This window comes from Equus asinus, chromosome 9 (assembly GCF_041296235.1).
Source record: "Equus asinus isolate D_3611 breed Donkey chromosome 9, EquAss-T2T_v2, whole genome shotgun sequence".
NCBI classification, from domain to species: domain Eukaryota; kingdom Metazoa; phylum Chordata; class Mammalia; order Perissodactyla; family Equidae; genus Equus; species Equus asinus.
Genome location: NC_091798.1, coordinates 10,384,676 through 10,455,656, shown reverse-complemented (window position 1 = coordinate 10,455,656; position 70,981 = coordinate 10,384,676). Strand labels below are relative to the sequence as shown.

The 70,981-nt window shown below is 49.9% G+C and overlaps 1 protein-coding gene across 2 annotated transcripts; it reads right to left on the bottom strand.

Moving 5' to 3' along the window:
- Window positions 1-37,507: 37,507 nt before the first annotated feature.
- BOD1 (biorientation of chromosomes in cell division 1) lies at window positions 37,508-46,988 on the bottom strand. 2 transcript variants are annotated; one of them, XM_044777657.2, is made up of 4 exons: window positions 46,539-46,988; window positions 42,900-43,024; window positions 39,179-39,447; window positions 37,508-38,278 (listed from the first exon to the last, which is right to left on the bottom strand). In XM_044777657.2, exons 1-3 carry the CDS (start codon window positions 46,773-46,775, stop codon window positions 39,252-39,254), a joined length of 558 nt encoding a protein of 185 aa, XP_044633592.2. In that variant the 5' UTR covers window positions 46,776-46,988; the 3' UTR covers window positions 37,508-38,278; window positions 39,179-39,251. The 2 variants fall into 2 exon arrangements, with proteins under 2 accessions (XP_044633592.2, XP_014706328.2); XM_014850842.3 differs by having other exon boundaries at window positions 39,251-39,447; window positions 46,539-46,987.
- Window positions 46,989-70,981: the final 23,993 nt, after the last annotated feature.

Genomic DNA, 70,981 nt, shown 5'->3' with positions numbered 1-70,981 from the left:
CATGTGACACCCAGGCTCTGTCCCTGCCTCCTGCCAGCAGACATCCTTGGGGCCGCATGGACGGGGGCACGTCCCACCCTGCAGTTCCTGGAAACGGGCTCGAGCCTTTTGGGGGTCTAGGATGAGCCCCGTCCAAAACCCTGGCTCCCTTTGGATTCAGGGATGATTTGGGCTATTTGCCCTTCACTAATCTGGGAGATGAAGGGCTGGACTCGGTCATGGATAGACCTGCCTCCCTCAGGAGCCTGCCCCAAACCAGGGCCCACTGCCATTGCCGGCCCCCTGCCCAGGGGCGTTCCCCCACACGCCTCCCTCCCTCCCATAGGGCCCGGGGGCCTGTCCTTCTGACTGTGTCTCTTGCCGTGTGGTGGACTCTGACCGTGTGGTGGGCCGCAGGGGGCAGGCGTTTTGTAGAATACTCCGGACAGGGCCACTGCTAGATCCAGGGGTGAAACTCAGATTAGCTACAGCTCAGAGGGACATGGGGCAGTGGGAAGACCCCCGACCCTGCGGAGCAGACAGACCTGGGTTTGGGGTACCCGGGCGGCCTGGCGGACGGCCCTTCCTTCCCAAGAACCGTTTTCCTCGCGTGTTCCTTCTTCATAGGCTTGTTGAGCGATGAGAACAGGGCGCCCCTGCCAAGCTCCGGGCCCTGTGGCCCCAAGTTCCCTCTCCCTCCATCCTTCTCTTTGGTTCTAGATGTTCCCCGTTATTCTCTATTTAGTGATTAGATGCTAACGTATTGAGCATTATGTGCTAGGCACTCTTTTAAGCACTTTCTATGTGCCGATTCTAAGACTTACCGCGACTCTTTCAAAGAGAAACAAACAAATGTGTAGGCACATACCCTAACCTGGCGAGCTTGCCCCGAAGTGCGCAGCAGCGCTTCTCAGAGTGTGCTCAGCAGATCAGCAGTCGCCAGGGAACTTGCAGCCACTTGCTAGAAAATTCACCGTCTCCAGCCCCAGCCTACACCTGTGGAGTCAGAAACTCTGCAGGTGGGGCCCAGCCATCTGTGCGCCCCCCCCAGACCTTCCAGTGACTTTGATGTGCCCTCGAGTTTGAGAACCACTGACCTCATTTGTCATGGGTTCAGGCCCCTGTGTAATGATTAATGATAGTAACAGCTAACACTCATTTGGCTCTTACTGTGTGCCAGGTGCTGGCTAAGTGCTTTCACGTGGATTGTCTCCTTCATTCCCAAAGCATCCTACGAGGCTATGAATACCCTCAATTTACAGACAGGGAAACTGAGGCATGGAAAAGTTAGGTGACTGTTCAATGTTGCCCAGGCTTGAACTCAAGCGTCTGCCTCTGTGTTTCCACAGTGCTTGTAATGATGACATGGAGGCATGGCAACATATTATATAATAATAATAATAAAAATGTGTTCCCAGAAAACCTGGCAACCTCAAGGGTTTTTCTTAAATGGCAGTTGGCCGGAAAGTGTGACTGTTGGGAACTGACCCATTCTCAGGGTATCTGACTAATCTGGGCTTTCCTGTAGGTCTGGGTGGCAGAGCCAGATACCCACAGGGCCAGGCAGGTGACACAGCAGACATGATAGGTGACAGGCAGTGAGGTGGCCCCAGGGTGAGGCGATAGGGTCTGATGGGGACTGTGGTAAGCTGGAATGTATGCCTAGTCCAAAGAGGGCAACTGCTGCATAGCTCCAGAGAGGTATTGCCATGTGAGGATGTGGGCTCCCTTCACCCCATTTTATAAGCAAAGACAGAAATCTGGATTTTATGTGAAGTCTCCCAATTTTAAAATATTGCCCTCCAGTTCAGCTTTTCAGACACGATGAGGGCTGGAAAGAGGACATCTAGGGGCCAAATCTGGTGCACAGACTGCTCCGTTGCCACCTGTGTATAGCCCCCTCAGTGTCGTGGAGTAGGTGGTCCGCACTGGTAGATTTAATGCATCTCCCCAGATCCAGTCTCTAGAAGTAATTATTGTATTTTATGCATTTTCAATGTCGCTCTGGAGCCAACAGCCAACTCTGCAGGAAAAAGAAGGGACGGGGGAGTGGAGCTGGGTTCCGCCCGGCCGGCGCCCAAGCAGGAGCCCCGCGCGCCCTCTGGTGGGCAGAGCCGGGCAGTGCCGGGAGCCGGCGCGCGGGCTGCGGCCGCGGAGCGCGTCCCGCGCTGGGGGCCAGGTGCGGGGGCTGGAGACGGAGCCGGCCGGCGCCCCAGGGGACACCCCTGAACCTCGAGAACTACTCGAAATAGCAGCAACAGCAATAGTAATAATAATAAGTGCAATAATCGTATTAATAACTAGAATGACAACCAAATATAATAATTAATATTGAACAGCTTGTGACTTACAGGTCATAAGTTTCACTTACTTAATCGTCAAAAGCTCTAACACTCTAGCAACACGTCGATGTTACTGTCAGTGAACAAGGTTCAAACAAACCCGGAGAACAGACTACGGACATTTTTAAGGTCTTCCAGACGACTCTTGCTTTGCAAGGATTCCGAACTCACTGAGCAGCGGCGGCAATGGCGCCCTTTCCTGTGCTTCTGTCGGATCCTTCCATTGTGAATATTTTGCCACATTTGCGGTGTCACTTTGCTCTCTCTCTAAGTGCATGTTATTATTGCACAAGCTGGAGCGCCGCGAGAGTGCGTGGCGGGCCTGAGGCTGCCTCCCATGATGGCTCAGCGGGTGTTCCCTGGGGGCAGGGTCCTTCCCTCGTGACCCCGTCCGGGTATCAGAGTCGGGAACAGGAGCGCGGGTGCGGTGCTGCTGTGTCATCACAGGCTTATCAGATCTCTCCAGTCGTGGCGCTAATGTCCCTTAGAGCATTTTTTGTTGATCCCTGTTACAGAAGAGGAAAGCAGCAATGTGTGCCTCTCCCCTCCTCTCCCTTGCCCGGAGGTGCCTCTCCCACCGAGGGGGCGCCCCTGGGGTCTTCCATTTTCCTCCATGAAACCGTCCTTCCCACTTCTCAATACGCCCGGAGAGCTCCTGTGCAATGTCTCCCCGATCTCCGAGGCGGGACCCTCGAGTCCTATTTGCACCGAGGGAGACAGTCTCAACTCGACGAGGAAAGTGCCTGCGGGGGCAGAGCGGGCCTGCAGTCCTGTCCCGCGTCCCCAGGGCCCCCGGGCTTGCTAACAGGGCGGGAGAAGAGGAAGGAGCAGGCTCGTCTTCGCAGGTGGGAGAGCGCAGTCGGCGACGGCGGGCTGGGGCCTCAGCGCACCCCGCCCTCGCCACCTGCTGGGCTCGCCCGCGGCGCCCTGCTCCCTCCCTGGTCTTCGTCCGGGTCCGGACGCTCTCTCCTGGGCCCCGCTGCTCGTTTCCGCCTGCTCCCCGCATCCTGCTCCTCTCAGCGCGGCCGCCGGGGCTCGGGCCTGGACCGCCGTCCCGGCACCAGCTCCCTGCGCGGCGAGCCCGGAGCCTCCTTGCCGACCGCGCCCGCGGGCTGGCAGCTCCCGCGTCTGCCCAGCGGCCCGCGGCTCCGTGGACGCCGGGCTCGTCGTGCGCCTGCTCCTTTGACGTCTCCCCTTAGACGTCCAGTGGGCGCCTCACGCTCAATGAGCCCAAACGGAGCTCCTAACTCCCCAGTCCCAGCCTGATCCCCTTGCCCTGCTCAGTAGGTGGCACTCGGTCCTTCGAGATGCTCAGGTTACAGCCTGGAGTTGTCTCTGATGCCTCTCTGCTCTCATGCTGCACATGCAACCCAAGAGGAGGTCTGATCCGTTCTTCTTTCAAAACATGTTCCGGGTCCGCCCTCCTCTCACCACCTCCACGGCTGTGCCCCAGCTCTCCCAACAAAGACATTTTCTAACGAGTCTCTCCGCTTCTTCTCTGCCTCCCTTGGAGTCTCTTGTCTATACAGCAGACAGAATGATGTTTATAAATCATAAATTAGATCGTGTCACATCCCTGTTCTAAACTCCCCAGCGCGTTCCTGTCTCAGAGTGAATGCCTCCCTACCTCTCCGATTTCTTTCCCACCCTTCCTGTCCTTGCTCCTTTCCAGCCACACTGGCTTCTGTGCTGTTGCTTAAACACACTAGCACACATCCACCTCAGGTCCTTTGCACTGGCTGTTCCCTCTGCCTGAATGTTCTTCCCCGAGATATCCCCATCGCTCAACCGCGTCCTAAATGACTTGGTTAACTGTCACGATTCAGTGACGCCTCTTCTAATCATTCATTCTTTCAATTCATTCATTCATTTATTCAACAAATATTTGTTGAGGGCCCACAACGTGACAAGCACTGTTTTAGGTACAGGGGAAACATCTTTGAATAAAACAGACCCAAATTCCTGCCCACATGGAGAAAGACTATAAATGATAAGTTGATAAAGTCAATGTTTGAGGAGATAAGTGCTATGAAAAATGGGGTGGGGGGGAGCAGCCTGCTGGCACAGCAGTTAAGTTCTCACATTCTGCTTCGGCAGCCTGGGGTTCACCAGTTCAGAATGTGGGCACAGACCTACACACCGCTTGCAAGCCATGCTGTGGCAGGCGTCCCACTTATAAAGTCGAGGAAGATGGGCACAGATGTTAGCTCAGGACTGATCTTCCTCAAAAAAAAAAAAAGGGGGGGATGGGGGGATGAGCAGGCAAGGGATATAGGGTGTGCTGGAGGAGTTGCAAACTGGGTAATCAGGAAAGCAAAATTCAGAAAATGCCATTCTAACAAAGTTTTGAAGAGGCGAGGGCTTAAGTCATGTAGGCACCTGGGGGGAGAGCATTCTAAACAGAGGGAACAGCCAGTGCAAAGGCCCTGAGGCAGGGAGCATTCTTGCAGGTTCAAAGAACAGCAAGAAGTCCAGTGTGGTTGGAGTGCATGAGCAAGAAGAAGTAGGAGAGGAGGGCAGAGGAGTAAAGAGGTTCAAAGAGCACGAGTTTAAGCAGAAACGGAATTTATTACAGGATATTGGGGGGCTTCCAGCATCTCTTGAGCAGCCTGAGGTTCAGGCTGAGAGGCTGTGCAGCGGGGACACAGCCTGAATGTGCCACCACAGGGCAGGTCCAGGGAGTGAGATGGTGGCCAGTGCTGAGCAGAGCCACCACACAAATGGGCTGGGCACTCCCCTGGATCCGGTGCTGCTGGTCCTGGCATCTCCCGGCCTCCACCAGGCGCCACTGGCTCTGAATCCGAGTCTGCAGCTGTGCCTCTGTCTGGCGGGCTGGCACCCTGGTTCTGGGAAACAGTTTCTGGCTCCTCTGGGGAGTCAGGGACCCAGAAGGAGGGAATTCTCCAAAGCTAAGAAGGGCCTTCAAAGACACTGGACAAGCAGAAGGACAAATACGTGTTACCCGTGAATGAAGGAAAATCATTTTAAAGTTCAGGCCATCATGTACCCCGTCATCTGGGCAGCAGGCGTGCCAGCGCTTCTGTCGTTAGGGAGAACAACGTGGGGGGACCTCCAGCATGCAAAGCCTATCTGGAGGGGCACAGGTGCCCCAAAGTACACCTGGCCCTGGTCCATTTGCTTTGTCACTAAGTTTACAGGCTTCTGGTGGCCCATGCAGGCCACTGGGCAGGGCGGAGTGTTGATTCCCAGCTCCCCTGGGGCACCTCCACTCCCTCCCTCCTTCAGAAACAGAAAGAGGGCCTCATCTGCTCTAGACCCTGGGGGACAGGAACCCGACCTTGTCTCACTCCCGCGCTCTCCGAGACCCGGCCGGAATCAGCGAGAATCACGGCCCTCTCGCTTCCCAGTCGGCCAGCTGCACGGAGGCCAGTGGGCACAGCTCAGGCTGCTGGATGAGAGCTGAACTTCTGTACTCGTAACAGTCAGACCCCTTGAATGGAGGATCCCAGTGCCTGGACTTGCCTGGAAACTGGATCCTGAACTAGATGGCCCAACTGATGAGGTACCCTCTCCACTTTCCGTGTTCCTGCAGCATTGCCAGATTTCTGCCTAACAGCGGTGCCCTTTCTTCCAGTTTCCAAGGCATTTTCCTTTAAATCTTCACCAAGGTCCCCCTGCTAATTTGATGCCCTTTGACCTCAGTCACCCTCTTCCAAGTCCTCCTGCTCTGCCCACTGCCCAGTTCCAAAGCCTCGCCCACATTTGCAGGCTTGTGTTCCAGAGGCAACCCACGTCTGGTACCAGACTTGATCTTAGTTATCTGCTGCTGCGTAATGAATAATCCCAAATGTAGTGGCTTAAAACGGCAGGAAACATTGATACTTTCAGTTTCCATGAGTCAGGAATTCAGATCAGCTGAGCCGGGAGGTCTGGCTCCAGCTCTCTCGTGAGGTTGAGCCAAGACATCAGCAAGGGTGGCGGTCACCTGAGGGCTGGACAGGGCTGGAGGCCCCATTCCCCGGCGGCTCACTGGGACGGTCGGCACGTCTGTGCTGGCTGTGGCAAAGGCCTTGCTTGCCCTTGCCTCGGGCCTCTGCACAGGGCTGCTCCAGCAACCTCGCACCAGGCACCTTTCCCTCAGAACAAGTGACCCAAGAGAAAGGGGGAAGTCACAGTGCCCTGTGACCTAGCCTGGGACGTCACACACCCTCCCTTCTGCAGTTTTCTGCGGTCACACTGACCGGCTCTGACTCACTGTGAGAGTTGAGTCCGCAGGAGCATGGAGGCCAGGAGGCGAGGCTTGCTGAGGGCCACTTGGAGCCAGCTGCCAGAGGCAGTTAAAGAGAGGGAGAGGAAAGAAAAAAAAAAAAAAAATATATATATATATATATATATATATTTGTTGTTATAAAAGTAATCTATGTTATTTATAGAAATTTAGGAAAATTCAGATTAGCAAAGAGAAGACAATAAAACTACCCCCTAATAGCTCCACTCAGAGAAAAACCACTGTCAACATTTTGGGGTATATCTTACCAGTCTGAACTTTTAAAATTTTTGCAAAAATTGGATAATACTAGACAAAATCATTCACGCCCTCTAATTTTTCCCTTGGTAGTATAGTCACAAAATGTACCTCTATCACATCTTTTTTCATGGCGACACTGCATTCCTGCCGGTGAGGAAGCTATAGCTTATTTACCCCATGTCGTATTGCTGGGTATTTAAGTGTTTCTTACATTTTTTACCTTATTAACAAAGCTGGGATGAGCATCTTTGCAGCTAAACTGTTGTCCACGCACGTGGCCATTCTTTGGGATAGAAACGGAACAGCAGCATCCGTGGGGAGGCGCATGTTCGCGCACATTGGTGTCTGTGGTCCAGCAGTCCTTCAGGGAGGATTCGCCATTCATGCATCCGCCTGGCCTGCTGGGGTGGGAACTCCTCTGCCCTCTCACCCTCCTGAGCCCCATTGTTAAGCTTGTGCTGTGTGAGCAGCGGGGGTGGGAGACCATAGTTGCAGCATTGGTAACTGACAAACGGCTGGTGTCCCATCGTATTACAGCACCTACGAGTCACAGGGATGAACGTCCCTCTGGGACAGTGAAGTAGGAATATGAACACAACGCTCACAGCATAAAAATACAAATGGCTCCTAAACATACAAAAAGATGCTTGTATTCCTGGGTAATTGGGGCGATGCAAACCAAAACCACAGTGAAATAGCTTTACATTGCCCATTAAATTCGCAGAGAATAAAATAAATAATGTTCACGGTTGGCAAGCAGACCCCTCCCTGCAACCTCGTGGGACTTCTTGTCATTCCCGCAACCACATCCCTGTACCTCTCCTCAGGCTGTTCCTTCTTCCCGGTGAGGCTCTGGTGGCAGTGAGGGGGATGCTGAGTGGAAGGTGGGAGCATTTGTGGAAATGTGACCTGTGCATGCTCCACCTTGGGGCTACCCTGCAGAGAGCCCCACCACTGCTGCCCAGGGATCCCCACTGCAGCGTCACTGGTACCAGGGGAATCCTGGACACAGCAAACGCTCATCAAGAAGAGAGGGTCAAATACACCAGCCCCCCCACCCACACATAGACTGTGACGCCTGGTTAAAATGAAGCGTTCCAGAAGAGTGATTAAGCACTTGTGCTCTGAAGACAGACGGCCAAGGTTGAAGTCCCAGCTTGACCACTTACTTGCTGTATGATCTTAGGCAAGTCATTTAACCTCTCTGTGCTATAGTTTCTCCATCTGTAATATGGACAATAACAATAGCCCCTGCCTCATAGGGTCATTGTGAAGGTAAAATGAAATTAGTATTATGTATATCATAGAATGGTCCTCAAAATTTATTACACAAAAAAAGCAATTTCCAGAAATATGTATATATATACACATGCCTGCTGTGATGGCATTGTGTAAAGAATTTTGCCAACAGACTCAAATCATTTGCATGCATCCACGCATTCAGATGCACAGGAAAAGTTCTGGGAGGCTCCCAGCAAATATGGAACCCTTGTTACCACGGGGAGGCAGGTAACATGGAAGCGTTAGAGGGGCCTTCACGTGTAATTCTCGATGGTTTGACTATCTCACTTGTGCAAGAAACAAACAAACAAGAAACCACAATGAAAGAAACATCTGCAGTTTATGAGTTCTCACTTTTCTCCCCAGGGCGTAGCCTACTCTCTGGCTTCGTTTTGACTGTTGTCGAGGGAACTGAGTTTAAAAGAGGAGGCCATTTCCCTCTAACCCACTGCTAGAGCATTCATGCTCTTATGCGGGCTGCTTCCGTGCTCCGTCCCTGAGCATCCGCGGTTCGGGTCGCGTCCTCCTCGCAGGCTCTCCTGAGCCGGTCCCTCCCGCCCGCTCAGGGTGCGCCCCCTGGCGGTGGTAACTCGTAGTGCTGAGGGTCCGTAACACTTGGGGAAAAGCAGAAAACTTGCTGCTTCTCCAGCGGCTCAGCCCTGGCACCCTGCGGTTCGACTCTACATCCTGTGCTGGTGGTCTTGTCAGATCTCTGTTATGTGCAGGGGAAGAAGCATCTCCCTTACTGTTTTTAAGTTGTCTCTTTCTAGGGTTGTCAGATTTGCAGCTAAAAACAGAGGACACCCCATTAAATTTGAATTTTAGATAAATCGCCAATAATTTTTTTAGTATGAGTAGGCTGCATGACTGCATGGAACATACTTATAGTAAAAAATTATTGGCGGCTTATGTGAAATTCAAATTCCTGTATTTTCTGTGTGGTGCCCGTGGGAGGAGTTGCTGTGTCTGGGGGGAGGAGGGAAAGGAAGAGAAGAAGGGGGCAAGCACGGATGGAAGGGACAGGGGCTCAGGTGAGTCTTTCCCTGCGGGAGGCCATAAGTGGCCCCTGTTTCCTGTGCTGCTGGGGTTGGCAGGGTTCCTCAATCTAGGATGGCACTGCTCAACCCTGTCTACACCACAATCACCAGGACCTCTGAAGACCTGCTGCCTTGGGTCCTACCCCAGAGATGCTGATGTCATCGGTTTGGTGGTGGGGTAGCTAGGCGTGTTTTTAAAGCCCCAGACAATTCAAATTTGCCGCCAAGGTTGAGAACTACCGATCAAGGAGATGTGGTCCTGCAGAGGGGAATGTGCATGCGTGTGTGTGCACGTATGTCCCAGATGCCTTCAGTCTGCACGTCCCCACGTTCACCAGTCTGGGGTCCTCCTTCCCAAGAGCCCCATCCCTGTATTATGAAGAAGCCTGGGGCTCTTCCCAGATCCCCACCCCCTACTCCCAGGGCTTGTACTTGACTGGTCACTTCCTGCCTCTGATTTCCGGTTCTCCCTGAGCGCTGTCATTCCTGTCTCCCCCAGGACTGTCTTTCTGTCTATGTCAACCTAATGCTGGTTTCCATGACCACGAACACACAGCTGTGGGGTTAGCAGGTGTTTCCTGAATGTCTGCAGTTAATGAAGGGTGTCGTCCCCGAAGTACATTGCCCCGCCCTGCAGTCTGTGGGTTGGCTCCTGCGAACCCTGCTTCCTGCAGGCGTCAGCACGAGGCTGCTGGCCGAGTTCCACACTGCTGTTCCTTTCTTACTCAGAACAGTTCAACTGTTTTTTCTATGCATCTGCCATGTGTCCAGGTAGTTTAGAAAGAGATGTTCTCTCCCTGTGAAGAACTGAGTGACTCTGCACTCCTAGGCAAGGCGGCTCCAACTGCAGCCAGTGTTTAAAAAATAGCATCTCCCTCTTCTTTCTACGTGTGCAAATCTTCAGGGATTTCAGCAAGTTATCTTAATAGTTAGGGGACCCTACTGACTTTGGTGCAAATATTCTCGCCAGAGAACGGAGGTCCTTGGATGAAACCCAATAGTCGGAAGGGTCGGGGTTCCCTGGTCCCGGAGGAAGGCAGCTGGCGTCTCAGCAGATATTCCTACACACCTGGGTTTGGGCCACATCTGTTTGGTGGGAAAGCAGGAGAAGAAGGAAGGCAGGAGGGAGGGAAAAAGGGAAGTGGAGAGAGAGCAGAGGAGGTGGAGATGAAAACAGAATGATGTAGGTCCTCCTAGAGATTGAGCCTCTGGTCCTGCAGAAAGGACTGAGAGAAGCAGGAGGAGGAGGAGTCCCCTGAGGCCAAGCCAATGGTCGCCCTCCCTCGGATCACAATCCACAGGGAGGCAGCCATGCCAGCCTCGGCAGGACAGAATGGACACCTTCCAGCCGCGCTGCCTGGGAAGCCAGGTTCCTGATGTTCCATTGCATCTCACCCTTGTCCACGCCCGAGGTGACAGGTGTCTGCTCTGTCTGCACCTAGGATTGAGCAGGGTCCTGAGCAGGCCAGAAGACTTCACTTCCCGGGTCCACCCACACACCCAGCTGCCTCTTTCTTTCCTTCCCCTCCTTCCTTCATATTTTCCCAAAAGGAGAGGAGGCTTTGTTTTAAAAGTTTGACATGAAACTTTACTCTGTACATCCACGGGACTGGTGGAAATTCAAAAGTCGGGTAATGTCGAGTGTTGGCCAGAGTGCAGGGGAAGGGGCCCTGTAAGGGGGTGTGGGCAGGAGCTGCTGCCGGGCAGGGCAGTCTGACTGCGCTGGTTCAAGTTAACTGTGTAATTCCCCGCTGCTGACCCAGCAAGGCCATGCCTTGGTGTACAGCCAGAGACACTCTGTCCTAGAGGAAATGCTCAGAAGATGCTCATCCAGCATCGTTTCCAGCAGGGGAGTTGCAGGCCACTCAGGTGGCTCTCCCTGGGGGCCCCCATCAGTCCGAGCGGGGGATGTGATGTACACACAGATTGACGTAACATACAGAACAGACTACATTCAAATCCGAGGATGCATGTGAAATGCTCAGAAAGGCTGCCTATGAAGGGAGGGGTTGTGAGGGGAAGTGGAGGTTGCAGTGTGTGCGTCCACATTCTTTGGCACTGCTTCCCTCCAGAAGTGGGGTCTACGCCCCTGGGTGGGCTTGTGACTGCCGTGGCCAGTAGGATACTGAAGAAGTGGTGTGTGTCGGTTTCCAGGCCTGGGTCTTAAGAGGTTGGCAGTTTGTACACCCTCTCTTGTGGTACCCTGTCTCTGGGAGTTCTGAGCCACCCTGCAAGAAACCAGCTCCCCTCACCCCTTGCTGGAGAGGCCATGTTTAGGCATTCCGGTTGGTGGTCCCAGGTGGGCCCAGCCTTCCAGCCAGCTCCCAATCCCAAAGTCACCAGACGTGTAAGTAAAGCCGTCTCAGACCCTCTAGACCAGCCCAGACCTCCTACGAGCTGATCACATGGAGTGACCTGGGTGGATGCCACACAGAACAGAAGAGTCCTGCCGAATTCCTTGTCCATAAACTGTGATGTGGCAAAGCCACAAACTTTTGGGGTGCTTTGTTTCCAGCAGTAAATAACTGGCACGGGAATGAAAGGCAGTAAATAACGAGAGGCCTCACACTGAACAATGATGAGGCCTGGAGGCACAGAAATGTACAGGGTCCCCTGAACCAGCCCTCCTGCCGCTCTTCTGAAAATTCCTGGATCTGTCCGTGGACACCAGCCCCATGGAGGCCAGTCCATCCTTGGAGAGCCCAGAGCAGATTCTCTGCGGCTGACAGGCAACAGGAGGGAAATAGCTTCTCATTCACTAGCTCCACAGCCCGGGAGCGCCACATACCTGGTAGGAGTGTCCATTTAGCCACCACTAAAATGGTTATGGAAATATTAATATGTCGTCAGAATGAAAAGCATTTGAGATTAGAAATACATTAAAATATAATTCTTCAGGCAGAAGATAGCAAGCTCGGCTCAGCTGAGTTAGAATCGACAAGCAATCACTAAATACTCATTGCACGTCAGACACAGCACCAGCAACAGGGCTGGAGGTGAAGCAACTCATGGGCCTGCCCTGGGGGAAGGCAAGGGACAGCGTCAGACTCACCGTGTGTCACAGACCTCTCTGTGAACTTGGAGTTCCGAGAGCTTTCTTAACGACAACGTGATACCCTCGTACTAGTGTAATTTTAAAAACTTTTAGTGGGTTTTTCTAGGATGAAACCTATTTATATATTATTCTTCTTCCAAAACGTCATTTTGAAGGATAATGGTTGTTACCAATACTTGGTAGATAGTTAAGTTGCCAGATTATCAGGAATTTTGGGGGGTTTTCCCCTAAAATTTCTATACAGGAAGGATTCACTGTCAAAATTCAGGACATCTGAGTGAATTGAAAAGAAAAAAACATACTGTATTAATAAAGTATGCATTTTAATTTTAAATGTGTTTATTTAGATTCCACCAAATGATTTGGGATGGCTTACATAAATATGTACCACATAAAAAAAAAAGAAAAATTAATGCAGAAATCAGGACAAATGAAAATTAATAGGAAAGAAAATGAAATAAAAGGCATAAGATTGGAACAGAAGAAGTAAAACTTTCTCTATTTTCAGATGGAAAAACCTAAGGAATCCACTAAAAAACTATTAGAACGAATAAACAAACTCAGCAAGGTTGCAGGATACAAGATCCATACACAAAAATCAATTGTGCTTTGATGCAGTAACAACGAGTAAACTGCAAATGAAATTAAGAATTCTATTTGTAATAATAGCATCAAAAAGAAAAATACAAGAAATAAATGAAAAGAAGTGTAAAACATATACTCTGAAAATTGCAAAGCAGTGTTGAAAGAAATTAAAGACTTAAATAAATGAAAAGACATCCCATGTTCATGGAATGGGAGACTCACTATCATGAAGATGGGGATGGTTGAATTGTGTCCCCGCAAAGGATTGAGATCTTAACCCCCAGTCCCTTTGAAGGTGACCTTATTTGGAAATAGAGTCTTTGTGAATGATCCAATGAAGATAAGGTTATTAGAGTGGGCCTAATTCAATAATAGGTGTCTTTATTAAAAGGACATGTATAAAAAGGACATGTCGTTATACAAAGGATATCTTTACACCACGTAAAAATGGAGGCAGAGATGAGAGTGATGCATCTTCATGACAAGGAGTGCCAAAGATTACCAGGAAAATACCATGAGCCAGGGGAGGGGCCTGGAACAGATCCTCCCTCACAGCCCTCAGAAGGAACCAATCCTGCCGACACTTTGATCTCAGACTTCCAGCCTCCAGCGCTGTATGATGATACGTTTCTGCTGTTTAAGCTGCCAGTTTGTGGTACCTTGTTAAGGTGGCCCCAGGAAATGAATACAGAGGGCAGTTCTCCGAAATTTATCCACAGAGCCAACGCAGTCCCTGTCAAATCCCAGGGAGCTTCTTTGCAGAAATTGACAAGCTGATTCCAAAATTCATACGGAAATTCAAAGAACCCTAAATAGACAAAACAACCTTGAAAAAGAACCAGGTTGGAGGACTCACGCTTCCTGATTTCAAAACTTCCTAGAACACTGTAGGAATCAAGACAGTGTCGTGCTGTCCTCAGGAGAGACACACGGGGAACAGAATCGAGACTCTAGAAATAAACCCTCACATTTATGGTCAACTGAGTTTTGATAACGCTGCCAGGACAGTTAAATGGGGGAAAGAATAATCTTCCCAATAAATGCTGTTGTGACAACTGGATATCCACATGCAAAAGAATGAATTTGGACTCGTACCTCACATCTGTGTAAAAATTAATTAAAAATGAATCAGAAACCTAAATGGAACTGTTGAAGCTGTAAAACTCTTAGAAGGAAACAGAAGTATAAATCTTTATGACCTTGGATTAGACAATAGTATCTTAGAAATGATACCAAAGGCACAAGCAACAAAAGAAAATATAAACTGGACATCATTAAAATTAAAAACTTTTGGTCTTCAAAGGGCATCAACAAGGAGAAGACAGTCTGCAGAACTGGAGAAGGATTTGGAAAATCATATATCTGATGAGAGACTCGTATCTAGAATTTGGAAACTATTACAACTCAACGATAAAAAGACAAACAACGCAATTAACAAAATGGGCAAAGGACCGGAATAGACATTTCTCCAAAGAAGATATACAAATGGCAAATAAGCACATGGAAAGATGCTCAGCATCGTTATCATCAGGGACGTGCAAATCAGAACCAAAGTGGGTACCACTTCCCGCCCACCAGGACGGGTATGGTCAGAGATAGAGACGAACAGTGTTGGGAAGAATGTGGAGAAACTAGAGCCCTCGTGGACTGCTGGTGGGAATGTAAAATGGTGCAGAACTTTGGAAAACAGTTAAAGCAAAGAAGGAGACAGACTGGCAGCTCCTCAAATGGTTAAACATAGTTACTGTATGATCCAGCAATTCCATTCCGAGGTGTATATCCAAGAGAAATGAGAACTTATGTCCCACAAAAACTTGTACACAAATGTTTGTAGAATCATTATTCATAATAGAACAAAGTGCAAACAACCCAAGAGTCCATCAGCTGATGAATGGGTAAATGAAATATGGTACATCCACACAATGGAATATTATTCAGCAATAAACGGGAATGGAGTACTGATATGTTACAATGTGGATGGACCTTGAAAACATTATGCTAGTCACAAAGGGCCACATATTGTATGAATCCATTTATATGTAATAGGCAGATTAGGCAAATCTATAGTGATAGAAAGTAGATTTGTGGGTGCCCAAGGCTGGGGGAAATGTGGGAATTGAGGGGTGATGGCTAAGGGGTATGGAGTTTCTTTTTGGAGTAATGAAGATGTTCTAAAGTTGATTGTGGTGATGGATGCACAACCATGTGAATACAAGCCATTGAACCTTGTATTTTAGTTGGATGAATTGTATGGTATATGAGGTTATGGTACCACATTTGTCCTAAGATTCCAGTTAGTTAATTGGGATGGGCTATATCTTGAGCTCCCTAGCAGTCAAAGCAAAGAAGGAAGCAGGATCCAAACAGTGTTATCCTCAGCAACATCCCCACAGTAAGTAAAACTGAGTTTCTTATGACATCCCCTCATGGCCTCTTTCAATGCGCAGGGCAAACTACCAAAGCTTGATTAAGAAAAAGCAATTCTATAGGGACCCAAACATGTTTTTATTATCTTGTTCTTTTTATTATTGACTTTAATATTTATAGGAGTAAATTTTTACCCAAAGAGGATAAGACTGACTCGAGGAGTAAGAACTGTGGTTCTGTACTTGGTTAGTTTCCCTTCAGTGTCGAGTGAAATGTGTACATAATTCAAGGCAGCAAAGTGAGTGTGTCTCAGCTGCAACTTTGACTGAAGGAAGTTTATGGATAGGAGATTAATAGGAGGATGATGTGGACAAGCATTAACACTAAAAGCTGGAGTTTATTCTTAGGATGGCAGAGGGTAGATGAGTGCAGAAGGGTAGAGGACGAGTGGACACGTGGATGCTAGACATGATTAGGCAGAGATTTTCTTAACTGCTGCCAGCAGGATCCCTCTTAGGAAGGGAGCTGTCTTTGTCCGGGAAAATACCTTGGTGAGCTGGTTGGGGTGTAAGTTGTGACCCAGATAACAAGGATGTGGACAGGAACCCAAGCAGTAAACGTGCAGCTAAGCTGTTCTGCATGAGAAAATGAGAGTCTTGATTTTTTTCCTAAGAGGGAGAGAGAGAGAGGAGCCCAGAGCGGGGGTGATGTTGGGGAGCTGGTGGGGCGGAGGACCCGCGGAGAGCCCCTTGAGTCTCCATAGCGGGTGCTCATTCAAGGACAGGAAGGTCTGGTGTCCAGTAGGAAGCGTTTGAGTCGCTGAGACGTAAAGTCCTCCTTCATGTTCCCCAACGCCCGTGAACTTCACAAACACCTCCTCATTCTAAAAATGCTTGGCATCGGTGAGATTTTGTGGAAATCGAGGGAGGGGCCGAGTTCCCCGGAGCCTGCATACACGAAGGCAGAAATGCAGAGAGAGACCTGAGCTGTGGAATGAAGTCTCTTGCTTCCCGGGCAGCTGCACAAATCCGAGGGGCCTTTGCACTGCCAGGGCACGGGATTGGGGTGCGGTACAATTCTGCGGAGGGGCTGGGGGGCTCCTGTCCGTCTGCCTTCAAAACAGTGCCCAGGATGTTAGCCGTCCACAAGTCGCAGACATGCTCTTTATTCTTCTTCATTGACCACCCAGCTCGCTGTGAGATACCTGCCTGAGTCTCGTAGCTGTGCAAGAAGCATTCAAACAGGATGGTGGCCCCAGACCCTTGGGAGCTCCCTGAGGAGGCCTGAGGGATACTGCTGTGTCCATCTTACTGGCTTGGTAGACTAAGCAATATCTCGTACAAATATCTCCCAAATGGGAAAGCAAAATAGGTAAGTATATAAATATGTCAAGTCGACTGGCAGACCAGCTAAGACACCAGGGCTGGTGAGAAGGCCGAGGGTGAATCTGGACCCCGTCATTTATAAAAATACATTTTCGAGCAGTTTTAGCTTTCCAGAAGGATTGCAAAGGCAATGCAGGGAGTTCCCCTGTGTCTCCACTCAGTCTCCTCTATTAGTAACATCTTCTGTTAGCATGGCACGTTTGTCACAATTAATGAACAATATTGACGCGCTCTTACTAACTAATATTAATTTGGATTTCCACAGTGTTTACTTAATGTCCTTTCTTTGTCCAGGAGCCCATCCGGGACACACCTTACAGTCAGTGACCATGTCTCCTTAGGCTCCTGTGGGCCGTGATGGTTTCTCAGGCTTTCCTTGTTTTTGATGACCTGACAGTTTGAGGAGTGCTGGTCAGGTGCCTTGTAGGCTGTCCCTCAACCGGAATTTGTTATTTCTCTCGTGACTAGACTAAGGTTATACGTTTGGGGAGGAAGACACACAGATAAAGTGCCATTTACACCACATCGCATCAAGGATGGATACTGTCGATATGAATTGTCGCGGTTGACGTTGACCTCAGTCACCTGGCCAGGCAGCGTTTGCCAGGCCTCTCCACTGTCCAGTTACCTTTCCCCCTGTGCACACGCCCTCTTTGGAAGGAAGTCACTCTGTGCAGCCCACACTCACAGAGCCCGAGTCGTGCCCCCCGCCGTGAGGGTGGAGGGGCTACAGAAATGATCTGGAAATCTGTACAGGAGATTGGAACCACTCACTTGAAATCTGTCATCAACCAAAGGGGTGAGTGGGGCGGGGGGACGTCCCCAGGCCCGGAGTTGCTCCTGCACCCTTTAGGGTCAAAGGGGGCTGGTGCCCCTCAGGGAGAAGGGGATGGGAGGGAGAGCATGCCCTGCCTCTCCCTTCCTCACAGGAATGGGGAAAGAGGGCTGGCGGGCCCTGGGCACCACTCATGCCTGTCAACATGCCTTGGAATCGTGACACAACATACTCAGAGTTTCCCAAACAATAGTGGGAAAGTTTTCTTTCTTTTGGTCTGAGCAGACTGTTAAGAAAAAAAGTCAAAGTTATTAAACCACAGAAAATAATCTGTCCCAGTGTCTCTTCTCCTTTTCACCTCTCTGGGTGAGTGGCCAGCACCAAGCTGCGTGCCCGGAACTCCTGAAGGGACAAGGTCTCCAGTGAAAGCCCCAGAACCACCTGGTCAGGGCTGAGGGGCCCTTGGGACTCCTGAGCAGATCCCAGTTCTGGGAGAATGCCACCAAGAATTTTTCCACTTTGTGATGAAAGGACAGACCCATCTGGTTTGGGCTGTTTAATGAAAGGCAAAGGTAATTTGGAAAAAACAAGTTCTGGCTACTAAATACAAAGGTTATTTTTACTGCAGAGGGCCAGCCATCTAATAAAATGCTGCAATTGTCAAAATTTGTCAGGCCCCAGGAAACTTTATGGCCACTTACATCTGTCCTCTTGATTCTGAAGGTCACTTGCTGTGACTGACTCAAGGGGTTCAGTGAGAGCCTGGCCCCGGTCACGCAGTCCCTGCCAGGTTGGAGTTGGTATCATTTAAGGGCCAAGATTTGTTTCCAGAAGGAGAGGTTGAGGTTTCTGTTTGTTAGTCATCTCACCATCCTTCCTCAGTGCCATCAGGGCCATGAGCTCCTCCCACACTCTGGCACACAGGCTGCAGGAGACACAGGATTCTGGCTTGTTCTGTCCTTGAGCTGCCTGCAGACTCCGAGGCCTGAGATGAAGTTTCTTGCGGAGGTCATGTGCCCTGTGCACAAATCCATTGTGATTGGACAGAAAATACCCTCCCATGGCTGCCTGTGGACAGGTTCAGGGCTGAATTCCTGAGTCCCGAACTGAGAAGAGATGTCTAGAGAACCTGCTAGCAGGGCTAGCAGGTCTGTGAAATTAGCTTTCAGACTCTCCCCAACACTTGCTGCAGGCTCCCCCCTCCTACAGAGAGACAGGCAGAGTGGCGACAAAACTGGTTGGAATCCCAGATCCGCTGCTGGCCTACTGTTTGACCTTGGACAATTCCCTGGGGCCTCTCTGTCCCTCAGTTTCTCTAACTGCAGGTGAGGATGACACGGCACGATGGCTGCACACTGTCTGCAAAACGGCAGATTACAAAAAACGGATGGTGAGTGGTGACGAAGATACTCCATCTTCTGACACACAGCTCCAGCTCTCGATCCTTAAAACTATTGAAACTAAACTATTATTAAAACTTAAAACTAACCTCTTCCACATTTCCACTGCTTTGTTTTAAAAGACTTTATTTTTTAGAGCAGTTTTAGGTTCACAGCAAAATTGAGAGGAGGGTACAGAGAGTTCCCGTATAGCCCCTGCCCCAGCACCCCTCCGGCAGCCTCCCCGTTATCAGCATCCTCCACCAGAGCGGGACGTTGGTTATAATGCATGGACCCGCACTGACACCACATTATCACCCAGAGTCCATAGTTTACACTAGGGCTCACTCTTGGTGTTGCACATTCATGGGTTTGGACAAGTGTATAATAACATGTATCCACCATTATGATATTCTACAGAGTATTTTCTCTCCCCTAAAATTCCTCTGTGCTCAGCCTGTTCATCTCTCACCCTCCACCCCTGGCAGCCACTGACCTTTTGCTGTCTCCAGAGTTTAGCCTTTTCCAGAATGGCATATAGTTGGAATCGTACGGTATGTAGCCTTTTCAGACTGGCTTCTTTCACTTAGTAATATGCCTTTAAGTTTCCTCCATGTCTTTTCATGGCTTGATGGTTTATTTCTTTTTAGCGCTGAATAATATTCCATTGTCTGCATGTACCACAGTTTATTTATCCATTCACCTACTGGTTGAGTGACATCTTGATTGCTTCCAAGTTTTGGTAATTATGAATAAAGCTGCTATAAACGTCTGTGTGCAGGTTTTTGTGTGGACACAAGTTTTCAGCTCCTTTGGGTAAATACCAAGGACCGTTCTGTAAGAAACCACCATGCTGTCTTCCAAAGTGGCTGCCCCGTTTTGCACCCATTTTGCCCACCAGCAGTGAATGAAAGTTTCTGTTGCTCCACATTCTTGTCAACATTTGGTGTTAAAAGGGCAGCCATTCTGAGCAGCTGAAGCCTTTTATTACCAAGTTGCTGAAAAGCCATGCAGATGCATTGATTTCCTGTGGAACTAGGACTACCCATGCCAATCACTTAGGGTATGAATCTGGTCATCTCTCTTTTTTTCTAATTAATCACTTGAATTCTACTTCCCCCTCAAACTCTATTATTATAAAGTTTAATATCTTGCTTTTGAATTTTCCAAAAACCCCGGGGCCTTACTTGGTCCTGCTTCTGAAATACCAGATGCAGAGAGAACTGGCGAGTCAACGGCCCTCTATGGCTCTTGTCTCCCTGAACCACCAGGTGGCGGTGTTGACCACCAGCCCTGCGCAGCCCTGTGGACATGCAAACCGCTGTGCCAGGTCCTTGCTCTCCGTGTCTGCTGTGTCTGCAGTGGTCCCACACTTGGGCTCCAAAGTTGGCTCCCTGGGTTATGTTCAGACATTATTCCCCCTGAGCAGCTTCCACCAGCTGTCAGGCGTTGAGCCTGAATCATTCACCACCTAGACTCCCATGTTCTTCCTGGTAAGTATTATGGACCGAGTGTTTGTGTTGTTCCTCCCCATCCCGCATTCATACATTGAAGCCCTAACCCCTAATATGACTGTATTTGGAGACGAGGCCTTTGTGGAAGTAACTAAGGCTAGGTAGGGCCCTGCTCTGATTGAATTAGTGTCCTTATAAGGAGAGACCCCTTAGAGCTGGTGCGCTCTCTCTCCAGCACGTGAGGACACGGGGAGAGAGGGGCAGTCTGCAAGCAGGGAGAGGGCCCTCCCCAGAACCCCACCATTCTGGCCCCCTGATTGTGGAGTTCTAGCCTCCAGAACTGAGAGAAAATACATTTCTGTTGTTTAAGGCCCCCGTCTGTGGCATTTTGTGACGGCAGCCTGAGCAGCCTGATGCGGCGAGTTCTCCCTGGGGGCCTCCGTATCCATTCCTTCCAACACACTTTGATCAGGGTCATCCTGGTCCTACCTGACAGAACCACTTTGGGAGGGGATTCTGAGGTACTGAGTGCCAAGGGCACGGTCTAGAACCGGGGAGGGACCTGGGATCCAGATGGGTATGTCCCTTGGTCCTTGCCCTGTGGGAGAGGCATGGGCAAAGGAGGACGGAGCAGGGGCCTCTGACGTGTGTGGCCTGGGCAGGGTCCCTGTGACCAGGTCTAAAGCAGGGCCCCCTGGGCTCAAGTCACGGCCCCAGTGCCTGCTGACTGTGAGCATTCCGCAAGGTGTTTCCTCTTTGTGCCTCACTTTCCTCACCTGGAAAATGGGACAATGAAAGGGCTCACCTTACAGGGCTGTCATGAGGATTAAATGGTCAGCCCGTGGGAAGCACCTCGCATGAGGCCTGGCACACGGTGGCTGTCATTACTCTAAGGCCCAGCCCCCCAGCGCTCTCAAGCTCGTCCACTTACACACAAACAGCAGCCATCAATGCGGGCTGTACCCAAGACTGAGTAAGTGGGCTGAGCCTGGGGTCATGTGGCGCTTTCCACAATAGTAAAGGAAACCCTGAGATCCCTTTTAGAAAGTTCTTCTCCCCTGCCTTCTCTTTGGTCATCCTGTCACCAAGCTGTTGCTCTCTGCCCTGTGCCCAGGGGGCCCCAGTGCTCCCATATCTCGTCGCCAGTCTTCCTTTCCTTCTACTTTGGAGGAGACACATTCCTGTCCTTGTCCCCTTGACTCTGCAGCCCTTGGTCAAATTGTCCATTGGTGCCTGTGCTGAAGGGCTCACCCTCCATCCCAGTCCTTCTGTCGGAATATTTCTTTCAGGGAAATACAGCGTTCTCCCTCGGAGAGGACGTCTTCTCCATTCTCCAACGCGCGTTTGAAAGCAGGGCCATGGTGCGCTTGGGAGGTTCTGCCACGCCGTTTCACTGCTGCATCTGCATCCCACCATGGAAGTGAGTTCCCCAGAGGTAGGGGCCCGTATTCGTGACACCAGGGCCTGGTCCCAGAGGCGCAGGTGACAGGCGTGTATGGAACGACTGAGTGGATGCTGCCTTTTGTCTGCGCTGGCTCCCTTGGCAAGGCCTGCGGGCCCTTCCCCCGCTGTCATGAGGGGACAGCTCTCCGGGCCCCTCCACACCTGACCACACTCCGAGCTCCCGCCCGGGAATGCCACTTTCCAGCACCCACTGGTCGTTTCCATTTTTATCTTCACCCTAGGGCTTCCGAGAAGCTCTGCTCTGTGCTTTTCCCAGCAACACAGAACGTTTCCAGCTTTGGCATTAAAAATTACTCCTTCCTGCGGCTTCACCTTAAACAGAAAGAAAGCAAAGTGACTCACGAACCAAGACTAATCGGGGACGCCCTCCTCAAATGTTCCTGATCAAGGCCTGCTGTCAGTCTCAGATGCGAAACAAAACATAATTGAAGAGGTTGTGCAAATGCGTCCAAATCCACAAGCGACCAAGAGGAGACATTCGTGTCACTTTGGTCAAATACTAGCTTAGATAAATGATAATCTTAAAGGTGCACACGGCTGTGACTTGTTCCAATTGAGAAAGCTATAAACACACACTTGGAACTTATTTTGTGCCAGGAAATGCTCCAAGAATGTTATGAATGCTGACCCACTGGATCCACGTATTGACCCAATGAGGTGGGCGTCACGTGACTCCCATGTTACAGGTGGGAAAACTGAGGGACGGAAGGTTGAAGAAACTCACTCGAGAACACACAGCTGGCAGCGTGGCTCCAGATTCCGTGATTTTTTTATTTTTTTTAAAGATTTTATTTTTTCCTTTTTCTCTCCAAAGCCCCCTGTACATAGTTGTATATTCTTCGTTGTGGGTCCTTCTAGTTGTGGCATGTGAGATGCTGCCTCAGAGTGGTCTGATGAGCAGTGCCATGTCCGCGCCCAGGATTCGAACCAACGAAACACTGGGCCGCCTGCAGCGGAGCGCGCGAACTTAACCACTCGGCCACGGGGCCAGCCCCCAGATTCCGTGATTTTAACACCTCCACTGTGCTTCTAGAACCTCAAGGAGCCCAAGAAGTAACCTGTCTGTTTACCTGTGTGTCCCTTCATTAAGCAGACTCGCGGTGATCACCAACGCTGCCCCGTCCACGCAGGGCGGTGGCCACACAGAGGGGAAGGGGTCAGGGCCTGCCCTCGGGGGGGCCCCACCCTGTGGTCCTCACCGCATCCCAGCCCCAGTCCACACTCAGCCCTTCCTCTGAGGGGCGTGGGCACCTCGGGCGCCTCCCTTAACCTCCAGTCTCCGTTCTTCAGCTGTAAAATGGGGACGGGACCACTCACCCTGTCGAGGGGTGGTTCTGAGGGTGAAATGAATTAGCGCTTGCAAAGCAGTGTGCAAAGTGCTGACCCACGCCCGGTCCATCCCCTTCTCCTTCAGAGAAGCGCTTCCCACCCACTCCCCATCTCTGCTTGCAGTCACTCGGCTCCCTCGCTTGCTGCGTTTGGGGTGTGGGCGTGGGCTGGGGTCAGAGGAAGGGCAGGCGAGGTCAGCCCGCGGGGCTGACTCTAGGGGACTCAGGGCCGGCAGCAGTGATTCTCCGGCATGGAGCTGGGGGGAAGTGGAGGCCTGGGGGTCGACTTGGAATCTATCCCAGGTGTCTCTCACCAGCTCTGTGTCGGGCTGGTCGTTTTCCTGAGACTCAGTGTTTTTCGTCTGTGACGGCACTGACCGCATTGGGACGGGGAGGGTGTTAGATGAGATGCTATGTAGGGACCTGGGGCCGCTGATACCACTGTTGTGGTCACACCTGGGGGCCAGTGAGCCGGGAGCACTGAGAGGCAGGTGCTCGCTCTGGGCAGGTCATGGCCAAGTTAGAAGAAGAACAAAGAACCCAGGGCAGGGCGCTGCAGGCCCAGCAGGGCGAGGGTGAGCCAGAAGGCGGGACTCGGCCTGCATGCCCTCTGGCTTCAGCGCCCCCTTGCTGCCCCACCTGGCTAAGGGTCTTTCGTGGCCCGCCCTGTCCCTGTCCCTGGGCTCTGCTGCTATTTCCATCAGACCAGGCTGTCTCCCTCCACCTGGCCTCCAGGGCCACCAGGGAGCCACTGTTTACCTACCCTGCCTCCATCCGTTAATGGCCGTGGCACGGACGGACCCAACACTGTGGTTGGGCCTGGCTGGCTGCCTCACAAAGAGACCTTTCAGGCCACACTGGGCAGAAAACCAGGGTCAAAAGTGGGGTGAGATAGGAGGCAGGGTCAGGCCAGGGGCTGGTTCAGGCTGAGAGTGAAACAGACAGGCAGTAATAACCACAGCCCCTGGTTTTTAAGTCCTTACTACATACCAGGCTGTACTAAGGGCTTCACATGCATTGTTCAGTTATTTACTCCACATGGATGAGGAAACAGAGAGGTGCAGAAACTTGCTCAAGGCTGCTGAGCTACTTTTTGGGGGAGCTGGAATTTGAGCACTGATCTCTCTGAAATTTGGTTTTTTGCCTCCCCGGGTAAAATTAACACCAATAGTTTCTGTTTAACGATTACCTATAATCCTCAAAGCAATTTTATAGATGAAGAGACTGAGGTTCAGAGGGGACCAGTGACTTGCCCACGGCTGCACAGGTAGGAAGTGACAGAGCCGGGGCGCATCACCCAGCTCCTCCAAATCGTGAGGGAAGGAGCCTGGCAGTCAGACCAAGAAGCTGTCTTCTGATGGAAACTTTTCCTCTGGGGAAACGCAAGGTGTTTTCCTCCTGACCTGTCCTACAGGCAGTCTTGCTGGTTCTCTCTTCTGGCATGACTACATGGAGTGTATCCAGGAAGAATGGCAGGCCTGGTCTCACTCTGCCTTGCTCAGCCATCTCTCTGGCTCAGTGACAACGACCACTGCAGTTGAGAGAGGACTGAGAGCTGCACACTGGACACGTCATCTCAGCCTGTGAAGAGGAAGCTACCATTTCCCCCATTTTACTGGCGAGGCAGTGGAGGCTCAGGCTTAGGAGGACTTGCCCAGGGCCACCGGCTACAGAGGGGTCCATCTGACACGTTAACCCAGGTGGGCTTCACTCCAGAGCTCAGACTGGTAGCGCGGCCTCCTGCCTTCTGCAGACCCTCCCAATTCCGAGGCTCCCTCCATCCCGCTTCCTGTGTCCCGGCTCCACCCTCCCTGAGAGGTGCACCTGGCTGCTGACCCCCTTTCCTCTCAGCTCTTCTGTCTCGCCTCTCCCACACCTCTGCGGAGTCCACGCGCCAGCTTCTCCAGCTCTCTTCTCCCTTCCCCGCATCTTGTGGGTCCTGCTCTGCTCCCCTCGGAGGACAGAGTCCCTGCCTTGAGCGGGCTCCCGGACCTCGTGCAGGAGAGCAGCCCTTGCCGCGCAGCCCTGCTACGCAGCTCTGTGCCTCGGTTCCCCATTGTAACACTCGGAGATCAGGGCTGCTCTGCATTCCACGGTCCAGTGAGTCACCCACAGCCGTCCCTCCGGGCAACAACAGTGTTTAGTAAGCACCTACCGCATGCCATGCACGGCCAGTGCTCTGCGGGCCCCGTCGCATTTGATAAATAATGGAAAGAGGTGACCGAAGTGAGGCGAGCGTTTCTAAGCTGTCTCTTCTCCTACTGCTATCCCTGGTCTATCCCTCTTCATTCCCACGGAGCCTGGCCGGGAGAGGAGGGCCATGCCCCAGAGCCCACGGAACGAGAAGAGCTGCTGGATAACCAGGTAGAGATCAAGGGAGGCGACCCTGTCCCTTGAGGGTGTGTCTGTGCCACTCCTCACAACTGGATGGGCTGTAGGTCCGTGGTCAGTCCCACAGGCGGGCGCCTGGAAGCCAACCCCAAGGCCACCTCTGGGCACACCCCCCTTTCTCTAGTTCTTACAACTAGATTTGCTGATTTAGTTCTGGACAGATTTGCAGAAGGCCCCCTCCGGCCTCCCTTCACTCTGCCCTCAGACTGACCCCACCAAGGAGGCCCCCACCCCCCGGGGGAGTGAGTCCTGTTGGAAGGGGTCAGGTTGCAGGGCCCTGGTGGGCCGCGGGCCAGCGTGGAGCCGCTGTCTCCATCACAGACGCTGTATCCTCGGTCATCGCCTTCTCTGACTGTCTCATGAGAGTAGTGCAGGTGCAGAGCTGGCTCTGCTCCCTCAGGGCAGGCCCTGGCGTCCTCGTGCTTGTTCTTTCCTGCTTAGGAGGCAAGCAAAGAGGACAGGCCTGGCTCTGCTGGCCTTGGAAGAGCCGTCTCCATTTCTCGTGCTGTCCTCCCTCTCTCGCGGCCGCCCAGCATGTGGCTTTCCCTGTTCCGACATGTCCTGACACGCTCCTCGACTCAGTTTGGCTCCACTCTGGAACTGCAGGCCTACTATGTGCCTCTCTTGCTGTCCACCTTTCTCACTCTCTTCTGCCTCAGGTGGGAGAGGCCTGCATCTACTGGAGTGGTAAGTCCCAAGAGTTGGGTTAGGCCCAAGGAAACAGGCGGAGCTGGCCTTCTCAAGACTGGCTTTGGTTCAAGGCCATGTCACCCTAGACCTGGCTTGGGCAAACACAGCCCCCTGTGTGGTCCAGCTGGGGTCCCTGGAGTTCTGTGTCAGGGTTTGGGGCCAAAGGCTCCACTGATAATAAGGGACCACTTTACCAGCGTCAACTGTGCAAACATCTCCCTCAGGGACTTGTGGGGAGGCGGGAGGTTGGGCCAAGCAGGATGGAAGTGGTCCTGGGCCCCCAGGTCAGATGGGACCCTTTTTACAACTGCAAACCACAAGATGGTCCCAGAGTAGTCTTAATGAGGGAAAATGGAATGACGTATTACAATACTCCCTCTATGGCGATTTCATCCAATAATGCTCACTGTGTTTTCATCTACCCTTGCCCAAGCGTTTATGGAGAGATTTGTACTTGGAATGGAAACCAGTAAACTCCTAGCTTATTAATAACTTATGGAATATAAATAAGTTCCTGTTAGTTTCCACAGCTTGTGAAAACAGCGACATGGACTTTCACAGAATCTGGTGGGTATGCCCAACGTGGTCTAGCCTGGTGTATGAGGAATGACTCCTGGGCAGGCATAGAAAGACAGGTGACCTGTCACCAGAGTGGCTGACACTGAGCCACAGTGAAAAAAAGCAGATGGGGGCAGGTGGAGACGATAAGACAGCGGGAACGAAGAGAAAAGAAAGGACTAGCTCGACTGCAAACCTGCTCTCCCTGGTCCACCATCGGTCAGGGAGGTAACCTCCTGCTTCCTCTTGTAGCCCAGGCTGAGGTCAGCTGAGCTCCCCGCTCCACCCGGCAGGGGCTGTCACGTGGTGTGGATTCACTGCTTCAGCCATTTCATCTCTTGATCTTCTCTTCATCTCATTGTCACAACCCCCTGGCCAGTTCCTTCCCAGGAAGGAGTTGTCAGTTCATACCATCAGATTTCAAAGTAGGGGTCAGGCCAAAAGTTTTTAAATAGTCGCTGAGCCACCAGGTGGGGCTGAGCAAGGTAAGCGTCCATGGAGACAGGAGTCGGGGGCAGTAGATCAGCGTGGGGTGTCAGAGCCAGAAGAGTGAGGCAACATCTGTGTGGGGTTGGGGTGGTGGCAGTGATGGGAGATTGGTTCTGTAGAGAGGTGACTGATCTAATGTAAACGTATTGAGGATAATGGGAGAGTGGTAGGAAAATTCCAATTAAAGGAAGGAAGGAAGCTAGACTGAACCCTGAGAGGGCCTGGGAGCAGCAAGGCATCTAGCACCCAGGTCTGATTTTTAAATACCAGTTGAAGGAATCCAGGATCCTTGGAGAAATGGCAGACTCCAGGGCGGGGGCAGGGAAAGCACAAAATGATCCTGGAGCATCTCGCTGTGGCAGAAAGTACGGAAGTGCTCAAGGAGAGATGGAGAGATGTCCTACGGACACAAAAGCCAGCCTGAAGGGCCACTCACTGGCCAAATCTGGGACAATTTGAGCATCAAAAGAAATAATGATAACATCAGATCATAGAACACTGAATAAAATAGGAATCTGTGAGTCCACACAAATAGACACAAATAAGTGAATAAGTAAACAGGGACAAGAGAAAGTTTTTAATTCAGTAGGATGCTGACTAACAAATGTAGAAGGAGGGATGGAATTACAAAATGACCACTGGGCCCTCGTCACAGTGATACTTGGTTCGACTGAGGAACATCCATAGGTGTAAACATTTGATAAAGAGCAGAATATTTACAGTCTTTAAGCGCCTCCCCACAAGATACCGATTAATTACACAGGGACAAGAATAATCTGGCAGACACGACTTTAATCAAGTGATCAAAGTTAACATCACCAGTAAAGGGGCAAATCTAACTCACGCACCTAAGAGGATGCTATGAAAAGAAGACAGCATCGCTTCTGCGATATTCCTGCCAAAGCAGCAGAATCTGAATCTAATTATGAGGAATCGTCAGACAAACCCAATTTAGGGGTGTTCAACAGAAGATCTGGGCTGTAGTCTTAAAAAAGAACTGTTCCAGACAGAAGGACACAAAGAGATGTGACAACCAAATGCAGCATTGGGTTCTAAACTGAGACACTTTCCTGTAAAGGATGCAATCAGGACAGCGGGCAAAACTTAAACCAGGCCTGAGGCTTGGGCAGCAGTGATGTGTTAACGTTAACTTCCTGGTGCCTTTACTGTGGCACAGAGGAGGCTGTCTTTCTTGGAAGGAATTACATGTTAAAGTGCTTGGGGGTGACAGGGCATCGGGTCAACAACTCTTCCCAAATGGTTCAGAAAAAAGGATTATTTGTACTATTCTTGCAAGTTTTCTTTAAGTTTGAAATTATTTCAAAGGAAAAATAAATAAATTTTTAAAAAGTTATAAAAATCTACTAAGAGGGGCTGGCCCGGTGGCATAGTGGTTAAGTTTGCATACTTGGCTTCAAAGGCCCAGGGTTTGCTGATTTGGATCCGTGGCACAGACCTACACACTGCTCATCAACCATGCTCTGGTGGCATCCCACATACAAAATAGAGGAAGATGGGCACGGATGTTAGATCAGGGACAATCTTCTTCAAGCAAAAAGAGGAAGATTGGCAACATATGCTGGCTCAGGGCTAATCTTCCTCACCAAACAATAAATAAATAAATAAATAAAAAATCTACTAAGACTCACGCATCTTTGTTCAGGGTTATGGTTAAAAGCTAGGGTTTGTGAAATGTGGGGTATACATACTGTGGAATAATATTCAGCCTTACAAAGGAGGGGAATTCTAACACAGGCTGCAGTGTGGATAAACCTTGAGGACGTTATGCTAAGTGAAATAAGCCAGTCACAAAAGGACAGATATTGTGTGATTCCACTTAGATGAGATTCCTAGAGTCGTCAGACCCACAGAGACAGAAGGCAGAATGGAGGTCGCCAGGAGCTGGGGAGGGGAGTGAGGCGTTAGCGTTGATGGGAGCAGAGTTTCAGTTTCACAAGATGAAAAGAGTTCCGTGGATGGATGGCGGTGATGGTTGCACAATAATGTGAATGCACGTACTACCACTGAACTGGACATTTCAACATGGTTAAGATGGTAAATTTTACCTTGTGGATGTTTTACCACAATGGAAACGACTGGGGAAAACAAGGTGGGCTGTGGGGGTGGACAGAGCAGAGCTGGACGCTCAGCTCTGACACTTGTCACTGAATATGTCAGGCGAGTGCTGTTTCTTTGTCAGTGGGGACAGCGGCACCGTCTTCCTAGTGTAGAGGCAGAGGCCCTGTGGGAAGCCCTTCAGTCTAGTGGCTGTAGCCGACAGCACATGGCAAGCACCCCAAACAGGTGAACTCCTCTTACTATGATCATTATGCATCACTGACTCCATAACTCTGCAAAGCGGCTGTCATCTCCCCATCGCCCCACTTCCCATGCACCCCTAAGCCCTGCTGGGCATCAGAGCTCCTGAGCTCGGTATCTTCTCCTCCCTGGGAACTTCTGGGAACTGTCAGAGAGATGGTGCGCGTCCGGGCTAAAGACACAGTCATGTGTTGCTTAATGATAGGGACATGTCCTGAGAAATGTGTTGTTCAGCGATTTTGTTGTTGTGTGAACATTATAGAATATACTCACACAAACTTAGATGGTGCAGCCTACTGCACACCTGAGCTAGATGGTACTAATCTTATGGGGCCACCGTCGTACGTATGGTCCTTCATTGACTGAAATGCCGTTATGCGGTGCCTGACTGTATAAAAACTTACACGCTTGTGTCTGCACAGTGCGTCTCTGGAGGGGTAAGTCCCGACCTCATAATAGCGATTGCTCCTAGGGAGGGTGATGGGAGGGACATTGCGGTGACACTTCTCACTGTTAAACCCATGTGTACCCTTGGAATGTCTTCCTACGTACAAGTATTATCTATACAAATAAATAAATAAGTGGCTCAATCAGTCAATCAAATTCTGACACGTGCCCTCCTTTCCCTCCTCTCTCTCACTCTTCAGCCCACCGGCGTCTCGCATTAGCCCCCAGCTCTCCATCCACACTGCTCTGATTCTTGTTGATAAATTCAACAGATTTCTTCCTCTTTATCTTCCGGTCCTCCCTGTGACATGTAGATATCTGAAAGACCACTTCCCCTTGCTGCAGGAAAGCCAGTGAAATATACCCATGATTTGGGGGAGGGCCAAGCCTTTCGCGGTCCCTGTTGTAATCTTAAAGTGCACTGCTTTGCATACTTGTAAGTGCTCAATAACTTTTTTTTGGAATTAAACAAACAAGCAAAATCAAAAGAAAATATAATGACCAGCCTGAATACAAAAGTAAGCCCAAGTGTAATGGCACTGACAAACTCACAAAAGACATTTTGATGTGCAAATAGCCAGAAATAAAGGCAGAGGCCATTAGTTTTTAAATAAAGCAGGCCTGGTTGTGATAGTATCATTTTGCAAAGTGTTACCAGTGGGGAAACCAGGTAAACATCAATGTTTACACAGGCTCTCTCAGTATGATTTCTTACCACTGCATGTGAATCTACAATTATTCCAAAATAAAGAGTTTAAGTAAAGCAGTGAGTACAAAACTCATCTGTCAGCTGAAGAAAAATCCCCGGACTGGGGGATCACTGATGGACAAATCAAGCAGATGTCATGAGAAAGCTGGTCAGGGCATTTTTCAGTTGCAATCTGCAAAGATGCAAGTAAGTCAACATAAGAATTCAGCAGGCAGCAGTAACTCGGGGCAGGTCAAGGACGTAATGACCTGTGGCTATAGGGGAAGAGGTTGGAGTATGGAATGTCAGTAGTATGTTGTGGTTGATATTGCCCATATTGGCAAGGTTTTACAGGAAAGATAAGGGCTCAGAAGAAAGCTTTCCAGTTTGTAAGTGGAAATTAAAGCGAAGAAGGAGAGTCCAGAGATTCAAGGACTTGTAGGGTTGGATAAGTAAACTGATTCGGGGCCCTAAACAGAAAGAAACAAATGGAGAGAACCTTGTGTGACAAAGGCCTCCATGCAATGGTCACTTTAAGGATGTCATGCCCAGGCAAAGTTTACAGATGGACAAAATGGCTCTGGGGAAAAAGTATAAGACAACTTTTGCACAGAAACCCCATAGCTTCAGGGTTTAAATTGAGAGAGGGTATGAGAGGAAGGAAGCAAAGAAATACAGCAGGTTTATGAATCAAGGTTCACAAAGAATTGTGAGCGTGGCTTTTAGCCCATGTTGCTGACTGGATCCAGTTATTAAAACTCCTACTATGTTTCTGACAGAGTCATAATGACAAAAACAAAAACAAAAACAAAACACACCCATGAGCCCAGGCTCCAAGAGTCTCTGATGAAAACTTGAAATGACCTTTGGGTCTCTAGTATCTCAGAGGGAGGATGTGGACTGAGAAAGCCGTATAGCCTCTGAGGAGAAGAGATTCACTCACGTATCGTTTGGTCGTGGCCAGAGGATGATGGAAAAGAAGGATAATGGAAATGGAGAATGTCGCAGAGGTGAAGCCAGAGGCCATTGAGCACAGTGGGGCGGGCCTGGACCCCAGGCCCTTACAGGGAACACCTGCCAGGCCTAGGTTAGGTGGTCTTACCACTGCTGCCCAGGGGGATTCGGAATTGCTATGGGCCAGGAATTTCAGAGTTTTCCATCTTTTCCCCTTTCCAGTTATTCCTCTGTTGCGTATTAGGTGAGCTGTTAGGCAGATGACTCCTCTTTTTTGTTTTTCTTTAGTTCTTAGGTGTAACAGAGGAGGTGCCTAACCGCTCGCGCAGAGACATGCTGAGCTTGAGTCAGACGCAGCCACCAGGTGGTGCCTTGGATCACCTTCCATGGAGCAGGCCCGGCATCTTCGTGGGAAGAATACATTGTCTATGCGTGGTCAGGAGGGCACACTGAGGTAGCCTTCTAGGACTCACCTGTACCTGGCTCTCGTCTCCTGGACGCGTGAGTGTTTAGACCTCTCTATCCTCTTGCAGTTGGGAAAGGCCCTGAGCCTAGTTCTGGCCCATGTGCTGTGAGTGAAAGTGTCATGTGTCACTCACAGACCAAACGTTAAATCCCTCGTGTGGGATGTTCCGTTGTTCTCTTTCTCTTCTGTGCTCTTGTACAGGAGGTCTTGGGTTAGACGATAGGCTAAAACCCGGAAGCAGCCGGGTTGCTAAACTGCCATATGAAGAACAATTGCCCTGGAGCGTTGCCTGGATCACAGGCATTTTGTGTAAGTGAGAGACTGGCTGTGTCAGGCCGATAGATGTCAGAGTTTCTTTTATCACTAACTGCGGCAGAAACCTAATCTCTCATCACTAACACAGCCCCAGAGCAGCAGCGGCAGTCAGGATTCAAATCCTGAGCGTTTAACCAGCACACCGTGTGAGCTCATCTGATTGTCGCAAGGAGGCCATCATTGTGGCGACTCCAGGCCCCTCAGAATCTGACAAGCTCCTCCTGCCTCGCTACAGAATCACCTGTCTAGAAACCCGAATGCTGCTCCCTTAAGAGTGCTGGATAAACTGGGCCACATCCAGCCTCTCTGACCGTGTTTAACTTCTACCGTATCCAATCTATTGCTGTTGTAGGGGAGGAAAAATAATTTTCCCTCTGCCCTTCTGAGTTCTTAGCTGAGACTCCTGTAATAAAAGACAGATCAACAAGAGAAAAACAGAAGTTTCTTAACACATACACCTCGTGTGTACATAGGAGATCCCCAGGGAAAGATGAGTAACTCCGCAAGTGGCTTAGAATTCAGGATTAAATACCAGCTTAATAGGGAAAGAAGAGGGGGATTAGGCCTCTCGGGAAGAAGAATGACTTTGGGAAGGATGAATGGGCCTTTGGAAGAACAGACGGGAGGGCTTGTGATGAAGTTTGCCTGGGTGTAGGGTCGGCCTCTAGGACCCTCTCCCGTGGTGAGAGTCAGTCCTCCCTGGCTGATGACACTCCCAGGGAGGGAACCTATGGCACTTGAGTCCCCTTCGGAGGATCTGTCTTTAGGCAGATGACGGGAGTTCAGAGAAAGCCTCTCCCTGCATTTGCTGGTTTTCAAGCCCCTACCGCTTGAAATAATCAATATACCAAAGCGGCATATTTTGGGGTAGCATATTCTGCTACTCTTCACTCATTCACAAAATATTAAGCTTCATACCTTGATGAGGCTGCACAGACAAGCCCCTCTCTGGCTCTCGCCCTGGGGAGGCTGCCACTTGGGGCGACGTTGAGAGGCTTCTGAGAACAGTGTGTGCTGGTTTTCTCAGTCCGCATCCTAGCTGTAACTTGACCCCACTGCTATGTGCTGTCCTGCCCCTCCACTCATCCTTGGATGGTTCAATCCAGACCCCCAGAGGGGGACGTCAGAGAGCAAACTTTAGGCTCCGTTCCAAGCTTGAAAATTCTAGAACCTGATGCATGTAGCTGAAAACCTAGTCTCTATTCCTAGGAAAATCAAAGCCTAGAAGGTCTGGCCCTCTAGATAAAGAGATGTTTTCGAAAAATCTTAAGTAATCACAGGACAATGACTTTCTAGGGCAAGTATCTCCAACTTACTGTCCTCAGGGGCCAGCAGGGTGCTGGCAATGAGTGAAGCCAGCCAGTGGCATTTGCATGTCCTACGTGTGGTCTAAAGCAGTGTTGCTATGGAGCTCTAGCTGACTGTTTCCAGTGGAAATACAAAAATGTTGGCAAATCTTGAGACTTTTTTATTCGGAGCCAGAAATGCAGATCTATATGGAAATATCCCCATTTAAAAATATTGGCAATTAATTGAAACAAAACAATACACAACAATCACAACTCCTTCGCTGACAGAATATGGCTGGAAGGCAGAGCAGACCAGCCTGTCAGTTTGCAAACTCTGCCCTGGGATATACGTTTGAGCATGGGGAGCAAAGGCTGGCTAGAACTAAGGGTATGTGCTGAGATGTGGTAAGAGGTCAAGCTGATTTGACTTTGGCCTACATTTGGAATGAAGGGTGGACCCCAGAGGACTGACAAGTTTGAACTGGTCCCATTAAGTAATAGGGAGGCAGAGTAGCAAAGGGGGGCGGAGATCATGGGCTTTGAATTCAGAGAGGTGTGGGTTCAAACCTCACTCCCTGCTTCACAGCTGGATGAGTAAGGTGCTTCACCTCTCTGAGTCTTGCTTTCCTCATGCGCAGAATGGAGAATAAATCCTACCTAACAGGGTCAGGAGAATTAAATGAAATTATGCATAAGAATATGTCTGCCATTCTGTTGGGCATGAGGTGCTATCTCGTTGTAGTTTTGATTGGCATTTCCCTGACATGTGGAAGATAAACAAACACATAGACAAGAACAGATTGGTGGTTATCAGAGGGAAGGGGGTGTGGGGAAAGGTGAAAGGGGTAAAGGGGTATGTGTGTATGGTGACAGATGGCAACTAAACTTTTGGTGATGAACACAATGCAGTCCATACAGAAGCTGAAATATAATGATGTGCACCTGAAATTTACACAATGTTATAAACCACTATGACCTCAAAATAATAAAAGGTAAAAAAAAAAAGGACAAGAAAATGTCTGCCACCTGGTAGGTGTCTGGTTCATGTGCTTGACCCTTCATAGGTTCACGAATGAGGAAGATACTGGATGAAAGCAGTGTTTCAGGAAGGACAGCCAAATGGCAGTTTCAAGACTGGAGTCAGAAAGACAGTCTAGGTCTCAGGCCGTGTGACCAGTTTGAGAGCACAGTAATTATTACCATGCGTTCTTGGAGTCAAGCCTGTCTCTGGTGACAAGACCATAAAAGCTGACCTCCTGGCTCCTCCACAGGTAAGGTGATGGACAGGGTGCAAAGCACAGTGCCAGCCAAAGCTCGGCTGTTCCGGCCTCCCTGTCTGCTTCCCACCCCATCCTCGGCACCCTTAGGGCAGCCAAGGGAGGCAGGGCCTGGCCCCCTGGCACTGCTGATCCAGAGCCAGCCTCAGGCACAAGCCAGGCCCGGACCTTTGCTGGGTCCCTACGGCATCTCTCTATCTTCAACAGCCAGTGAAAGCCTTTCTGCAGAGTTCCTGACAATGTTTTGAGTTGCTTAGCAAATTCATCTTTAGAAGACTGCTTATAGCTTTTGAAAGCTTAGGAAGTTTGTTACATGCAGACATTTCTAAGTGAAAATGTCCAAAGCAGTTCTTCCAAAGGACTAATGGGGAAAAATAAAAGACACACTAGTTTTGTCCCTCAGGAGCTGTTAGAAGAGACATGTTTATCCACTAATATACTTAACCTGTCATTACTAATCAACATCTCAGCTTTCCAAAAGGTTTCCTAAAGTGAAAATGCTTGCGTCTGAATCTCCGGGAGGGCTTGTGGGCCCCTCCCCTGATCTCCGAATCCGTAGGTCTGGGGTGCGGGCCACATTTCTCACAGGGCCTGGGTGCCGCTGCTGGTTCGGAACTATGCTTTCAGAAGCACTGCTATAACGGATCTGTCCGTGTTTATGCGGTTCACAGCGCGAGGGACTGACAGAAGGCATGGGAACCCCTCCACCCCTTGATGAGAAAATAGAAGCTAACGCTAAATGGCAGAAACAGGATGAAACAAAGCCTGAAAATCTGATATGAGTCACAAACTTGACTATAAGCCAAGAAAGAGTTAAAACAGTCATGACCATGGCTGGGTGGAGAAGGGGGGGTTGGCATACCAATCAAGCATTTAGGCTAGGAACGGGAAACGCGCCAGGGGGAGTGGTCTCCAGTAGCTATTGTAGATGTTGCCTGAACTGGGCTTCACAAATGAGCATGGGGTCCTTAATATCCTTGTGCTCTATGCTTTGAGGGTTTTTAAAGCTTGGCAATACTTGTTGACGTCTTAGAGAGGTTAGCTCTGTGCTTCACGGGGCTCTTGCAAATGGCAGTGGTTTTCCCAACCATAGGGAGCAGCTTTGAGGTCCACGGCAGCTAGTTTCTCGTTCAGGAAGGAACACTGCAAGGATGTCTAGGACGGAGTATTTTCGGTGGCCTTGTCTCCCTCAGGGAGGAATTTTTCTACTTTATCTCAGAACACACGTGACTTTTCTAGGCTCTGCATGACTAGCCTAATACCCAGGCATAAGGACTCACTGAAAATGCAAATGGGGTTAGCAGGTGCCCAGTTTCTAAGGAGACAGAGGCTGTTCGTCTTGCCTCACCTCCCCAGCCTGCCAATTTAAGTGTTTACCCAAGGGCCGATGAGCACTTTTCTATTTGGCTCAGCTAAGAGTGAAAAGTCAGTCCTCTGTCCTAATGGTAGCTGTGTGTCTAGTTACTTCTGTAACCTGATAATCTTCTCAAATGAAATCATCTCTGGTCTGTGACTCTTGGTGGATATAACAGAAGGATAAAACTCTTGTACCTTGGCATATTTAGCAGTCCGTGAAAATTAGGGTGTTTCTCATCAACTGTACACCCTTCCCTAGTAATAGAAAAAGCAAAGAGAACTGAGATGGACCAAAAGCTGCCCGCCAAAAAAGACACAAAATGTAGTCAATTGGGCACTTGGGGCAGAGGACGCAGCTTTCTCCGGGTTGCTCTGTTTTGCCCTCTCAGTCACGGGGTTGAGGCCGGTGTCGGATGGGCACTACGGGCGAGACGTCAGGTCAACAGAAAGTGGCTCTGCTGATTTCCCTCCTGGAGAAGACCCCTCACAGGGCAGCAGCCCCCCACTGAGGGCTCACGGTCTAGAACGCAGATGGCAGGTAGCCTGAGCGTCTGTGCATAGGACTGGACACACTGCTCATTCCATGCTCACCTCTTAGCTGAGTACACGCCTAGAGGAGCCCTTCTCCAGGCCCTGAGGACTCCGGCTGTTGAATCCCAAACAGAAAAGGACAGCACTTACTTCAGCTGGAAATGGAACTGTGTCCATTAGGAGGTGGGAAGCAGAATACATTTCAGATGACTGCCACCTGCCCTAAACACGTGGCCAGCTTGCTTTAAAAAGAGGGCGCACGCTGCCCAAACGTCTGACTGTGGTAGTACAGTCCTAACGTAGGGGTACTGACGGTAAAGGTGAAAGTGGTTTATTTTAATAGGGAACCAACTAAATAGGTTAAAATTTATTAGATTAACAATATCCAGTAGTAGACTCAACTAAGAACCAAAGACTCAGTTTGAAGTAATCTGTGATGTTGTCCAAGGCTTGGATACAAAGCATCGCCGAGGGCCAGCAGCATCAGCATCACCTGGAGCTTATCAGCAACACTCTCAGGGGCCCCTGAACTTCTGAATCAGAATATATATTTTTTCTAAGATCTCCATGTGATGCTTCCACACATTCAAGTTTGAGAAACACTGATATAATCAGCACCTGCAATGGTCCAGGGGAGAGGAACTGCCTGCCTGCTCCTGGCTACGCTTGCTAGCTTCAGGCGAGGGCAGTTCCAAGGTATGTCTACCAACCCTTCACAGCCATTTAGTCATGTGTTGTACACAGGAATGGCACCCAGGCAGAGGAAAAGGGTTCCCCTTCACACCCCGGGGTCTATGATTCAGTAGAGGCTTCAGAGTACGAGTATCAGATGATTTTATTATAAAACTCAAGCCATTTATCATTGTTTATTTTTTCTAAAAAACACAAACTTGAGAATAAAATAAACGCACCCAAGACTCACTAGCCCTTGCAGGACAGGAAAAAGCCCTGGAGGGAGAGCCTGAGGATGTTTTTCCTCATCCCTACCATATGGACTTGCTCACACATCCAGGGACCCATGTTCTGTCACCTCCTCTACAAGATTCATGTACAAGAGGGTCACAGCCACCTTAAAGCTATCTGATGCTAATGGTTTGTACATTCCAGTTTGCAACTCTGAGAAATGGTGTCAAATAAGCACTGCCAAACACCCCCTCCCAGCTAACCTTGACTGTCGTTCTTGGGTCGCGTCTTCAGGACTGCTTATGTTTCTTCATTGTAGCTTTTGTTTATCCCCAAGCACAAACCCTAAAATCCACCCACAGTCTCAAAGTTCAAGTATAAAGGTTAGTTCCAGGACCACCCCAGGTTGGTGTAGTGTTTCTTTATATCTCTGTAGTGTCTACTGGGAGTCATCCCCTTGGACAGGCTGGCCAGATGGCAGCACAATGCGGGGGCACACATGGTCACCTCTCCTACTGCCAAACTTGCTCCCTGTTCAATCTGGACACTGCCCCACAGTCAAGGTTGAATCTTGAAGTCAGTGATGACCTTGGCCTGTCTTCATTCTGAAGTTGTACTCTTATGTAACCGAATCTATTTCTCCACCATCAATTCGATAGAGCTTCCAAAATGTGTCAGGCATATTCTAAAAAGAAAAGAGAATCACATCAAAATCCTACTTTTTTGGTAAGAGACTACATTTAATTTTATGTTCCTAAAGGAATTTACAATTAAACTAGAAGGAAACACGTGAAATGCATGTTTTACACTCCATAATGGAACTGAGGTCTTCTTCCAGTATAGGCACAGACAATCTCTGCTAAGTCAGTGCTCTACGTGAGCCAGATGCTCTTGCTTTGTTCACTTGCTGATGTTTATTTGTCAAAAATAACAGCTACCTTAAAGAATCTTATAAAGAGAACACCAAAGTAGAACGAGGAATGAGGCACACCCAAGTGGTCACCAACAACAGCTAAGAGTCCACTGCTTCCATGCTGATCACTGCTCATATGTGCAATGGCTCCCAAACCCTACAAAAAGCACTGTTCTGTGCTTCAACAGGTGATTTTTAAAGTTAAATTAAATTTAAAGTGCAATGAAAACAAAGGAGTGCTCATAACAGAATCTCATGGTAACTGACAGTGGTAAACTCAAACCTCTTTAAATACGAGGAGGTTCAGGAGGGCTGAAAGCAGACTTTGACTCCCACATAGGACGCCACTTTAGAAGGCACTGCTTGATTTTATATCTAAAGTATAAACCCAAGTTAACTCACATCCAGGGGGGAGACTCATTTAAGCAATTTCAGAAAAACAGGGCTTTCATTGGAGTCTCCCTTGTGCACCCCATCATCCCAGCGGGTTTCTAAGGAAGCATCTCTTCAGCTTAAACCTTTAGCTATGGTGGCACAGGAAATCAGACTCACTGACACAGGAAACGCTACTAAGTAGTTCTCAGTAAAAAATGACTCAAACAGTAGGTGAAGTCCATCTGCGGACATGTTTTTCTGAATAGATAAGGAACATGACCCCCAGTAATGGCTTACCCCTTTCCTATCCATTTTATACATCTCTAAGCCAGAGGTGAGTGCTCCCGGACAAAAGACGGGCTACCGGACCTTAGGAAGCGTCCTGCGATGGAGCTGGAGGGTCCTGGCTTTCAGGCTCTGGAGGGGGCGCTGGCACAGCTTCTTTTTTCTGGGCCGCCAGGAATTCATGAATTGCTCGTTCTATCTGTGGCCTGAAGATGTGGTTTAGTTTGGGATCCACCACCTGACAGATGATCCTGTCCACTCCAGCCTCCAACATCCCTGACCTCGAGGAGACAAACAGATCATTCCGTTATTTACTTCCTCTAACCCTTCAGCCTCAGGTCCCAACAAGTGCCATCTGAGAGTCCAATAAATGTCCAGCTGGTCAAAGCCACAGCCCTTCTAGGGCATTCTTTCAGAGGGCAATCCACTTACCACACAGAGTTCAAGCCACTGCATTGTCACTTTTGAGGGGCAATTCACAACCAGCAGCTATTATTCCCAACACACAGCCTCATCCACTACCACCTCAAGCTTGCACAAAGGAACCAAACAGAGCTAAGCGCCCGGTGCCAAAGACAAAGCACAAGTGACAACGTGGGAGGAAAGAACCTGAAGACACAGGTGGAGCTGAAAAGCTGGTGGCACTGTCAGAGCCAGCGCCTCAGCCTCGACTCCGTTTCCTTCAACGTCTCCTCTCTGACTGAAAGGAAAAGCAGGAGAAGTAGGGCCAGCAGCAGCCTGGCCACTACTCCCCCACGGGACACTGCACAGAGGCGGCAGGCTGCAGTGTTTACAGCATCACCACCGACTCCACAGGGCCCTCGGCCGTGGCTGTTCCCTAGACACATACTAAGGAACCTCTAGGCCACCAAGTAAACAGCTAAGAAACAAACTGGTTCTAAGCTCTTAAGGGGCTAAAATATACCTTAAATCCTTTTTGAAGTAGAGCAACAAAGAGTCAAAATTTACCAATGTCTGCATTCAACCACTCCGGGCTGGGCAATGAGGAAGATCCTTATGACAGGGAACAAATCACAACTCAAGAGTCTGGAAAACAGTCCATGCAGGCTCAAACTGAAGTGTCTTCTCAAAGGATTAAAATATGCAAATACCATCTCAAGCATATGGACAGGTTTTATTTTCCATTAGACTTGAGAGTTCTTAGGCCATTCAAGCCTTTGCTTGGGTAAAAATAGGTCCTGCAGTACCTGGGCACATGGTGTGTCAGGTACAGCCAAGGAAACGACGGAGTGAATGGACACGGTGACAAGCGAGACCAGAGAGGGGCCCTGACCTGGTTAGGCTGAGCAGCGAATACAGCGCTCCCTAGTCAGGGCTGACCGGGCACTTATCAACGGGAAACCGAGAAGTGAACACGGCGCCATCAGCGCACAGGGCGCCTTCAGGCAGAGCTGCACGAGACGGCGCGCCCTCCAAAAGCACGAGAGCACGGGGAGGGCAGCGTCGGGAGGCTGAGCCACCTCTCCTCAGTGACAGGCCAACAGCTTTCCAATGACACAACCCCGCTTCCTGAGGCAGATTCACAGGGGTCTTTACTGGATGTAAACGCCTGATCAGGAAAACAAAGTACCAAGAAAGAGTCGTTTGCTTTCCTGGTGATTGTAAAAGCATTTGAGGGAAACACGAAATCTTGTCAGGAGCCTAAAACAGAAGGTGAAACCAACACACATGTAGTTAAAACACTTTTAGTACAATTGGGTTCCAGAGGAAAAGCCGATTTCCTGGTGAGCCTTCCACTGTGGGAAGGATACAGCTCTCGGCCGGAACGGCCAGGCCGGTGCGCCACTCGCTCACCCGCTGAGAGCACTTAGGGGTAAGCAGCAAATCCTCATTTCAAAACTTCATTAGGATTTGCCTCAAATTCAAAATTAGCATGAATCATAGAGAAATGTCCCAGTGTTAAATGTGAATTAGTATGTTCAGGTTAAATACATTCTAGATCAAGTCAAACAGCAGGAAAATTTACACAGATGATAAAACTATGAAAAAAAGCAGGGAAATAATTCCACATGGGGAGGATGGCGAACTTCTGAGCGGAGGAAGGTAAGGCGGGAAAGGAGGGAAGCAGGGCTGGGGTGGGGGGGGGAGGCTGTAATGTTCTAATTTCTCAAGCTGGAGGTGATGACTGGGATGTTCTCATTACTTGTTATACTGTACTCCTGTGCACTCTTCCGTGTTACATTTCCTATTAAAGGTGTGTAAAAACAAGTGCCATAAGCATACCTCTAGCATGGCATCAACACTCGTTGAAAATTAACAAGTAATGTTGATAGTCTTCATACCATTAATGGCACCTTTCCAAATATTTCAAAATACTCAGTGTTTTAATTTATTTTCTTAATATGCTGGGCTATCTTTTAAAAGGTAGGGTAAACACAAGTTTGTTACTTAGCTGCAAAACAGGCTTTTTGTGAGGATGAGCAACAACACACGTAAGGACCAGTGCCAGACATTGAACAGCTGCTCAGCAAATGACAGCTACTGTCCCCTTCTTTCTGAAGGAGCCCTGTGCCACCAGTCTGCTCCCTAGAGAAACAAAGGCCCTGGGGAGGGATTCCAGAATGATGAGGCACCATGCATCTTTTGATACCATGTTTCTTCCCTAACTTTGAGAGCTTTTAAAAATTTCAGCTTTCTTAGTTTAAAAAGATCCAGTGCAAAACGATCCTGGGACAATCCTGACCTTACACAGCTTTCTGTTATAGCTGCACTGTCTGTGTCTGTATGGTGGCTCTGTGTAACCTCATCACACGAGTAGCCTCATGTCACCAGTGCCACAATTAAGCTACTAACCTGCACCATCCCAAGACCTCTCGTGCTACCCTTTCCAGGCACACTCACCCCTCCTCCCATCCCTGAGCCCAGCAATTGCTAATCGCGTCTCCATCTCTGGATTATGTTAGCTCACGAATGTTATAAAAACGGAGTCACGCATCAGGTTTCTTTTTGGTATTGGCTTTTTTCACTCAGCTAATTCTCTGATATTTCTATTTTAAAAAGGCACGCTTCACAAGCTTTTAGATATTCCAGGGGAGTTCAGTAGACCAAGAAAGTCTGAACATAAGCACTAGTATTGAAGGTAAAAAAACACAAGAAAAAAAAAAAGACTGAGTAGATTAGGAAAAGCTTAACTTAGGACCAAGATTCTATGACCTACCTCCACTTTTGTGCCCAGTGACACTGAGAAGTCACCTGAATAAACTATCAACAGCACCTTATTAAGGTTCAGTTTGTCACTGTGGAGGACACACCTGAGTAAGACTCCAGGCCTTCCTGAAAGCTGCCATTACTTTCGAGGGGCCACGCGGACTCAAAGAACTTGTACAACAAACATTCACTGTGGGAATCAAGATCCAGCGCCTCTTGCCCAAGAGCCAACCATGGATATCCTGGCATACAGCTCCTGTGTATGTTCACATTACACTGAAAACTGTAAAGAGTAGGGAACAGGTCTTCAATTTGGAACATCTTTCCACGCACCCGGTCGAGATGTGCACAGGAGGTCTATGTAGGCTGGATAAACTAGCAAGAATTGTAATTGAGTTCCTTGCTTACTTGAACCTTAATCTTAATAAAGGAGGCGCCTGCTGTGGCTCGTATGTGACATTTCCTGGGAGGTACCATGCACCTTGACCCAACAACGACCAGCACCAGCCTTCTCGTGCGTCACACTCCCGATTATGCCTGTGCGCTCTCCGTCCTGCTTACTTACTGAACCACGCTCTGCCGCAGACCATTGCGCAACTGGTTTTTGTTCATTGTAGGATTCCATTCCTGCTTGTCCAGATGTGTTGACACAAAATTATCCACTTTCTGCCTCAAGTTTTGGTAAGCTGGCTGAAATATTAAAAAGAAGGGGCAAGTCAGAAGTTACACGCACCAAAGCTTTGGTCATTAGTTATTCAGAACACTGCTTTTCACAGAAATATAGATTTTCAAGTCCTCAAATACGCCTCCACTGTGACTATGAAGATCACATGCAGCACGGCAGAGCACGAGTTAATGGCTAATGCAAGCACCCGCTTATGGGGGGTGGGCACAATGCCAGACGCTTTATGACCCCTCTTCCTTCTCAAGTAACTCTGTGCGGGAGGTCCTATTAGCTTTCTCCTGCCCCTTCTTTAGAGATTAGAAATTTAGGCTTAGAAAAGTCAACCACTTGCCCACATGGCAAAGCCAAGATTAGACCTAGGCTGTTTCAGAATCAAAGGAACTGGTTTCTAGCCGGCTCCATGGATTACCAGTTCTCTGATTTTCAAGTCAGCCAACCTTATTTTCATCTATAAAACAGAAAGATGGCTAGCCTGCTCACCTCGCAGGGTGTTCTCAGCAGTAAACAAGGCTCAGGAGCGCTCTCTGCATAAAATGAAGGGCCACCCAAACCTCAGTGTATCACAAGAATGGAGACAGAAGTTGAGGCCTATGGAACATGGAGAAAGGCTGAGGGGAAGCACAACAGAAGTCCAGAAAGAACACAAGAGGCACTTAGTGATCCCAGATGCTCTACACTCAGCCAGGAACAGCAGAACGAAATGAGAAGGAACTTCACGAACACAAGGAATGTGTGCTCCGAGCCTCCAAAAACCGCTGCTGCTATCAGCTGCCGTCCTCCAAACCCAGGCACAGCTAGCGCTGCTGTGCAGCACCTCGCTCCTCGCCTCCTCCCACTGTGGGCAAAGACTTCCCGACCCGGTGATGCTGAGTTCAGCAACCTGGTTTACTCCGATCAACGGAATGTTAGCAACGAGAGACCTTAAGTGTGGTGGTACTGTCTGGCTTGGCTCTTGTGCTCTGATGGCACTCTACGAGCACATGCCCTGGGTCACCCCTGCCCCTTCGGCCTGGGACCGAGGAGGAGTACTTTTGTAGCAAACCTAAGCCCAACCCGCAGCTTGGACCCAGGCCCAGGCAACCTGCAGGCTGCAGCTGAGCCACCCAGCTGAAGCCTACCTAGATCAGCTGAACTGCAGCTGACCTGCAGCCCTATCAGCATGAGAACAAATGCTTGTTACAGGGCACTGAGATTTAGTTTACTCTGCAGTGTTACTGTGGCCGGAGTTTGCCAGCAGTCAGATAAATGAAACTGACAGAGGAATCAGGAGGCTTTAACTCCATGAGGGGAGGCTTCAAAAAGGCCAGGAGAACTGACTCACAAACTCTCCACTGAACCTGCAAAGGAGGCAGGGAGATGGGTGAAGAGTGACAAAGACATTTGTGTACTATCTGCCTAACAACCCTCTTCCTTTCTTCACAAGGGTAGGGCACAGGGTGCCACAGGGTGGGTGCCTGACCCAAGCTGAGACAGTGCAGACGATCCCTGAGAAATCTGAACTGCAGCTGAGAGGCCCTTTCTAGAGGAAGGAGCTTTAAGATTGGATCCCTTTTTCAAATGGTTGACTGCTCTGCAGTGGCAGTAAACAGTCATAAAGGACAAAGATGAAAGATGGCCCTAGTGGAGCACCCCTGGGTCCAATGCATCCCTGCCCATTTGTTTGTTCATTCACTCCTCCCACGGATTCCCCAAGTCAGAGGAGCTTTTGTGCAAAGGAGCTAGAATTAGATTCGTCACTTGTAACCACGCATCCCGATACTATACCTTCTACTATTCAAAATAACTCACCCAGTTGGAGATGTTACTGTTTACTGAAAAAAGACAAAGGACAGCAAATGTCACCATCAAACCTGACCAGATCCTGACAATAGAGAATATTCCCTTTACTTCACAAAGAGAAAGGACCTACGTGCCTGCTGTGCACATTTTCTCGTATTATCCATCTCTCTCTCCATTCACCTATCAGTTTGCTCTATTTACTTATAGTTTGGATGCATTGCAAGGTAACTTACATATAGCATCAACACACTTTCCCCTAAATATTTCAGCTGTGTGGGAAGGGGCCTAAGAATATACGTTTCTAACAAGTCCTCAGGTGATGCGGATGCTGCTGATCCAAGGATCACACTGAGAATCATGGGGCTAAAGCAACAAAGGACTTAAGATGCACCTAAACACACTCCAAAAATTAAAACCAGCTGCTAACTACCAGAAGGAACAACTAAGGTGGTGGTAACTGGGGAAGGCTCCAACTCCCTCTCCAGCAGCTTCTCAATGCTGATTTTTTTTTTTTTTTTTAGTAACAAGCATACTGTATTGATTAAGCCACACAAAACCTAATGAAACATAAAAAATATGAGTGGAGAACTTGTGATGGAAGTTGAGAACACCGAGTCCTGGGAAAGGCGAAAGCTTGTCAATACATATCTGGGACCCTTACATAAGGAAAATTAAATACCTTGTTTCAAGGATAGCACTTCTACTTGGGTTTTTAATCTTGGAGAATAACAGTACACGCCACTTCCCATATACACCATCTGGTCTACATGTCAGTTTTCCACCCTAGAGTATAAGCTTTGAGGACTGGGCAGTGACTTTTCTTGTATCCATGCAGCCTGGCACAATATAGGTCAGTAAAAGTTCAGTAAGTAGATAGACTAGGTCTTTCCCTTCCGTTAAGGTCTAGTTTTAAGCTCACAGTCTTGCTGGGAGGTAAGCAAAAGATTTCTCTGACAGGCTCAAGGAGGAGAAAATCACTTCCCCAGACGAGCCCAGTCAGTAACAGAACCTCTTAAATCTATGACCACAGTCTTGTTAGAGAAGCTTCTGAAAAGGGAGAAAATGAACACACCAGCAACTACTGCATCTCTGACACTTAACACACATGACTTCACTGAATACAAACAACCTTGGCAAGTAGGTAAAGTGCATAGCATTTTACTGGGGTGTTGATCCATGGCATCAGGATCTAAAATAGGCACCAAATCCCCTATCATCTTTGATGGAGTACAAAATAAGGGGGCTGGTTCCACAACAATGTACCGTAATTCAAGTGTGCAAAAGGAACAAACAGCTATAAAACGCTGATGGTTGTGCATTCAAACCATTCACTGTCTAATGTCAGCTCCTTAATGGTGAACAGAGAGCGGGTGGAAATTCTAAGCCATTCACTTACTTACCTCGCTTCCTACACTGTTATTAACACAATGAGCTTTGTTACCGAGGAGCTTTAAGGAGTCCCATCTTGGGAAAGAGAGGGTCTAGGCTGTAAAACCAGTACTGAACCCCCAAGTTCAGAGAAGCGACTAGGCTAAGTCACACTGCCAACAGGGATGGGCTGGGAGCCGAACCCACAGGTGCGTCACTCAGAAAGCTCCCTGTACCGCCCCAAGCGGCCTAATACCTCACTGCCGAGGTTTCTAACGTTTCTTTTGTTGCTCTACTTTGGAAAAGCAGAGCTGCAACCCTGGCGGCCTCACGAGCAGCCCGAACCCCCTCGGCTCGGGTGGCCTCAGCTACCTTGGTGTCCACGTCGGCCAGGCAGTCCCGGCGGAAGCTGTCAAACAGGCCCCGGCTCTTGAGCTGCTCCACGATGAGAGCGATGAGCTGCGGGTCGCCGGGAGGCAGGGAGGCCGGGTTGATGGGGCCGCCGCTTCCGCCGGCCCCCGTCGCGCCTGTGGCCGACCCCGCCGAGGCCTGGCCCGCTCCGCCGCCGCCCACTGCGCCCGTGCCCCCGCCACCGCCGCCGTCCGCCATGGCTGCGCCCCGGGCCCGCGAAGGAGCTCGAATACGGCCTCTTCTCAAGGATAGAGGGCCTGGGTCGTGTAGAGGAGGCGGAGGAACCGGAGGAGGTGGCGGGGGAGGAGGAGGAGGAGGGAAAGGAGGCAGAGGCGGTGGCGGAGAAGTCAGGCTCGGCAGCAGCCGAGGCGGCAGAAACCGCCCGCTCCATCCCGGGCGCTCTCCAGATGACGTCACCGTTGAGCTTTGCATTGTGGGACGGGAAGTTTTTGGCAATCATCTCCGGCTTTCTTATGTGCTGAGGTCCGGCCGAGGAAACTACAACTCCCGGTAGGCTCCGGATTCGCTTGCTGCCAGTTTGCTGGGCAGTGTGGGAATTGTAGGCCCAGGCCCTCGTGATTGCTGCAATCTGTGCGGGCCTTCCTCGCGCAGTCTCTGTAGCCCTCACTTCGTTTTAGCACGTCCGAACAGTGTGCCGTTATAAGAATCATCTGTCGGGCTGGTGAACGTATAAATGAACAAGTTTATCCCTTGAAGATTCTGATTCAGTATTTCTGGGTTGGGGCCTAACAATCTGTGCTTTTAACGTGCATACCTGTGGCCTCCTTGATCAATATCATCCGGGAAATTGGGGAACAGAGGACTACTCAAATTTCTATTATTAAAAAATGTGTGGGATTTCCCCTCCTTGTGATATTAATAGCAATGCATACTTCTTTTAGAAAATTGAAAAATACCGGAACATTTTGACGAAGAAAATTGTGTCCCTGAATTCTCTTAGCTGCATGGATTTCCTCCCAGGTTAAATAGTCAATAGTAATAATCATAAACTAATATTGAGTAACTGGAATATATCGGGCATGATGATAAGCACTTTGCACACACTATTTCAAAACAATCTAAAAAGTAGATACTATTATTATTGCTATTTTACAGGTGAAGAAATGGAGGCACAGAGAGTCTGTTGCCCTGATCACATAGCTAGAGGCGCAAAAGGAGAATTTGAACTCAGGTTAAGTGAATCCAAATCTTGCAATGTGTAACCTAAGGGGTACTACATCCTGATAGCTAGCTGACATCATACCCTAGGTCAGGCTTTATATTCTGATAGTTTTTGTAGCCACAGTTCACCATTGGAACCGCATGGCTGCCACCACTATCCTCTCTTCCTTTCACCCTTTTGCCCATTATTAGCTCAGCTCTTACCCACAACCCTGGCAATTGTGTCTGCTATTTTTATTTCCTCATCTTACATAAACAGTGGAGGGGAATGTAAATAATAAATTCTGCACTATCGTTGGCTCCTGGGAAGAGGCAGAATAGACAGCGATCCGGGATCCTCTCCCCTCCAACATTTCCTATTCAAGAGAGTTTAAATTAACCCTCCAAATAAATATTCAGGTGTTTATACTCATCCCTTAACATCAGCTCAATCTTCCTCAATGGTTAGGTTAATAACAAACTTTCTCTCTTAAAACCTCACCATCCTCGAGATTACTCAGTGTCTATTACTAATTGACCCCACGCTTAGCACCTTTAGTCCCAGAAGAAGCCCAGTTCTGGCTGCCTGGGCCCCATGCTCATTCTCCAAGCTCCCTGATCACTTTGACTTGCCTCTTTATTTTTGGCACAGCACACCTTACTCTCTCCGTCCTCAGGGAAAACTTTTCTGACCCTCAGACCTAGTCTGGTCTTGTCTCACTGATGTAAACTCTCAGAGCCTCATTCTTGTAGCAATTAGTGTAATTAAAGTGAATAATTTATGAGTTAATTAGCCACCCGTTTCTCCGCCAGAGTGTAAGCTTTAGAGCTGGAACCGTGATTTATTGTTCATTGGTGTTTCTCCAGCGTGTAGCACAATACCTAGCTCAAAGGGAATGTATAAGTTCCTGTCTGTTTCCTACAGTCATGGAATAGAGTCAGAGAGAGAGTGTGTGTGGGGTCATTTGTAGACACAACCTTCAGGAAAGAAAGAAACGTTCTAGCAGGAGATGATGGATTACTCTGTCATCCCCTAATGGCTATGTGATCCCAGAGATTGGCAGCAGATGGTCACCCTTCGGCAATCTCACTGTAGGTCATGGGGACCCTGTGTCAGGGTTGCTGGAACTCTGAACTGTGAGAAGATGCTGCACCCCCAACCTGTCACCTTGCCTCTGGAATTGATATAAATCGGGTTAGGTGGGGGGATGAGGAACGAAGGTGACCAAGACTAGGGGAGGCTGATCATTCATCCAAACTTGCAGTAGGAGGCTGCCATCACATCCAGAATGTGCTCCTCCCCAGTCAAGGAAAGTGTAATACACAATAACGGTCATCAGAGGGCACCATTGCTGTGTTAATAATCCAGGACCTTTCGAAATGTCTACACAGAAAACTGTTTTAACTTTGGCCTCGGTAGTAATCTCATTTTCAAGTATCCTTTAGGAAAAAAATCGTTGTTGGTTCTCAGTGTTAAAATTTGTCTAACAAGATGCCTGAGCCCAGTGAATTTGCACATTTTAGGTGCTGGAATATTTTATGTCAAAGACTGGCAGGAAAGGATGGAAACTTTACAAGCCCAAAATCAGATTTCAAAGGAGAAAGGGCAGGAGCTGGAAAAGAAATAAGATTCATAGGTTGCCAAGGGCAAACAGGAAGAAGCAGCCAAGTGCGTGGGCTTTTGGATCAGACGGAGCTGGGTTGGAATTCCAGCTCTGTTACTTTGGGGGCAGCGTGACTTTGGGAAAAGTTGCATCATCTCTCTGAGCCTCAGTTCTTCAGGACCTTGGAGAGGATTAAGCGCCATTTTGACAATCCATTTAGCATTAGTCCTGGTCCTTAGCAAATATTTAGGGACATACTGCATTCATGAATTTATATTTGGGTTGGGGGGTTATTTGATTAACCTCTGTCTGCCCCACTAACCTCTAAGTTCCGTGAAGGCAGGATTGCCTGTTTCCTTCATCACTGTGTCTCCAGCACCTAGAACAGTGCCTGGTACATACAGGCTCTCGGTAAATATATGATGGATGAATGAAAAAAATAATGAATGAGTGAATGGGAAATTTGCTCTTCTAACTATAAGATAAGGCCATTTAAGATTTTTGATACTGCCCTCAACCAAATGTCAGGATATACTCAATAAGCAGAGGGGTCAGGTACAATCTAGGGAGCTGGCCATAATAGATGACTAACCTGGACTAGGAAGCTGGGGCTGAGAGCAGACCCCAAGGTTAGCAGTCAGTCTGTGGGTTGCCTTGGTAACCTTCCATCCTTCTAATGCATTGTTGTTTCAAATTACTATTACTAAAGGATGTCTAATGAAGGAGGCAAGCTGATTTAATCTAGAGAGAAAAGTGAGAAGTTTGGCTGCTCTACTGGGCATTCCAGGCTATGCTGGGACATCATACCCTTCTGGGCTCAAGGACAGGGGTGCATGGAGAGCAACAGGGAGCTGCCAGATCCTGTGTCCTTACCCTCTTCCTGAGACAACCAAGGCAGGAAGGTTCTGGAAGATGCCTATGGGCTTGCACAGGAAGTGATGGTGGGCCAGCCACTTGACTTCCTTCCATTGCCTTCTCTGGCCAACCCTACGGTGTAGCCTTTTGGTTTTCAGCCCAGGCCCTGGAGCCAGACTGCCTGGGCTTCAATCCCAAGGGTGCTGGCCCAGGGTTTTTGGCAAGTTATTTAGCATCTCTAGCAGGCCTCAGTTCCCCCACCTACAAAATGGAGAGGATCAAAATTGTCCCTACTTCCTGGAATTTTTCTGAATAAATAAAATATTGTCTATAAAGTACCTAGCATAGAAGTCAGTACATAGTAAGTGCTCAATATATTGTAGTTATTATTATTACCCACTGGGGACAACTCCCCCCGACACCCACTGAAAACCTTGTCCTTCTTGCAGTACATATCCGTGCTGGTGGACCTGAACACTTATTTGTTCACTTAAAAATAATGGTATTGTATTCTGGTGTAGGTCCAGATGGAGGCAGCGGGGAGAGGTGAGATACATGTATGAACTCTGCCTTGGTCCTTATCCTGGGGGAGTTCACACCCTAGAGAAAGGTCATCATCAGTAGAGTGCCTGAGGATGGAGGTGGGTACAGAGGGAACCGAGGAGGCTCAGGTAACTCTGCTTGAGGCAGCCTTGGGTACATCATAAAGAAGGTAGCATTTGAGGGGTCCTAATGAATGCAGTGGCATTTGCCTTCTTTTTGCAGGAAGTGCCTTTGAACACCCTTCCTGCATTTGGGCAGTCCCTCAGCTTATGAGTCTTGCCAAGAAGCAGAGACCCCTTCTACCTGAGAGCCCAGAGACTTGATCTACCAGCTTCCCCACATGTGGCCTGGACTCCAGCCATCAGGGGTCACTCTGGCACTCTGATGCAGCAGGTAGGCACATGAAGAAACAAGTCCTGGGGAAGCCAGCCATTGTGGAGTCCCACAGGAGTATCCAAGCCTGCATGGACAGCATCAGAGGCACCTGATGCCATGTCTGTCCCAGCATTGGGGCAGTGGCGTCTCCATGGAATGTCCAGTAGTGTGATTTTGGGTGTGGCTCCTATCCATGTCATCTCCAAGTCTGGATCTCTGGCCCTCCCAGGGATTCTGGGAGCCATATCGTATCCTTTACTGCACACCTTTACTGCTTAAACCAGGTAGATTTCAGCTCTGTTGTGATTAAGAATGTTTCCTGGATAAGTAGGTAAAGAAGGGAGAGGCTCAGGGTCCCAGGCAGAGGGTACAGCTTGAGCAAAGGCTCAGAGGCTTGAAGAGCATGGATATATTCTGAAAACGGTTGCAAGTCCCATGAGCTTCATGGGTTTGCAGAGCATGTATTTGGGATGGGTTGGGGACCAGCAAGAGATTAGGTTGGTAAAGTAGGCTGGGGCTTCATATACTACCATTTCAGAGGTTGAACTTGACGTTGGGGTGGAGACAAGGGTTTTAAATAGGGCAGGACCAGCATTAGATGCAAAATTGACAAAGCTTTCTCTGGGACAGCACAATGCAATTGGACTGGGAGAAGCTGGAGGCAGGGAGACCAGTGAGGAAGCTACAAGAGTTATCTCACGCGGCAGATGTTGGCTGGAGCATCCCTGCTGCCTGAGATCTAGCTAAGACTGCGGCCTCCCCCACCCGCCCCGTCCCCTTGCCAGGGGCCATCCTAGGCCCTGCAGAAGGCCAAACTGGACCCCTTCATCATTCCTGCAAATTCTGCACGGTCACTTCTGCTTAAGAGCTCCTGCCTCTCCTGTATTCATTTTACTTTATGGATTTTCACGTGAAACTCAGCATCTTGATTCTTCGGAACTGACTGAAGTTGAGGGTATCAAAGGAGGGACTGACATTTCCACAACATTAAAGACAAACAGCAAACTCTACTTTCAACCTTCTTGTTCTTGGAGGACTTTCCATGTCCTGAGGGATTCGTGGTCAGCTATTTTCTCCTCGTGAGGGCACCAGCCTCGTCCAACTCATTATTTCCTCCCTCCTCCCCCTGCCCTGTCTCCTCTTCTCTCCCACCCTCACGGTGTGCCGGTGGAATGCCAAATTCTCACGATGGGATGCGCTGCAGCTCAGCTCTCTCAAGCTCTTTCTTCCGAACTCGGCTCCGGGCCTACTTTTGCACCTCCAGGCCCACGGAAGAGGTCATCCAAACATGAGGGTCATCCTTTTAACGAGCCCCCCACTCCTTTGAAGACAGGAGTGGTTAACAATTATTTTTCTGCCTCTATACTATAGCTGTTTTCAGTTGCATTTTGCTGCTGGTAACTGTAAACCACAAAATGATAGCGGCTTACACAAGACAGAAGTTCTTCTGTCTCGTGTAAAAGTGTGGGGAAGGCAGTCCCACGACCCTCAGACTCCCAGGCTCCTTCCGCCATCTTGAAAACGCTTCCTTGTGATCCAAGATGGCTGCCCGCGTCTCTGGCGGGCTGGAGGGTGTGCGCGGTCTTGGAGCTTTTTGGTACAGCCTCCAGTTAAAAACTGGGGTTCATGTTATTAAGGAAGATGTGGCCAATGTATATTAGGAGGAGACTAATGGTCTGTGTCTGTGAAACCCACTTACCTCAGAAGTTACAACTGCGCTCTTCCCTGGACTGGGTGCCGAGGGAAGCTTCGATGTGTGGTCTGTTGGTCAATAGGCAACACAGTACCGATAGTTGTTTTCCCTGCTTTTAGAAATGTCAACACTACAACTTTAGGAAGGGCTGTGGGGCCGGTCAGACCCGAGGAGTGTGAGGCCCCTCAGAGGTGCGGGCAGACCCCTTGCTCATAGACCCTCGCTTCTCTGCATTTTCCTGGGACTCGGCCTGGCCTCTCACCTCTCTGCAGCTGAGGCCGAGTATGGGCCCAAGAGGCCTGTGGACACACCAGACATCCCAGCTCCTGCTGCCCATCAGCTGCTTACAAGTAGAGGGGTGATTTCCAGAGGGAGCCTAGGGTTACCGAGAGGTGCCTGTGTTTCTGGGGAGACAGTGCCATGGCTGTGGAGCCTGTGGGCAGAGACAAGGCTGCCTGCCTGCCTGAGCCTCAGGAGGCGGGGCTCAGCTCCTGGCTCTCATCACTCCTGGCCCCTCCAGTGCTTCGTTAGCGGGCTGCGCTCCAGACATTTGCCACTGCCACTTGCAGTTTGAGTGGACTGCCTTCTGTGACCACATCCCAAAATGGGGGTTTCCTTCAGCCCCCAGGGGTGCTAGAGGAATGTACAGGTCCCAGAAGCACAACCCAGAATAAAACTCAGGTCCCTTGCCCCCGTTTCAGTGCCTTCTTCTTCTGCTTCCTCCCTAGGAGGGCTCTGGTTGGCAGGCTCCATGCAGTAGACTGTGGGCATCATTAAGGCTATTCACCACATATTCCCAGCTCTCCGGCTTCTAGACGCAAGGCAGGATTGCACCTGCTGGCCCCACGGCAGAGCCACGTGACTAGTTCCAGCTAATGAGCCATGAGTAGAAGTGACATGTGTCACTTCTGGACTAGAGCCTTTCATTGCTCTAGATCTTTCTTCCCCTCTGCCATGGTGACAGTGGGCAATATTTGAGATGGTGGATGCTCTGCGTTAAGGGTGAGTTGGAGCAGAGGCCCCAGCTGACCCCTGATGGACAGGTGAAGTGAACAAGAAATACATTTTTGTGTTTTTGAGTCACCCCGACTTAGGAGTTTTTTGCTCCTACAGCATTACCTAACCTGACCTGACTGAGATACGTTTACCATCTGCTTGGTTGCCTAGCATCTCAATGCCCTTCCTGTTTGGGGATATCCTGCACCCTCTGAGACTTGTTGGGAGGCCACGCCTTCCTGGAGAGAGTGAAAGTGCCATATGCCCACTTTCCCAGCCTCCCTTGCAGCTCAGGTTCAGGCGCAGGACCACAGCCAGCAGAGATAGTGGGGGGATGGCTGTGGTACCAGGGCTTCTGCGTTTGTAGCAGCTGTAGCAGGGGCATTGCTGGGCTGGTTCTGAACCAAGAGTTTGTGCTATGAGTCTGGCTGTGTGACCTCCCTTTTCTCTTACCTGCTCACTCAGCCAGATCTCCAGCCTTCCTGTCTGTTCTGTGAGCTGCCCAGTATCCCTTTCAGCTTGAATCACCCAGAGTCTATTTACATTGCTTGAGACTAAGAGCCTTGGACTGATACAGCCAATTAAGGGACAATGTGAGGCTGTAAGGGAGGCGGGAGGGAGGGAACTGAGAAGGTGCACCTGACTTCTCTCCCCCTTCGTGAGCTGCTGCTGCAGGAGCAACCCTTGTCTGTCTTAGCCCGAGCAAGCCAAGGGTGCTGGGCAGGGGCTGCTGGTCAGCCTCGGTCAGCCTTTAGATATGTGAACCTCACTCTCTTTGTCTGGGGAATGGGCAAATAGGACCTCGCTTATAGGGTGGTTGTAAGAACTGTATTTGAGAGAGTTCTGGAAACCATAAAACAAAACCCTAGGACAAGTTTACTACATTATTATTGTAAGTGTTAACTTGCCTGAATATATCCGGCTGGCACGTCTTGGTTGGTGTGACAGGGCAAAGTGCCCTTCCTGATGCCATTCTATTGCTCAGCTCCTTGGGGGTCACAGACCAGTCCTCTCAATTCAGACCCATCTACGTTCTGCCCAAGAGACCAGAGAGCCCAGTTTAAGGTAATGATAAGATTCCCGATGGGCTTGGTGAAAGCGAAGAAACACAGAGGTTGGAAAGGATATTAGGGATTGCTTTATTCAACCCTCTCAATTTGCAGAGTTCAGAGAGGGAGAGCCCCTAACCCCCAGCCACACAGCAACTCTGTGGCTGAGCTTGGGGTTAGGATGCAGATCTTTTCACTCTGACCGCGTGTCTTAATCTGGAGGAATACTTGTACTGTAATCCAGCTTGGCAAACATGATTTGGAAGTACAATTCTCCCTCAAATTCACGACCCTCATAGATCCCCCTCGAGAAGCATGCCTGGTGCACCCCTTCTCCTTTTCTTTCTCAGCCATCGAAACCACTTTGTTGAGGAAGGGTGAAAAATTGCTGAATCAATCTTTTTAAACTGACACGGGATCTGAATCAAAGAAATTTGGAGGAGAGAACTTTCTCGTCCAAGTGGCTGCCAGCCCCCGCTCCCCCCAGCTGAAGTGCTCCCTTGTTCTCGCCTGCTCTGCCCCAGATTCATGGGCTGCTCTCCGAATCGTTGGCAATTTTCTCTGCACTGTCCTGACAACCTCCAGCCATGAAATTAAAAAGCTAGTTTCCGAATCTTGCTCCTAATGGCTTTGTCCTTGTCAGCGATTCGATAGAGAAACCTGGAAGAGGGAGTCCCGGCTGTGCCTGCAGTGGGCTGAAAGGCTTCAGGGATGCCAGTGGGCTTCGTGGCGGGAGGAGGAGAGAAGGCACGGTTTGCCAGAAATGAATGAATTAAAGGAAGAGTGAGAGGAAGAATGAACTCTGGGCTTCAAACGGAAAGATTCCTGTGTCTCAGCAGAGGTCCTGGGGCGCGTACTCCGAGACCTGCTACAAAATGCTGAGCAGCACACATTTCCCCACCCCAGTGCCCGCTGGGCTGTGGCCTGGGTCCAGAGCTCAGGGCTGGAGGGCTGGGGAGTAGGAATTTGGGGAGGAAATAGCTCCAAACTGGGGCAAGCCCTGGGAGGCCAGCCCGCCTAGCCAGTTCGCGGTCTGGCCAAGCCCTCCTCCCCCAGCTCAAGCGTCTCCCCCGAATTCGGACACCAGTGCTAACTCTACGAGCTATCACCGCTGCCCGCCCCCTCCAGGGAATTTTAAGAAGTCCTCAAAATCCAAGGAATTTTAATTACCCTTAATTAAGAAAAAAACCTTCTAGAAGACCACTGTGGTATGGCTCACTGTGACATGGGTGTCCCTGAGCTGCAGGAGGGTGGGGCTCATCCTCACTGCTCTGTGTCCCCAGCCCTTGGCCTTGGGGCCCACACAGAGCAAGGGCCTGGGAGACACTTGTGGATGAAGGAATAGGAGCAGCTGCATCCAGAGAGCTCTTTTCCCGCATGGTCCCCTCTGGGCCAGACTGACAAACTGGCGTGGAGGTGTGCAGGCAAGCAGGAGAGAGACCCTGAGCACTGGGTCTCCAGGGGCGGGCTGAATGAGGTCTGTGACTTCACGGCCAGGGACCTGGAACATGTTGCTTCCTCTCCCTAATCTGTCTCTTTATCTATGAAATGGGAATTGCCGTGGACCACTCAGAAGGAGGCAGTCAATTAAACAAAGGCTTGCATGTCAAGTGCTTGCCGTACAATCAGTGCTCAGTAAAAACAAAAACTACCAGGACCCCCGGACCCAGAGCCCGTTCTGACTGGGCACGGAGGCTCTTCCTCAGAGCCTTTGCCTCACTGTCCCGTGGATCTCAGGATCAGTCTCCTTCCTGGACAGGCCTGGCACTGAATGGGCCCTGGAAGCTGTCCCAGTCCTCGCCATGTAACTGAGCATGCGCATTCAGTCGCCCCATCACTCACTTATCCCCATAAATATTTAGTGAGTACATTCTGTGTGCTGCCCTGTGCTGGGATTTGGGCTGAAAGAGTAAGTAAAAGGTGGCCTGGCCTCAGTTCTTGGAGCTTACAAGCAAGCGAGAAACAAACAAGTGAAGTCAAGATGAGGATCATTCTGGGTCCAGAGAAGCAGTGGTCAGGGGGCCCCTTTTGGGAGGTGGCATTTGAGCTGAGACCTAAACAATAAGAAGGAGCCAGCCACCCTCAGACCTGCGGGTCCCAGGGGAGGAAGCAGTGTCCAAAGGCTTGGAGGTGGGAACACGGCTGGCTGGGGGGCTAGCGTGGCTGCGACTGAGGGAGCAGCAGGCAGGGGTTGGGTGGGCCTGAGGAGAGGGGTTGGGCTACATCCTGAGGGTTCTGGGAAGCTGCTGGAGAAGTCGTTTCACAGGCAGTCTGCCCAGAGGTTTGGGGCTGGGTCCCGAGTCCAGACCATGTGCGGGAGGGTGGCGTGCTTTCCCTCCTGTCTCCCCAGAGGCTCACTCCCGCCCCCTCTCTGCCCTGCACCTGCTGCACCTGCATTAAAGGGAGGGCTCAGAACAGACACGTAGCTCCGCCAGGCTCAGCGTTATTGTGTATGGCCCACCTTCTCGAAAGTGCATGTCTCCCTGACCTTGGAGTCACACCTCGGGGGGTCATGATATACTTTCCTGCCTGCTGCCAGGCTCTCCTGCTGCCCTCCGTGTGTGGAGCACATGCCAGTGCTGGCTGCCAAGGGCCTGCCAGAGATGGAGATGCCCTTCCCATGGGGGCCCTGATCGGGCCAGTGGTCAAGTAAGCTCCACGGTGGGCCCGTCCTCCAGGCCCCTGGGCTGAGCTCACCTCCGTGACCGAGCCTCTCCTGGTCCCAGCTGTGCCAAGCAGAGGAGCTGCAGCCACCTTGGAGGTCGGATCTGGGGTCCTAACACCATATTGGCACGACCAACCAGTTCTCAAAGTGCTGCCCACTTGCGGTCGGGCAGCCAAGGGCCCTCTGGTGATGTGGAGCCTGAGAGCCATCCTGTCTCAGCAAGGAGCTAAGAAGCTAGGAGACATTTAATCCAGCCCCATTCATTCATTCATGCATTCATTCAGTAAACGTTTGCGAAGCACCTACCATGTGCTGTGCATTGTATTAGTGCCAGCTTAATACCGTATACTGGGAACTGTGTGGTGAACAAAACAGAAATGATTCTGGTCCTCATAGACATCAGTATTTTTGGAGGGGTGAATAGACGCAAAACAAGTAAACCCATGAATATGTAAGTCTGAACCATGATAAGTGAGAGAAGGCAAGAACAGGACATGCAGACCTGCAGTTACAGACCCGCGTTAGGTCAAACCTGGTCCGACAGTGCAGGTATGAGGGACACAGGTGAGGTCCTAGTCACATATAAATACCCAGAATGCCTGTATCCTCCCTGGGTTTCCTTATCAATAATACATGCCAAAATAAAGTGAAAACCATGTTGTAAAGAGAATCTGAAATCTGGCCAGTATTGAGATTAGCTGGTGAATCCTGATGTTAATGAAGTCATTAAATTTGATAGTCTCTGTGTTTGTAAACTCAGAGATTCGAACAGGTGACATGTTTGAGGAGCATCTTCCGTGTCAGGCACTGTGGTGGGCACGGGGGTCCCCGGGATGTTAACTGTTAGCTGGAAGCGAGCACTCCCGCCTGCCTGCTTGGCGCACCCTCACGGTGACTGCCCATGCTGCGCCACGTGAGGGATGGCCAGGCTGCAAAGTCCTGCTTGTCTATTTGGTTTGGCTTCAAAATTTGACCTTGTTGCCAGATTTGTGTTGAGATTAACCTGACAGCGTCCCCAATGTGGTTCATTGTACGGCGGGTTAGGATTTCACACTTGGCGAAGTGAATTATCCTACATCTTGGTGAAGCAGGCACAGAAGGGGAGGTTTGCGTGGCAGAAAAATCTCTTTTTAGATTAAGCAAAATAGAATTCATGCTTGAGAAAAGAGTGCTATTTCTGTCTCCAATCTGATTTTGTACCCATTATAGTTTTAAGCTGTGTCCTATTCCAGAGCAAAATTCTCCTCCCCTCCTCCTCTCTCTCTTCATCTCCTCCCCTCTCCTCCTCCCACCCCCTCAGTGCTGCTTCTCCCCACTCCTCCTCTGTCTCTTCATCTCCCCCCCTCCTCTTTCTACCCCTTATCATCTCCTCCCCTCCTCCTCCCACCCCTCAGTGCTGCTTCTCCCTTCTTCTCCTCTCTCTCTTCATCTCCTCCCCCCTTCTCTCCCCCCTTATCACCTCCTGCCCCCTCCTCCTCTCCCCATCCCTCCTCATCTCCTCCCCGCTCCGCTCCTCGTCCTCTCCCCTTCTTCCCACCTCTTCTCCACTACTCCCTGCTCCTTCTCTACCCTCTCGTCCTTCTTAAATCAATCACCTTTATTTGGCTTTGATTTGGGGTGCAGTAGGCATCAGGAGACTTAATGTTAGAGGAAAATCAGATAACCTTGGAGCTGCTGACCTAATCTATAGGAGTTCCTCCGTTTTTCTCTATAAAATGGGAATGATACAATACCACGTGTATTTATTTGCACAGGTATTTATTTTTACCAGTCTTCTGGCTTCTGTGAGGAATAAAAAAGGAATGAATAGGACAATATCCTCCCTCTTGGCAGCTTCCTATTTCAATGAGAACCTCTTATCTGATGGAGCTTTCTATCCTAAGACCCTCAAGATGGAGCATAATTCGCGGCTGTATGTAATTGAAGGCAAGCTAGAGAGGCACAGACTCCAAGTGCTGGCAGAGACTGGGGTCAGCGTGGGCTGGAGAGAGGCTCCATAGACAGTGCGGTGATTAAACTGAGTCCTGAAGCTTGGAAAGATCTGGAATTGGAGGGCAGGGCGCTCCTGATCCTGATGGTTGGAGAATGGGCATGGTCATAGGACCACCCCGTCTCTTGCCTAATTCTGTTTCTGCGCTAGTGGATACCTGCCTTCTTTTTTTTTTTTTTCCCCAAAGATTGGCACCTGGGCTAACAACTGTTGCCAATCTTTTTTTTTTTTTTTCTGCTTTATCTCCCCAAACCCTCCCTGTACACAGTTGTATATCTTAGTTGCACGTCCTTCTAGTTGTGGGATGTGGGACGCCGCCTCAACGTGGCCTGACGAATGGTGCCATGTCCGCGCCCAGGATCCGAACCCTGGGCTGCGGCAGTGGAGCGCGCAAACTTAACCACTCGGCCACGGAGCTGGCCCCGAGACCTGCCTTCTTGTTTTCCCACTTCTCCCTCTCATGGCAGCCCCTTCCCACAAACCTTTTGGTATCAGACCTTCTCTCTCCTCTTTCCTCTCACTGGAAGTACCAGCCTTGTCACTGTGCTTGTCATACGGGAGTTTCCTTTGGCCCTCCCAGGAGAACCAGACGTCCCAGCACAACGAAGCAGTGAGCGTGGGGGCCCGGGCTCAGAGCTCGCGCTGGCCGACGTCTGGGTCCTGCTCTGCCCAAGGCTTGTGCGTGGGCAAGTCAGTGGGCAGGGGGAGCCTCCGAATCCTCTCTCATAAACTGCGGGTGAGAATGCCGACCTTGCAGGGCTGTTTTCAGGATGAAATAAAACAGTGTCTGGGTAGAAGGACTGGGGCAGGTAGACACTCCCCCAAAACACTAGTTCCAACTTTTCCCCAGTTCATTTCAGCTAACACGAGGGCAAAGAGGCCAGGGAGGCGGAGAGGGAAAGCGCTCCCACTGTGGGAGCTGATCGTGCTGGGCTTGCTGCCCGCTTCCATTCCTGGTTCCTGGTTCCTGGTTCCAGGAGACGTGGCTTGTGGACCAGTGACTTATCCTCTTGAAGCTACAGTCTCCTCGTCTGTAAAACAGAGATATCCAGAGGGCTGTGCTTGGCATGAAGTTAGACAACGCATGCGAAGTGTTGCACCCGGTGGATGGCATCACCATCATGGTGACCACGGCCGAGCCAAGGCCGCGGAAATTGTACCTCTTGGTGGCATCAGGCAGAACCTTAGAAAGATGGTGAAACAAGTTGAAAGAGATGAGTCATCTCTAGAACTCTTGACACGGAGTCTTTCCCCATCTCTCATAAAGGTCTCTGCAGGCAGGAAGCGGGTTTGGAACAGGACCCCGGAGCCCCAGGATGACTGATTTTCTCGAGTTGCCCTTTGAGGCTTGCACACAACATCCTGCCTCCCTCAGAATTCACACATCGCCAAGAGCTCATCACGTATCAAGAACAGAGTAACCAAACCTGGGGCAGCTGGCATTCTGGGGCCCTCTGTCTGCTAACCTTAAAGACAATCCCAGCACGCTCACAACACCCCGCCAGCCCGCTTCAGGAGCCCGGGGACAGGAGCACGCTCCGTGCCTGCTTGTTAGAGTGACAGCAGCGGAGATCAAAGTTTAACGCACCGATTCTCTCTCTGTTTTCAGGTGCCCGCAGGATTGAATGCCTCACCCAAGGAGCCCACAGAGGGTGGTTGGGTGGAACTGAAAGAGGAAGGAGAGGTCAACCCTGCTGCATCTGAGTGAGGGCTCTGAGTGCCCCGGCCTTCCCTGGGCCTCAGCTGTAGGGCCCGCTTCAGCTGTTTCCCCACTTCTCAGGTCCATGGGGGTTTGGCAGGCAGGAGGAACAGCACAGAGGGGCCCAACCGGAATAAGCCCCCAGCAATGGAACTGCTTGCAGGAAAACCAAAGGAATACCTATCTGGACATATTTTCCTGCTTCTAGGCTGACTTCGAATGCATGGGACTGACAGAGCCTGCCCTTATTATGAGAAATAATAAGGGCCACGAAGCTGATATGGGGCAGGAATGCGCTCGCCTCCTCCCCTTTAATGACGTTCAACAGCAGTAATTGTTATCACTGTAAAAACAACAAAAGCAGCTTGCACCAACTGAGCGCTGACCACGTGCCAGGCAGTTTTCTAAGCACTTGACACGCGTGAATGCATTTACTCCTCACCACAACCCTGTGAGGTAGGGTGCTGGCATCCCCATGTTATAGAGGGGGAAACTGAGGCTCGAAGAGCCATTGCAAGAACCAGGAGATAATATTCTTAGGGCAATGTGGTCCCAGCCATCGAAGAGCCTACAGTCCAGTTGTTATTTTGAGGAGTGCATAAATGCATAAATTCGTCACTAGCTGTAGGCAGACCATGACGCATGACATCAACACAAATAAGGGGCGCAGAGGATCTGAAAGGAGGGCTTGTCTGAGCCTGGAGAGGTTGGCAGGTTCCAACAGTAGATCCAGATGGAAGGAGAAAGGGGGCGTGACCAGGCAGAGGTCATTGCTCACACAAAGGGCCGGAAGCAAGTCTGGACAAAAGGAAAGGATCCCAGGGTGCCTGGACCGGTGTTCGTAGAAGGTCTGGCTAGAAAGGGGAGGTGGGGCTGAGTTGGGAGGGCTTGAATGCCGTGTAGAAGGGACTGGATCTTTTTTGGTCAACTGTAGGGAACAACTGAAGGTTGGAGCCGTGATGGCCCAGGACTCTGCTCTTTCGCTTGGCTTAGGAAAGGAAGTGGGAAGAAGGAAAGTGACCTTTGGAGACAGGCAGTTCTGATTTCAATCTTGATTTTCCCCATGAATTTGTTCTGCGTCCTTGAGGAGGTTATTCAACTTTTCTGAACAAAGAGCATACTTACATGCATTTCCTAGGCTTTTGGAGAGAACTGAATATGATAATATATATACAGAGTGAGATACATTGTAGATGTTCCATGATGGTGGCCAATATTATTACTTATTAAAAATATGAATTCTCCTGTTTCTTTTCTTTTTTTTACTTGTTTCCAAAAGCCTTGCCTTCCTAGGACCTGTCCTTCTGAAACTGAGAATATGAAGATCTACCTTCTCTTTCTGGATGAACTCCTACTCAGCTCTCAAGACCCATTTCAAAAGTTCCCTACACTGCAAAACCTTTGCCAGTTTCCACAGTGCGAAGCAAGTTGCTCTCTCTGCCGTGCCTCCAGCCTGGCCCTCATCATATCGTGTAGTAATTGTGTCTGTTTGTGGTCTATCTTCTCAGCCGGATTGGGAGTTTCTGGAGGTATGGAAACTGCCTCACATCCCTAGCTTAGCAGGTCTCCAAGTGTGGTCTGCAGACCGTTGGGGGTCCCCCAGACTCTTTCATGGGGTCCTCGAGGTCAAAACTATTTTCCTAATAACTCTGGGACATGTTTGTATTTTTCATCCTGTTGACATTTGCACTGGTAGTGGGTAAACTGCTGGCATCTTAGTACAAATCCAAAAAGTAGCGCTGGTGTGTACAAGGAGTCATCATCTTCTCCACTAGCACACACCCTCGTTAAAACACACGCCAGTTTCACTTCTTAAGAACGTCCTTAATGAGGCAGTAAAATGATTAACTTTATGAAGTCTAGACCCTTGAGTACGTGTCTTTATAATAATCTGTGTAAAAAAAGTGGGAAGTGCATATAAAACACTTTGGCTGCATCGGAAAGCACAGGGTTGAAGGCAACGTCAAGCAAAAGCACATGTGTGATCGTTTGAATTGTGAGCTGAATTACTCATTGCTTTTTTCATGAAAGAACAACTGACAAACCCTGGTTATTGAGATTTGGGCCTGTGGCGGATGTTTTCCAAAAAATGGACTAGGTGAGCCTGTCACTTTAAGGAAAGCAACTGGCAGTATTTGTTGCCAATGATAAAATTCAAGCTAAGTGAAATCAGGTTTGGAAAACTATCTGCTATGGTGAGCTTGACATCTTCCCATGAAACATCTCTGATGAGAACTGTGGTGGTACTAATGATTTTGAATTGCGGATGCTGTCTAGGGAAATCCATCAATATTTGGAAGATCTGCATGAGTCAGTGAGGCAATCGTTTTCAAGTGAACAATGAATGTCATAATATCATGCATGTGGAAAAGATCCATTCAAAGTGCAAGACAGACCGGTGGGTTTTAATGTGACAGAGTAGAAAAGTTCATCGATGGGGTTTACAGATTTTGCTTTGCAGCCACACTTTACCACTTGTCAAGTTTTGGTGTAGTACCAGAGAATATGCATGGTTATCTGAGAAGGCTGTTAAAGTACTTCTTCCTTTTCCAACTACATATCTGTGCAAGGCAGATTTTCTTTATACATTTTAACCAGAACAAGATATTGTACCACACTGAATGCAGAAGCAGATCTGAGAATCCAGCTGTCTTGATTAAGCCAGACATTAAAGAGATTTGCGAATATACAAAACAATGCCACTCTTCTCATTATTTCTTCATTCTGTAAAATATAGTATATTTTCATACAACATGTTACATGTTAACATTGTAATGAGTTTGTTATTATTTTTAAATTAAATTAAATTTTTTTTGGTGAGGAAGATTGGCCCTGAACTAACATCTATGGCCAATCTTCCTCATTTTACTTGAGGAAGATAGTCACTGAGCTAACATCTGTACCAATCTTCCTCCGTTTGTTGTATATGGGATGCCACCACAACGTGGCTTGATGAGTGGTGTGTAGATCTGTGTTCAGGATCCAAATCTGTGAACCCCGGGCCACAAAGTGGAACACGTGAACTTAACCACTACACCAGCAGGCCAGCCACTATTGTTATTTTTTAATGAATGAGTAAATGAAAATGTCTAATCTTTGGTTTTAATTTCTTACGTGGTAAGTAGAAGCTAAAGTGCTTTGGGGTCCTCAGTAATTTTTAAGAGGGTAAAGGCGTCCCGACCCCAAAGATTTTGAGAACTGCTGGCTCATGGCCTGGCACGTAGTAGGTACTCACTAAATATGTGTGCTGTCCAGGCTTTTAGGGGTGATGACAGGCCAGGCTGCCTGGTCCCAATGTCAATCTCTTTCCCGTTCTTTGAAGGACAGTGTCCGGACTGCCTGTGGCTCTGAGCAGGGGCTGGATGTGTGACCCTGGAGCTCCTTGAAATAGAGTTCCGCTGCCTGGTTTATGTGAGGCAGGATTACCGCGAGCCCTCAAGTCCACATCGCAGTCGCCTCTGCAGGCTGCAGCTTCTACCTCCATTCGTTTCCGCCTTTCTGGCTGGGTTCAGGCCAGGCTGGGAAGCCCACGGAATTGCTGAGACAGTAATTTGCAATTAGATGTAAGAAATGTTAGGAGTCAGGCCTGGCGTAGATGTAGGCTGTTTTTAAAGATGGGCCATTTAAGAATAGAGGGAAGGTGGACCACTTACCTTGGGCTGCCTCTACCTGGCTGGGGAAGATGCCTCCTGCATGGGGGGAAATGCCCATCCTGTTCTCCTTCTCAAAGGCAGAAAGAGGTGGCGGAGCTGTGCCCCTTCCCTGACACCCTGTAATGCCGTCTCCCTTCTCCTTCCTGTCTCCTTCCCCGGCTGATCCCTGTGGGCCTAAAAGATAGTGACTTCCCGGCGGCCTGAGTGGCTGCCTGTCATTAGAGTGGAGGCCAGGATACACTAGAGGAAACAGTAATGGGGCCTGGGAACAAAGCTAATTAGCTAATGTACCAAAACATGTAAATAAAGAAACCCAACCACCTCCAAGGCACTCAGGGCTTGTGGAGAGTGAGGCGCCCTGGGGGCTTCAATGCCACCAAGGCCCTTTGTGAAAGTCTAATGCATCCAGGCTCCCTTCGCTTGGGTCTCAGTTAGGAAGAGACTATGGGGGACACAGCTGGTTGCAACTCTGACTGGGGACAAATGCTTTTCTAGGGGTCTTAGGTGGAGTTTCCCAGCAACAGACTGAGACAGATGGCGTTGGGGACCACACCTGTGAGGGACTGATGGCAGCAGGGCTGACGAAGTTGGGCTGTGACACACCTGCCACAGAGGCCTCAGCTGACCCCCCCCCACCCCCCACCAAGTTGCTCAGGAGCTGGGGCGGCCCTGCAGAGTTGTCCTGAATTGAATCAAGGGGTCAGTCAACCCCTGGTAGCAACCAGGCTGACTGACCCCTGGAGAGCAGCCAGAACCTAAGCCCACGTAATTCTCTTCAGTCTAGTGCAATTCCCAGTGAAGAGCTCAGCAAGGGCCATCAGAGCCAAAGGAACCGGAAGGGCTGGAAGCCAGAGGAACGAGTGCGTGGGTCCCGATGGGCGGTCTGGACAGTGCACCACGGCACTGCCCGCAGAGGCCACTAGAGGCCATTTGTGGATGCAGGGAGCAGAGAGGTGCTAGTCACAGCCTTGGGGGGCCTGAAAACAGCAAGTTTCATTATCAAATGAAATAAGTATTGCTTCAAAGGAAACATGGAAGATAATGCACGTCTGTTGAATGACTGGGTGAAAGAATGAATAAATAAATGAGATTATATATATATATTTTCTCTTGGGCAGGTGCTTAACTTTTTTGTGCCTCAGTTTTCTCATCTGTAAAATGGGAATAATCATGGCACCGTCGTCATAGCTGTTTTTGTGAGGATTAAACAATTTAATATATGTAGATGCTTAGAACAGTGCCTGGTGTGCAATAAGGACTATATAAATGCTGACTATGATGGGGACTGTGGCAGGGGTTGGGGTTATGACTGTGATATGAAGTGCTCACCCACCATGGCAGGCCTAGGTACAGCCGTGGATTCAAGGTCTCCAGCGAGCACACTAGTACTCTGCAGGAAACCGTGGAGGCACACGGATGGTTGGGGTGTGGCTCAGGTTTTGGCTGGGACAGTTTCTCAAAGTGTGGGGCCACCAGGAATATCTGGGTTCTCTTTAGTGGGGAGCGCAGACAAAGCATGAAAGAGAGTACTGTCTTGTGTCAGTCCTCTCTTGATCCTGATTCGATGAGGGAGAAAGCCTCAGGCTGGCGCTGGCTTGTCCCTAACGCCCCTCACACTTACTATCCTCTTTAACAACAAGAGCAGGCTGCAGACAGCACCATCCTGGCAGAGGGCCTGGCAGGGCTTCAGCAGCATTATCTGGCTTTCAGTATTCTTATTTTTATGTGACCATCTATTTATAGTAAGTGAAATCGATTTTCCAATTACTGTTGTGAGAGAAAGATTCTTCTTCACATAAATTTTATAAAATAACAACCAATGAGTGGACTTAAAGAAAATGTGAAATAAGTAAGAGCACAGGTTCTACATGGATATGCAGAAATGCTAGGGGTTGATGTGAGAGACTCCAGTTTAGGGAGCGCTGTGTTGGAGGGAACAGACAGGAGGGGTTAGGGAGGCAGAATCAGCAGGGCTGGAACCTGCCTCAGTTCCTTTGCACAGTTTAGGCCACAGGGAATGGCCTCGCCTTCTTGTCTCTGTGTGTTCCGAGCCAACACCCTTCACACCCTTCACATCCTGGCTCCAGGGCCACTCCCTTCACTGAGCTCTCTCCCTGCTCTTTTCCCATGGTACTCTGGGGCAGCAAGACTTTTCTGTTCTACTGGAGCGGCACACACCAAATTCCAGTCATTTGTGCCTAGCACAGCACAGAGCCTACCTCAGGTACTCAGTAAATGTTTACTCTCAATCTGCACCTCACTAAACCATGGCCGAATGATAAGCATGTGCACTGATCTAGGTAAATGTAGCCAGAGAAGGAAAATGCAGCAAAGCACTGTGGGACCGCCAGCTGCCAGGTGCATGGGCCTCCTGGGATTTCAGACTTTGTAGTGCTCATACATAGTTGAAACTAAACTTGATAGGAGGTGGACGTGAGGACTGGGCAGTGAAGGACAGAGGTGGGCAGCTGCTGCCCCTGTTTCTGGGAGGTGCTGTCGGCTCCTAATGGACCTGTGAGTCCATCAGAGCTGATGTCTGCCATAGCTCGTATCCTGTCCCCAGCAGCCATCCGCTCATATCAGAGCCACTCACTCTCCTCCTCCCTCCTCAGGACTCTGCCACGTCCTCCTCCCCATCACAGGTGATCGGTCTGGTAGTGTTAGCCTCTGATCAGGAGGAAAGAGAAGCTGTGAACCAGTAGTCTTCTCTCAACATGATGAGGACCTTCTTTCTGTTTCCATTTGGGGAGAGACAGTCTGGCCTGGCGGAAAGCTCCCCGGTGCTCTGATGTCGTGCAGACTAGGATTTAAAACCCAGCCCCTCCATCGACGGCTTTGTGACTGTGGGCAAGTGACTGCCCCGCTTGAAGCCTCGGGTCTCCCTTGGGGATCCCTGCCCTCCAGGTTGTACCTTGGAGCTGGCACGGTGATGAGTGTGTGGCAGGAGCTCTGGTTCCCTTGCCTGATATGCTCCGAGGTTGCAGTGGGTTGGGGCTGGCATGGCCGGGGAGAAAAATGCTAAAGGGGGGTGCTCCTGCCCCCATTGTAAAGATTGCAAATGAAGACTGAGACTCTGTTAAAATGGAAAATCCAGGATTTGTAGTTCTCAAATTTTAGGGAGCATACACACCTTCGGAGGATGCTTGCTAAAATCCAGATTCCTGGATTCCTGGGTGGGGCCGGAGAATGCAATTTAAATAGCTCCTCAGGTATCTACTGCAGGTGGTTCCAAGGAACACCTCTGAGAACCCTGCCCTAGATCACAGGGCTGCATCATGTAATGCGGAGGTCATGGACAGGGGACCACCACTCAAAATTGGGAGATTTTTCCATTTATATGCAGATTTCTAGTTCCTTGGGTAAATCTGAGGCATTGGCAATCCTGAGCCGGCTTTCCCACTCGACAAGAGGTGGGAGCTGAGTTGCTGCCTTCAGATGGGGCTGCTGTCTCTGGGACCCCATTTATTTAAAGTCCTGGCCCAACCCCTAGTGTCCCTTGAGTTTGCGGCCCCTGGTTGGTCCAGTGCCCTATCGCCACAGATCAGGAAACTGAAGTCCTGAGCCAAAATGGCTCAGGCATGGAGAGCCAGCTTTGGATGCCCCAGTCAGAAGGGACCTCCAAAGTCTTGCTGTGGCCACTGAGACCTGAGTGGGGAGAAGGAGCTGGTGGGTGAAACGGAGAGGAGAAGGTGGGTGCGGGTGCTCCAGGGAGGGGAAAAGCGTGTGTGAGTCTCAGACGGCAGAGAGCGGGTGTGTTGGTGGGGCCAAGAGGCCCGAGGGAGACGGGAGGTGCCGGTGGATGTGAGAGGTGAGGTGGAGAGTGGGCCAGGTAGACCAGGCCGACATGAGAAGCTGCTGGGCCGTGATGGGTATAAAGTCTACAGGGGCAGAGAACTGACTGCAGCGTGGTAGACAAGGGGTGGCCACTGAGGCAGGCACAGAGCTCAGCAAGGGCACAGGATGGGCCGGGGGGGGGGGGGGGGCGGGAAGCGGGATGGACAGGAATCTGTCTTCGGTACCACCGGCCCTAAGGAGCGGGGAGCAGGGGATGACTGTTTCTGCCCCACAAGGAGTGAGTCTCCCCAAGGCTGCAGAGAGCAAACCCAGAGATGGAATGGGAGGAGACAGAGTCCTCAAGATGTCACCCGAACTCCTGGATCCAGCGATCCAGCTTGTTTCGTGAGTCAGTGAGGATCCAGCTAGGGTTGCCAAAGAAAAGACAGGCGGGCCCAGTTAAATTTGAATTTCTGATAAATGAGTGTTTTGTAGTATAGGTATGCGCCGTACAATGTTTGAGATGTACTTATACTGAGAAATTGTTTGTTATTTATCTGAAATTCAGATTTAACTGGGCATCCTGCATTTTTGTTAGCTAAATCTGGAACCCTCACCGCACCCCTCCTTTGGGCTTACCCGGCCTGGGTGGGTTTCCGAGTCTTGTAACTGAAGGGATCTCACTGGAAGCTGGCAGTTGAGAAGTGACTCAACTTGCCCGGGGTCACAAGGTCAGCGAGTCCCAGCGGCTGGGTCAGGACTCAGGTCTGTGACGCAGGATCCTGTGATTACTTCTCCCAGGGAAGAGGCTGGGACATGGCAGAGCAGGAGGTGGATCGGAAGCTCGGGCGACAGATTCGAATTTGGAGGAGGGAAGGGAGTCAAAAGAGAAGGGGACTGAGACTTGTAGCTTTGTTGACCGAGAGATGGCACTATTTTTTATATTATTTGTTAATTCACTCACTAAATATTCATCAGGTACCTCACAGGTATAAGGCACGGTGCTTGCTTCCCTGATAGCTGAAATGGGCTGATAGTATCATTGTTTCTCCTTCCCATTTTACAGAATGGAAGAGTGAGGTTTGGAGAGGACACAGGTCTAAGAGCCACAGGAGCTGGGTTTTTTCCCAGGCCTCCTGCTGGGAGCTCCATGCCCCACCCTGCCAGCCCACACAGAGGCCTCCCTGCTCCAGCGCTGGCTGCATATTCAAACCCACCTCCCCATCCCCTATCTGAGCAAAGCAATGCAAATTGAAATTGCCAGTAAACGTTCAGTCTGCATCCGCCTTGGGCAGGTGCATCTGTTGTGACATATCTGACGTCTAATGCTTTCACCCTGTGCCCTGCACCTGGTCACAGCTCTCCTTGCAGGGCTCCAGCCGTGCCCCTGAGTGGAAGCCACTCCATGTCTCCTTTCTACATTGTGGGACGGAAGATGCTGGGGGAGGGGGACAGGAGCTCAGGGCCTCAGTGAAGCCGGAAGTTGGATCCAGGCCTCTGGTGCCATGGTGATGGTTACTATAGAAACACAGGGCTGCACTCTGCACGAATACCAGGATCTGTGGGGGTTTTCATAGACTGAAGCCAACAGAGAGGGGGAACTCAATACCGCTTAGAGCCAACCCCTGCCCCAGAGTGAGGGCCAAGGCTTGTCTTGGGAGTGCCCCACCTGTGTGTCCATCTTCTCCTCCTGCCACTTCCCCTGGATCCCCTCTCCTTAGCCATGTGGACTGCGGTCTGTGGTCTCCGTGGCTTTGGCTGCTGCATTCTCAGCCTGGAATACCCGTTCTGGCTTCTTCACTTGGCTAATTCTTACTTATCCTCCAAGCCTCATCGTGATGCTTTCTTTCATTCAGTACATCTTTATTGAGTGTCTACTAAGTGCAGGACACTGTTCTGGCCATGGGGGACCAAGACAGACAAGGGCCCTGTTCTCCTGGAGCTGCTGGTCTCAGTAGAGAGACACAGGCACGAAGGAAGCACACAAGTGAACAAGAACATTCAGACGTGCCATGGAGAGGACAAAGGAGGGTGACAAGGCAGGCAGCACTGGGGTTGTGGGGGTTGGGGGTCGGGGGAGGTGTTTCTGGGGAGCGATGGCTGCTCTCCCTGAACCCTCCGGCCATCCTCACCTACGTAGTCTGGTCCCTGAGTCACAGCACTGATGACGCTATGATGTCACTGCCTGTCTCCCACCCTCAACAGCTTCTTCCTTGAAGGCAGGAGCCAGGTCTCATTTGTCTCTGTGTCCCCAGTGTTCTGGGACTTGATAAGGCACACACATTTACCGGTGTGACCCGTGAGTCAGGCAATGTCACAGGTGGCCTCTTTATATTGATCCCATGAT

Coding starts and splice junctions, on each gene's coding strand:
- BOD1 (XM_044777657.2), bottom strand. CDS start 46,775: ATGGCGGACGGCGGCGGTGGCGGGGGCACGGGCGCAGTGGGCGGCGGC. Junction 43,025..46,538: donor TGGCCGACGTGGACACCAAG/GTAGCTGAGGCC, acceptor TTAATATTTCAG/CCAGCTTACCAAAACTTGAG. Junction 39,448..42,899: donor CTGCGGCAGAGCGTGGTTCA/GTAAGTAAGCAG, acceptor TGTCTCCTCGAG/GTCAGGGATGTTGGAGGCTG.